Source organism: Arvicola amphibius, chromosome 5 (genome assembly GCF_903992535.2).
Source record: "Arvicola amphibius chromosome 5, mArvAmp1.2, whole genome shotgun sequence".
Classification (NCBI taxonomy): Eukaryota; Metazoa; Chordata; class Mammalia; order Rodentia; family Cricetidae; genus Arvicola; species Arvicola amphibius.
This window is the reverse complement of record NC_052051.1, coordinates 57,044,039-57,115,503: the sequence shown is the minus strand read 5'-3', so window position 1 is coordinate 57,115,503 and position 71,465 is coordinate 57,044,039. Positions and strand designations below refer to the sequence as shown.

Genomic DNA, 71,465 nt, shown 5'->3' with positions numbered 1-71,465 from the left:
GGAGCCTATCCTGGAACTTGCTCTGTAGACCAGGCTGGCCTCGAACTCACAGAGATCCGCCTGCCTCTGCCTCCCAAATGCTGGGATTAAAGGCGTGCGCCACCACCGCCCAGCAGCTTTGGTTTTTTATTACAATTATTTATTCATTCAGTGTGTGTGCGCGTGCATGTGTGCACATGTGCCACAAGTACATGTGGCATCAAGAGGACAACTCGCGGGTATCAACGAGTCAGTTCTCTCCTCCCACCATGTCTGGCTTGGACTGAATTTAGGTCAGTATTTCAGGCTTGGTAGCAAATGCCTTTACCCTCTGAGTCATCTTGTTGGCTCTTTAAAAATATCTGGCTTTTGATGCGTGACATTGCATCATTTAGGGATTGTGCCAGCAAAAAAAAAAAAAAAAAAAAAAAAAAAAAAAAAAAAAAAAAAAAAAAATCAATTCCAGATAAGACTCTTCAACCTTGGACCACCAGAACCACAGCCAAAATAAACCCGCATTACCTAAATTGATCGCATGGGCTCAAATGATCCTCCAACCTGTCTCCTAAGTAACTGGTGCAGCAAGCACACAGACCTAGTTCATACATCTTTTCTTTTCTTCCTTCCTCTCCCTATTTCTCCCCTTCTTTTTCCTCTCTCACTGTCCCCCTCCTCCTTTCTTGAGTCAGTTTCATGTAACCCTTGCTGGCCTCTAACTCTGCCTGGCCAAGGTTGACCTTGAATTTGTAATCCTCCTCCCTCCAATGTCCTAAATGCTGGAATTATAGGCAAGTGTCACCACGCCTGCTTTATGAGGTGTTGCAGATCAAACCCAGGGCTTTGTGCATTGCTAGTCCAGCCTTTTACAAACCTAGCTCTACCCCGAGCCCCAAACTTGTTTCTTTATCATTTGATCAGTTTGTAGTATGTTATTGGTGACAGTAATGAAGTAATACAGACCCCACCTGGGTTTTTGCTTCTAAAAGAGACCTTTTCTTTCCTTGAAGTCCGGGTGGTGCCACGTCTCCCCACCACCCCATATGATCCTCAGGCTGGGGTGTGGGGGGCAGACTTCATCCCAAGCCTGAGACATTCGTTGAGTTCAAGCATGCAGACAGCACCAGGCCTCTGCAGTGTTCATATAGTAGCACGCTTGGTGACACTGGAGTCAATGTCGTGGGTGAGACTCCAGCTGGTGCTCTGCTTAGCCAAAGATCTCTTGGTGAGAGTCTCAGCGGGAAATCCATAAAAGGATCAAAGCGCAGCCGCTCCCCAAACCCTGCAAGGCCCATGTTTCCAGTGAATCTGTAGAACAAATCTGCCATCCCTGGCAGGACTGCCTACCATAGACATTGACTAACTGAGAAGCAGCCATCTTACTGAAGCCAGGGCTACGTGGTATATCTATTACCCAGAGCCAAGGTAAGGCTTATTGACAGTTGTGGTGACATACACCTGTAATACCAACACTGAGAAGCAGGAGAATCAGGGATTCGTGGCCATTCAAGGCTACGTTGTTTGAGCCCAGGTTGGACCTGTTGTTGTTGTTGTTGTTGTTGAGACAGGGTTTCTCTATGTAGCTTTGGAGCCTGTCCTGGAACTTGCTCTGTAGACCAGGCTGGCCTCGAACCCACAGAGATCTGCCTGCCTCTGTCCTGAGTGCTGGAATTAAATGTGTGCACTGCTACCACCTGGCCAGTCTGGACTTTGCTCACACTCCATTTAGTCCCAAGTATAATTTAAAACAATTAATAGGCCCGACGGTGGTGGCGCACGCCTTTAATCCCAGCACTCGGGAGGCAGAGGCAGGCGGATCTCTGTGAGTTCGAGACCAGCCTTGGTCTACAAGAGCTACCTCCAGGACAGGCTCTAAAGCGGCAGAGAAACCCTGTCTCAAAAAAACCAAAAATTAAAAATATTAAAAAAAAACAATTAATAGTAAACACAAAAGAATCATTAAAACAAGGATAAACAAGTAAGAAGCATGGAATAAACATGGGGTAGCCATTATTCCAGAAAATGTGAGTTGGTGGTAGTTACTGTGACTGCATGCACTATCTCATATCTAACTTCCCCACAAACAAATCAGTCAGGGGACACCTGGTGACTCACAGATCCCTCACTGTCAGTGAGGGTAGTCGAGAAACAGGCTCCCAGCCCTGGGACTACCAGGCCTGGCAGAAAGCAAATTTGTTGTCAGTAGGCAATTCCATTGTAGGGGAAGTAGCAGGAGAACCCTTCACTGGATTAGATTATGAGGTCCCCTCTTCCCAGGAACACCCACCCCTCCCCTTGTTTGCCCTCCCTGCTTCTTCCTCCACTCTTTCCCAACAGCCTCTCCCTGAAAGGCCTATGTCAGCTAGTTTTTTTGCCCAACTTCTAGTTTATTTGACCAACAGGAAGCCTTTGATGGCAACTAGAAAGTTGGAGGAGGCATCCTCTGAGGTGCCATGATTGTTGGAGGCTCATCGTGAGCTGCCCTGACAGGCCCTGCCTTTGCTGTTCCTCGGCGAGCTAGCTCCTGGGTGACTGTCTTATCTTGTACCATCAGAACTAGGGGCAACCGTTCCCTTCTCACTCCGCTCTGACCACTGTGAACCATCTTGACTCATGCCACTAGTAGCATGTCATTGGTTTCCTGCTAGGTCTTTGACAGGGCTTCTATAGATGTTCCCGTTAGAAACGCGACCTGGGAGATGGCTCAGCTACTTGTGTACATACGAGAAGCCAAGTTTGAATATCCAGAAGTCCTATAAAGCTGGGCACGGTAGCATGTGTCTGTAATCCCAACACTGCTAAAAAGGGGCAAGAGGTGGAGTCAGAAACCCTGTTTCAAATAAGGGGAAGGCAAGACCAACAGCAGAGGGTGTCCTCTGACTGCCACACACACACAGTGGCAGACCAACACACACACACAAACACACATACACACACACACACACACACGTACACACACTGGGGGTGGGGGATGGATGGAAGGAGGGAGAGAGGAAGGAGAAGTGGTTCCCATAACAGAGAGCCAGCAAACGTGGGTTAAGTAAGGAATATTCTTTCCTGACGTATTGAGAAGCCCGGAGCAGCCTTTGCAGGAAGCTCTGCTTTTGTTGTCTGCTTCTCTTTAGCATACTAGCTCGTGCCTTCCTGTTTTTATCCCATGGTGACATGATACAGGCCAGCTCCCGACGTCACCACTGTCTCCAAGACAGGCAGAAGGGTAGGAGGATCAGTCAGCTGTGTCTCCTCTCCCTCCTCCATCTTCAGACTTCTGTTTGGGTTGAGCACAGGGACGAGAGAGACTAAGACACTGGGCAAACAATGATCGTCCTGATGAAGGCACATTGACACCCGGGCATGCTTGGTCCTTGGGCATGTCTGTGGAACATTTCCTTTCTCTTTCCTTCTTCTTCTTTCTTTCTTTCCTTTTGTTCTTTCTTTCTTTCTTTCTTTCTTTCTTTTCTTTCTTTCTTTTTTTTATTTTTTTGAGACAGGGTCTTTCTATGTAGCTATGGCTACCCTGGACCTTGCTGTGTATATCAGGCTGGCCTCGAACTCCTCTGCCTCCTGAGTGCTGGGATTAAAGGCATGCACCACCACTGCCTAGCTAGCTTTTTTCTTCCTTCCTTTCTTCCTTCCTTCCTTCCTTTCTTCCTTCCTTTCTTTATTCCTTCCTTTCTTTCTTCTTTCTTTCTTTCTTTCTTTCTTTCTTCCTTTCTTTCTTTCTTTTTTGACCACTTTCTTGAGTGAGGTTTGATATAAGATGACTCACCCATGGTGAGTGGTGTCATCCCTGGGCAGGTGGTCCTGGATTGTATCAAAATGGAAATCAGGAGAGCTAGCCAGTAAGCAGCGTTCCTCTGTGGCTTCTGCCTCAGTTTCTGCCTCCAGGTTCCTGATTGAGTTTCTTCCTCGGGCTTCCCTTACTAATGGTATCATCTGTAAGATGGAAGAACACTCCCCCACAAGTCACTTTTGATCAGTGTCTTATCACAGCAACAGAAAAGCAACTAGGACACGTCCCCAACTGTCATCCTGTCATTTCAGGAGAGGGCAGAGGGTTGATGGTGAAGCCATGCAGACAGTGGCTGGGATGATGTCATTGTCAGGGCTGAGGATGCAACCTGTGCCCAGCATAACAATGAATACGGGAGCGTGTGCTGGTGATAACTGATACGTGGCGATAAAGAAGAATGACTTTAGCAGGGACGAGCTTGAGGACAGACTCTCTGTCTCTAAAGCTTCTTTGTGTCCAGTTCCTCAGCATGCTGAGAAATATCCAGACCACAGATGCAGAGGCAGACTCAAAACACAACCTGAAGCCTCTTCTGTGAAGTCTGCCATAGCAGCAACCCAGGAGTTTCCTCTCCCCCTCCATGTGCCTTCAACACTGTATATTTGGTCTCACTACATTGCAATGGCCTTTTCACAAGATGCTGCCCTTGACAATTAGACTAGGGCCTACTTGGAGATCTTGCTTAGAAAGAAAGAAAGAAAGAAAGAAAGAAAGAAAGAAAGAAAGAAAGAAAGAAAGAAAGAAAGAAGGAAGGAAGGAAGGAAGGAAGGAAGGAAGGAAAGGACATAGACATACATGTAGGCAAAACACCAATGGATATAAAACAAAAAAATTATATAATAAAATAAGAAAAGTGGAGGGTGGTGGTGCACACCTTTAATCCCAGCACTTGGGAGGCAGAGGCAGGTGGATCTCTGTGAGTTTGAGGCCACCCTGGTCTACAAGAGCTAGTTCCAGGACAGGCCCCAAAGCTACACAGAGAAACCCTGTCTAGAAAAAAAATTTTTATTAAGAAAGAAAAAGAAAAGGTGCTAAAGCAAACGTCATCATCAAAAACAGGTATAGTGATATACACCTATAATCAAATAACCATAAAAGAAGAAGAGGAGGAGGAGGATATTTTGTCACCAAAGTAATTGTCCCCCGTCACAACTGATGGTGTATCTACTTCTCTTGTGTGTTTATTAAACCATAATACTATAAGGAACGTTTAGATCGAATCACCTAGTACTAAAGTGTGGTCTCCACCTCCTCTGCTCACACTCCCCTTCACCCTGCTCCCATCTGCTGCTCTACTGATCAAGTTTTCTTTTCCTTTTCCCTCATTTCCCTTCACTTGTTTGTTTGTTTGTTTGTTTGTTTTAAATGGTGGTGTGTGTTTGTTTGTTGAAATAGAATCTCACCCTAATCCGGCTCTCAAATTTACAACCCCCTGCCTCAGACTCCAAGTGCTGAAGTTGCAGGTATGGGCCATGGAGGCTCACACCTGTAATAATGGCACTTAAGAGGTGGGAGTTGAAAGCTGCCTAACAAGTTCGAGACCAGCCTGAGCTATATGAGACCTGCCTCAAAATGGCAACAAATGTTTCTTAAATTGGGCGAGAGGGCAAAAGTAGGTCGATCTCGTCTTACTATAGTTTAAAGGTGAGGTGTCTGGCTGGAGAGACGGCTCAGAGGCTAAGAGCATTTGCTGCTCTTGCTGAGGACCTGAGCTCAGTTTCCAGCACCCATGTCCATTCTCAAAATCAGCTCATCCCACACCCTTGTCTGGACTCTTGGGCACCTATACCCATTCCCTGCCACAAACTAATAAATATTATTAGTTTATTATTAAAAATAGTAAAAATAAATCTTTAAATTTTTTAAAAATGATGTGTGTTCTACAAAACACATGTTGAAGCTTGACTGCCCTTGGGGCAGTCTTGGTAAGTACAGCCTGCAAGTGAAAAACACAGCCCTTGTTGAAAAGGGATTAAGGGGTACTTATTCTGAAGCAATATGAGGAGCCATAGTAGGGAGCCTGGATTCAGGTTACCTTGAATAGCAAGCCTTAGGATGTAAGAGGTTACCCGAACTCTCATTATCATATGAAAACAATGCAGCCATGAATCGATGCATTTAGCAAACACAGAAGGGGCATCGGGTGGTTGGAATAAGAATGCCCTCCCCCCATAGGCTCCTACATGTCAATGCTGAGTCATCAGGGAACAGCACTACTTGAGAAGGTTTAGGAGGTGTGGCCTTGGAGGAAGTGTGTCATTTGGGCCTTAATGTTTCAAAAGCCTAAGGATCCAGATGTAGAACTCTTAGCTACTTCTCCAGCACCACATCTGGCTGCATGCTGCTGCGCTGCCCACCGTGATGATAATGGACTAAACCTCTGAATTGTAAGCAAGCCCAAATTAAATGCTTTCTTCGATGTGCATTTCTTTGAAAGGCATCCACACCACCACCCGGCTATCCAGAGAGTTTCAGCTCACAGATCATTATGAAGTATTTAAGTGATGGAGGACTCTCATTGGTTAATAAAGAAACTGCCTTGGCTTTTTGATAGGGCAGGATTTAGATAGGTGGAGTAGACAGAACAGAATGCTGGGAAGAAGGGAAGTTAGTCGGACAAGATGCCATGCCTCTCCTCTCGGAGACAGTCGCCATGAAGCCAGCCACCAGGTCAGACATGCTGAATCTTTCCCGGTAAGCTACCACCTTGTAGTTCTATACACATTACTAAATATGGGTTAAAGCAAGATATGAGAATTAGCCAATAAGAGGCTTAAACTAATGGGCCAGCCAGTGTTTAAATGAATACAGTTTCCATATAATTATTTCTGGGCATAAGCTAGCCAGGCAGCCGGGATCCGGTTGGCAGGAATGCAGCCCGCCGCTCCGCTGCTCCGCTGCTCCGCTGCTCCCACTACAGTTAAGTCATTAAAGGAATTAATGTTTTGTTTTGCTTTTTCATGCAGGACCAAGTTAATTCTTTTTGCTGTGGTGGTTTTTTATTTTTGTTTTTCATGACAGGGTTTCTCTGTAGCTTTGGAGCCTGTCCTGGAACTAGCGCTTGTAGACCAGGCTGGCCTCGAACTCACAGAGATCAGCCTGCCTCTGCCTCCCAAGTGCTGGGGTTAAAGGCGTGCGCTACCACTGCCAGCCCAAGTTAATTCTTGAGGTAGTGAGTGAGTTCTCATTTTCAGGAGACTAGTTGCTGCAAGCGTGGACTATCAGAAAGTGAGGCTGGCCAATGGGTGGTGGTGCATGCCTCCAACCATTATCACCCGGGACTCTGGCCACAGATGAATTTCAACGGAGGCTGGAGTCTCAGTTGTTTACCCTGAGACAATGCCGGGCTGCAGGAGAAAGCACAAGCTGAGATTGCCCGACCCCCACCCAAGAACAGATCATTCAAAGGAAATGCCTGGTATTCCAAGCACTGTAGATAAAAACACCTGCCAGCGCACAGTCACCAGGAAACCCTAGACAAATGTCAGCCATCAGGGGTCTTAAAACGTCAGAAACCCCTCACCCCCACCTTTACTGCTATAAACCCTTTTCTAATTGAGCTCGGGGCTCTCCAGTTATTCCAATATGTTGGACATGCAGAGAGACCGAGTTTGCAAACTCAATAAATTCTGCAGATAAAATGTCTTCCAGATATAAATGTCCCTGGAAGAAAGTACATGCACATTTGTGCCAAAGAACCTTGCTCAGCAAAGTCTGGTCTGCAGACTTGCAGCCTGTACAATACTGAAAGCTTGTTAGGAATCCTGGATCTCCTGCCACTCCTCAGACCTACAGTGCTAAGATCTGCATGATTCATCTACGCAATAAGGTTAGGGAAGCACAGCTGGAGTGTCATTTTGTTTGTTTTAAAGATTTACTTATTTTATGTATGAGTGCTCTGTTTGCACGTATGCAATGACTTTATGCCAGAAGAGGGCACTGGATTTCGCTATAGATGTTGTAAGCCACCATATGGTTGCTGGGAATTGAACTCAAGACCTCTGGAAGAGCAGCAGGTGCTCTTAAGCACTGAGTTATCTCTCCAGCCACTACAGCTGTAGTGTTTATTCAAATTACCTTTCCTTGAAAAAAATTTTTTAAAAAGTGGGCACACATGTAGTATTTGTTAGTGTGTGAATGTGGCAGAGAGATGCTGACATTTTGGGTGGGACACTCTGGTACTGTATGGAATTATCCCCCACTTTGCAAGACTTCCTCTGAAAGCCCAGCGAGCTTCTTTTGCCTCATAACAAATAGAAACATCCTTGAGCAAATGCCCTCTAACACTCTGAGGGACAAACAGTGAGGTTAGGGTACCTTGGAGCATGATGCTGGAGAGAAGTGTTTTTTGCAACCAGGGGAGTCCTTCCCCTCATAAGACCTTGGGTACATGCAGTTTGCCTGTCTAACAGATGGACCCAGGAAGCCAGGAAGGATGCGGCAGTTAAAACATTGTGGAGCTCTTTATCGCATCCTCTCCCTCCTGGTTGGTAGGGGCAGGAGATATAGCAACACAGCAGGCATGAGTCTGGACTTCCTCAGCCAGTGTCCATGCCGTGGGCAGCAAAGCAGTGGGACAAGAGGAACCCAGGAGCCCTCCAACCAGTTGGACCAGCTGGGCCAGTTCTCCTGGGCCCTGGCACTCTCAGTAAAGCAAACAAATGAGAACAGCTTGGCATAGCGAGTCATGTCTGGGGTGAGGAAGGGAATACATCCGTGTGTGTGTGTGTGTGTGTGTGTGTGTGTGTGTGTGTGTGTGTGTGTGCAGTGCCCATTCTGTGCCCTGCCTGCTTCTGTCCCATGGCAGGACTAGTGGACTATGTGGCTCCAAAGCAGAGCTACCTGGGAGCTCAGAGGAGTACCCGGACTGCAGCTGGACACCCTCTTCCCCAAACCTGAGCAAAAGGGGCTGGGTTTGCTCTTCAGCCTAAAATAGGGTCTAGGCTGGCCAGGCTAGGTTTGGCCTCTGGCCTTGTGCTCACCAGGCTACGGACCAGGGTAGCTCCTGCCAGGGCCTTCCACAGGTGGCCAGTGCACTCTCATTTTCTCTCCTTTATGATCGATCCCCTTTGGTTTGTCAATACCCCTCTTAGCCACTCACACTCTGTGGCCTCTTTCCTAAGGGTTTCCACAAATGGGGGAAGAGCCGCAGCCTCTCCTGTGCCCCTAACGGTAGGCATGTTACAGGTTGTTGTTCCTGCTCACAGGACGTAGGCTTTCTTCATGGTTAGGTCTCCAGTGCCTAGCCTAACAGCTGACAAAAAATATTCAAGGACTGATTGTTGAGTGAACTATATCATTTTTCATGATCTCACAAGGCCACATGCTAACCATTTTCCTGTGTTCATGTTCGTTAGTCAGCTAGCCAGTATTCATTGAGCTCCTGCATCAGGGCAGGTGCTGAGCTTTTGATGAAGAGCAAAAGTTGCCATGTCCTGTTGCATGGCCCATACATTCCAGGGAGGAGGCACCTAACCAAGAGCATCTGATGATAGGAGTCTGCTGGTCCATTCTTCTGTTTATAATTGTGGAGGAAAACTCCAATCATGGGCCTGTCCTTGTAGAGAAGGTTTCCTCACGTTCACCCTCCTGGCAGAAGCCAGCGTATACATTGCACAGTCTCTAGCTGGAAACATGGGCCAGAGTTACCAAACATCCCCACCTCTCTCTCTGAATGCCCACTGTGGGTGGAAAGATGGGTACACAGTACTCCAAGTCAACAAGGAAAATGAGGCCCTTTCCGTTTATTTGTAGTGATTGGGATTGTAGTGGTTTGAAGGAGAATGTCCCCCCATAGGCTCAGGTATTTGAACTCTAGTTCCTAGTTGGTGGTGCTGTTGATGGAGGTTATGGAACCTTTAAGAGGCAGAGTCTTGCTGGAGGAAGTGTGTCACTGGGGGCGGGCTTTAGGAGTCTATAGCCTATTCCACTTCTAGTTTTCTACTTTTCTCCCTTCTCCTATCCCCGTCCTCTGCTTTCTGTGTGTGGATGGAGATGTGATCTCCCAAAGTCCTGCTCTTGCTGACTGCTGCCAAGCCACCCCCACCATTTTGCCACTCCTTCTAGAAACACAGGCCAAAATAAACTCTTCTATAAATTGCCTGCGGCCATCGTGTTTTATCACAGCTGCCGAAAAGTAACTGACACAGAGGTCAAAGCCCAAACCTGGATAGGAAGCCAGAAAGAGACCCAGCTTGGTTCAGGAAGGTCTGTGCTCCTCCCTGTGTCTTGGGCTGTTAGGGGAAGAGTGTTATGCAACGCACCCACCTCTGGATGGTTTTCTCCCTGCCTTGGCTTGGAGACTCTGCTGAAAGGAAGGCGATGAAATGATCCAGAAGCAACATAAACCAAGGGCCCCATGGAGAAGGGAAACAGTGGTGGTTCTGTTGGCTTTGGAGATTAGGTCATCTTCTGTGCAGGATCACAGGCATAGTGGGCCAGGGATCTCCTGAACTGCCCTTCAAGTGCTCTGGATTCAGCGTCTCCAATGGTCCTCAATCTCCCCATGTTATTTCAATAAAAGTTCAATGTTGGACAATTCAATTCCAGCTGGGGCCTACCCTCCAATAGGGGGTGGGCAGGCAGACAGGGTGCCTTTGGGAACCCCGGGTCAAATTAGCTTATCTTCTCAACCCTCTGAATCAGTTTAACCCCTACATTCAGCCTATGTTGTTTGCCATGGTATGGGACCTCTGACCTCTGACCTTTCCCCTAGAAAAGCAATAAGGGGCCCAGATGGCCAGGAATGTGAGAAGCAAGTTTTGTATAGCCTGACTAAGAATCCTGCCTGGCAGAAAAGCAGAGAGAGCTTGGCTAGATCCATTATCCTAGGGACTCCACTGTCCTGTCAGATTGAGCAGTATGGTAGGAGTCCTCGGGTATGGAGCCACAGAAACACCCCGTTGGTTCTTCCATGGCACCTTTGGGTCCAAAGCCAGGTCTGGTACACAGTGCTTCAGGTAAGTTAAGGAAACAAAGCTTCTTTCTGTTGATGGACTTTCGGTGTTAGGGATGGAACCTAGGACCTACATATGCTGGGCAAGCAAGCATTCTACCTTTAAGTTACAACCACAGCCCCTGGTATTTTTGAGACATGTTTTCATTATGTAGCCCAGCTTGGCCTGGAGCTTGCAACTGCATCCCTCTTGCCTTGGTCCTGGAACCCTGACTCGGTGTGTTGAGGGAATGAGGGGAAGAACAGACCCTAGAGAAATGACAGGCGTGTACAGGAGAGCTGGGGTACTGGCGAACTCCTAAGATTCTCCGAGATCTGCAAAGAGCACAGAAGTGGCTGGGCTGATGCGATGGTGCAGCAACCTAAATTTTGTATTTCCTGCTAGTTCCTTATTTAGCCCTGCATCTTGTCTTGTTCCTTTCACCATTGGTGGGGATGGGGGGCTGCTTTGTTTGTTTCATAAAGGGTCATTTGTAGCTCAGGCTAGCCTGGAACTCACTACATATCTGAGGAGGACCTTTGACATCTGGTCCTCTCGCCTGCCCTTCCCTAGTGCGCAAATTAAAGGCAGTTTTGTCTCTTTACAACCCTGCCATCTGACTTGGTATGTTCTCAGCCTGTGATCTGCTCTGACCTTTTGATCCTTTTCTGTCAGATGTCTGAGAGTTGAGAACTGGTACCTCCCTATTCTGCACAGATACGTATTGCATGTATCAGTGGAAATTTGGGGTCAAGCGATTTCCAATGTTTTTGAGACGATCATGAAAGTAGGGTACTTCTGCAGAAAAGCAGAAGTATAGCCCAGAAAGGAGTTTCCACTGAAGAGAAGAAAACCCCAGATTTTTCTGGAGAGTTCCCTAGTACCCGGTCAGCAACAGCTACTTCAGAGGAGTAGCTGGGCAGCAGCGAGCAGCCTCAGTCAGGGGCCTATGGGTCTTTTCACCCTCTATTCCCTTCGTCTTGGCAACACGTTGGTTGGCTCATTATACCTCTGTCTTATTGGTTCTCCCACTTCAAGACACCTAAATCCAAGAAGTTCCTGCGATCTGACTGGCTGATCTGTTGACAGAGTAGAGGCCCCAGGGTGATACTGCTTTCCCAGATGTAGCATTCTCTGATCTTGAACATTTTCTCTCCACCCCTGAATCTGTTCCTCTTGACCTTACTCCTATCCCACAGAGAGAGATTCTCCTCGTGCGATTGCACAATAAAAAGTTAATCCGTGGGTGTCCTGGGACCCCAAGGTTCCCATTTTTTTACTCTTTTTCTGGGCCTGCTACCCAGCTCCCAGATAAATCACACATGGACGCTTAATATTACTTATGAATGCCCAGCCTTAGCTTGGCTTGTTTCTAGCCAGCTTTTCTTAACTTAAATAATTCTGCCTATCTTTTGCCTCTGGGATTTCACCTGTCTCTATTTCTGTATACCTTTTCTTCTCATTCCTTCTTTCCATGTCTGGATGGGTGGTGGTGCCCTAGCATCCTCCTCCCCTCCTTTTCTAGCTCCTTCTTCCTTTATCCTTTTTCTCCTTTTATTTATTCTCTCTGCCTACGAGCCCCGCCTCTCCTTTCTCTGCCTAGCTATCAGTCTTTCAGCTCTTTATTAGACCAATCAGGTGTTTCAGACAGACAAAGTAACACAGCTTCACAGAGTTAAACAAATGCAACATAAAAGAATACAACGCATCTTTGCATCATTAAACAAATGTTCCACCGTATAAACAAATGCAACATATCTTATAATACTCCACAACACTCATTTTTGGACTATTTGCCATGCACAAAGCTGGATTTTTGTACAACCCAGGAAGACAAGGCAAAACTGGGGCAATCTGACATTGTGTAGTTAAGAACACACACACACACACACACACACACACTCTCACCACACTGCACAGGAGACCAGATATAACCACTAAGTCCATCGAAGACTCACTCATGCGGGAAGATATGACTTTGATGAGAGTAAATGCAAGAAATGGAGAAGCTTGCTAGAACAATCCCAGACTTCTAAAAGTTGCCAGTCTGTCTGAAGTCCACCAGTTAAATTTTATTTATTTATTATTTACTTATTTATTCATTCATTCATTCACTCATTTAGAGATGGAGTTTCACCATGAAGGCTGGAAGTCTCTGTATACACCAGGCTGGTCTCGAACTCACAAAACTCTACCTGCCTCTGCTCTCCAGATACTAAGACTAACGGTGAACACCATAATGCCTGGTCCCATCAGTAAAATGTATTCCTTTATAAATTTTCTTCTCAAAACTCTGTTAGTTAGTGGGGCAGTGGTGGCGCATGCTTTTAATCACATCACTCAGGAGGCAGAGACAGGCAGATCTTTGTGAAATAGATGCCAGCCTGGTCCACAGAACTAGTTCTAGGACAGCCAAGGGTACACAGAGAAACCCTGTCTCGATAAAACAACAACAAAAACGAATAACAAAATCTCCCTGCTTAAATATAAAAAGCCTTAGAGAGGGCAATATATTAAGTAACATATCCCCCAAATCTGTCTGGAAAGAAGAGCATAGAAAAGTTTCTTTATGAATAAATGATTTTAGAGATGCCAATGTATTTTTTCATGGTAGGTAGGAGAATGGCCCTCCAAATCGTTGCTGTTACCATGTCACTTTCTATTGCCAAAGGAACCTGGCAAATGTGACTAGGGCCCAGGATTGGGTTATGCTGAACTGTCTAGATGAGCCCTGTCTAGCCATGAGCTTTTAAAACCAGAAAGAATTCCTTGACTATGATCAGAAAGGCATGTAATGATGAAGCCTAGCCAGGGAGATGCTAGATCCCTGGCTATGAGGATGAAAAAAGGGAAACATGAACCAGGGGAATGCCAGTGAAGCTTCTAGAAAACTGGCAAAAAAAAAAAAAAAAGCCAGTAACTTGCTTTGTAGATCAAACTGGCCTCGAACTCACTGAGATCCTCCTGCCTCTGCCTCCCAAGTGCTAGAGTTAAAGGCATACTTCACAATGGCCCAGCTTCTTACTTTCTTCCCTTTTTCTTCTTGTGTGTGTTGTCCTGGGGATTAGACTCAGGGCCTTGATACATGCTTGGCAAGTGCTCTCTGCTGAGCCAAAGTCCCGCTCTTAGCTCACCACCCTTAAAAACAAAACCAACAAATGAAAACCCCCAACTTTTTATTTTTGAAGTAAGGCCTTCCTTGAATGGTCTTGAATGCCTGATCCTTGTTATCTCAGTCACCTGAGAAGCTGAGATATAGGCTTGTACCACCAAGTACAACCTTTAGCCCCAGGGAAGCAAGCAAGGGCTTAGCCTTGTTGTATTCTGTGTTATATTATAGTTTACAGGACACATGGCTACCCTGAATGAAAGAATGAATGGGATACTGCCAAGATACTTTAAAAGAAGCTGGTCAAAGTTAAGAAGTTGTAGAGATGAAAGGTCTTGCTGGGGAAGAGGGGAGCAGTACTAAACCAGTACAGGTGTAAGAGATAAAATGAGAACTAGGATCTAACTTTTTAAAATTCAGGGGTTCGATGGGAAACAGTTGGGTGAGAGTGGCCTGAAGATCCCTGGACAGGTGTGAGACCTAGGGCAGACAGCAAGACCTGGCAACCCAAGAACTGGGTCAGACACGTGCTCAAAGACATAACACTCAAAACATCAAAGAAACCCTTGTTCTTAAGGTGTTCCTCGCTGGATTCGAATACTGGTCTTAGAGAGGAAACTCAGAGCGAATCCGAAGAGAATGCTTAGCGTCCAAGCCTGCTGCAGCGCCTGAAAAGCCATTGAGACTAGCGCCTCAACCCAGGAACTACAACTCCCATTATGCACAGCGCAGCGCGAGTTTAGACCCGGAATAAACTACAATCCCCAGAATGCTTTGGAAGGGGGAGCGCGGAGCGTGGCTACGTCTACAGTGAGGGACCGTTAAATTTGAAACTTGGCGGCTTAGGCTTGATGGGGCGTGTGGTGGAGGCTTTGGGAAAGAGTTGGGCGCGTGTTTCATTCAGTCTAGGAGCACGGGGAGACGGTCACCGCAACTTCAGGGCTAGCTGAAGGTTGAGGAAGAATCGTCGGACTGTCGGCACCCGGGGGGAAAAGGTCTGGGGACTGGTGAGAGCAAGAACCGGGAATGCAGGATGGCGGCGGCAAGAAAGGAAGAGCTTGCTGCAAGGTGAGGCTCGGAGCCAAGCTGCTGCAGCAATGGGTGCTGAATGGGCGAGGGCAGGATCTCAGAGGTCGGGGAAAAGCAGGCGCTCCCGAGACCCCTTCTTGAAGGCGTGGAGCCCTGCTTCCAGCCGCGAGACAACACTTGGAGAGCTTGGAATTTGCCTTGAGATCTGAGTCTGCTACTTGACTTTGAACATGTATTATGGGGGGGGGGGTCTTGAGATACTAATGCAGTTTGCTGGAGTTCTGGTAGAATTCAAATTACTTATAAAGTAACTGCTTTCAACTAATAGGTGTTTCGTTATGCCAGTAGCAAAGAGGTCTAAAAAGCAGAACATTTGCTGTTTTTCCTCATATATAAAATTATAGAACAGTTTTTTCTAGGTTAAAACTTAATATGCATTTTAATTATGGAATTCACAATAGCTGGGTCATTTCCTTGTCATAAGCTGTTATTCATGCAACAGAATTTGTTGATCACCACGTGAACATTGAAGGTGGACAATAAAAGACAAAATTCCAACCCTTGTGAAGCTTAAGTTCTGGGGAAGAATGGGGAAAACAATGACTAAGACAGATTTAAAAGCAGAAAAATCAGATAGCAATCAGTATTAAAAAGTGTAAAGCCAGAGATGGCAGGTAGCATCAGGGGTGGGATTGGTGCTAGTAAAGAAAGGTTTGGATCTTAGGAGGGCACTTGTCCAAGATACACAAAGCCTTGGATTTGTTCCCTAACACTGATAGGGTAAAAAAGATTTGAACAGACTCCTCAGTAAAGAGATGGTATTTGGGCCCAAACTAGAACTAGTCATGGACACGGCTCTGGAGATAGAGGTGATTGCTAGCTACCAAGACTGGGGACCTCAGGCCTCAGTTTGGTCCCCATATGGTGGAAGGAGAGAACCAACTCTGAAAAGTTGTCCTTTGACCTCCACATACTTGCTGTGGTGCGCGCGTCAAGACAGGGTTTCTCTGTGGCTTTGGAGCCTGTCCTGGAACTAGCTCATATAGACCAGGCTGGTCTCGAACTCACAGAGATCCGCCTGCCTCTGCCTCCCCAGTGCTGGGATTAAAGGCGTGCGCCACCACCGCCTGGCGCCATTTTTTTGTTTTTGTTTTTAAAGCTAGTCATGTACATATATTGTAGTAATTTAGGAAGGGAAGCAGTTGCTGGCATGGTCATTGTCCCTGGAACACTGTCCCCAGCGAGTATGGGGTGATGTCAAGGTGAATATGACAACATAGTAATGGCTGGGCTTTCCATTTTGATTGTAATGGAAAAATCACAAGGAGAGTTTTTAGCAAAACAATGATATGACGTCCACTTAAGTGGAATTTATTTATTGGTTTGCCTGTTGATAGCTGAAACGGGAAAAGCAGAAAAAGGTGGAGACCCACAAACCTGTGAAAACCTAGAGAAAGGGGTTGCTGAACAAGATTGAAAACAGTGGATATCTTGAGAAGTGGTAGATTTCTGGATTTTTTTTCTTTTTTCTTTCTTTCTTTTTTTTTTTTTTTTTTTTTTTTTAAAGACAGGGTTTCACTACACACTCCGCAGCCCTAGCTGGCCTCCTAAGTGCTGTAACTAAAGGCTTGGGCCACCATGCCTGGCGTCTATTTCTATTTTGTTTGTTTACTGATTTTTGTTTTTTTTGAAACAGGGTTTCTTTGTATAATCCTGGTTTCCCTGGAACTCTGTAGACCAGGCTGGCCTCAAACTCACAGAGATCCACCTGCCTCTGCCTCCCGAGTGCTGGGATTAAAGGCGTGTGCCACCACTGCCCGACTTATTTCTGTTTTATTTATTTATTTGTTTGTTTTTCAAGACAGGGTTTCTCTGCAGCTTTCGAACTAGCTCTAGTAGACCAGGCTGGTCTTGAACTCACAGAGATCCTCCTGCCGCTGCCTCCCGAGTGCTGGGATTAAAGGTGTGCGCCACCACCGCCCAGTTTATTTCTATTTTAAATTGAAAGTTAAAACATGACATATTAGTTTGACAAACACTAATTTTGAATAAAACTAGATTGTTCCCTGTTAGACATGAAACTTCTAGCTTAAAAAATAGTCCACTTTGCTAAATTCATGATGATTTTACAAATTATTTTTTTGGCTTTAACTTTATTCATATAATATTATCAACAGCACCTTCGCCAAGTTTTCGCTTCCATTAGGTATAAACTTGGAAACCAGGTAGTAGGCTCAGAAGCCGAAGAGCGTGATAATGCTACCAGGGTTCCAGCTCCCTGTGTCCAACTGAAGGTCACAAAAACTCACCTGTCCAAAGATGGTGACAGTCTAGTACTGCAACAGTGTTGGACTCAGGTCTGCTTCTGTTCCTTGTTCACAGTGAAGCCATGTGCCTGGAGGGAGATGAGTGGGAGCTGAGTAAAGAAAACGTACAGCCCTTGCGGCATGGCCGGATCATGTCCACACTTCAGGGGGCTCTGGCACACCAGGAGTCGGCCTGCAACAGGACTCTTCAGCAGCAGAAGCGGTATGGAGTAGCGTAGCACGTAGTGAGCGGTTTAGGTCCAACTACAGGGTCTCTTTGTAGCACTGGCTGTCCTGGAACCTACTCTGTAGACCAGGCTAGCTTGAACTCACAGAGATTCCTGCCTCTGCCTCTCAAGTGCCGGGATTAAAGGCATGCGCCACCACCGCCCGGCGATTGCAAGCTTTTTAATTGCACGAGATGGTGTTTATTGCAGGTTAAAATGTAGTGTATAACCATACTCATTGCTTTAGGTCTTTGAAAACAGTGTTGTTATGATTAAGCTCTAGAGACACAGTATTCTGTTCTTGTTTTGGTTTGGTTTTTTTTGAGACAGGGTTACTCTGTATGTAGTACAGAGTAACTCACTATGTAGTTCCAGGCTGGCTTTGAACTCAGAGAGATCTGTCTGCCTCTGACTAACATGTGCTAGGATTACAGTATTTTATTCTTAATGCTTGTTTCTGGTGCTTGCAATTTGATCTTGTCCTTACTTCTCTACTGTCTGACTGGTGCTGACTCCCTGATGTGTTTCGTCCCCATCTCTGCCCTCCGTTGTGTTTCCCAGCTACCGTTGACAGCTCTTGCCTTCTCAATGTCTGTTCCCTGCATCATGTGTAGATAGTCCCAAGCTTGAGAAGATTCAGCTTATGGTTTTATGTGGCTGTGGGAATGATACTCATTTGGTAGAAAGCATACTTTGAATTTTGATCTTTTCAAAGAGGAGGGATACACAATTGGATTGCTCTGAAATGCTGGGCGGTCACAGAGAGGGGTGGTACTCTGCATCTCTGAGAGACTGAGCTGTGTTGCTAACTTGTGGTGTCTGGCAGGATAAATGTATTTAATGCACTTTTACCAAGGGTATTTTTTTCTTTTCCTATGGGTTTTATTTATTTATTGTTTGTTTTTGGTCAGGCCTTTTCATCGGGACCACCAGTTCCTTAGTAATGACACAGAGACTTATTAATTGTAAAAGCTCGGCCATAGCTTAGGCTTGTTACTAACGAGCTCATACAAACATTTCTCTTAGTCTGCATGACTTGTGGCTTTACCTCTTGTCTTGTCTTGCTTCCTTTGCATCTATCTTTTTCCTAGGGTCCTATGTCTGGCTGTCCCGCCTGTACCTCCTGCTGTTTAGCTTTTTATTAAACCATTAAGAAGGCACCTTGGCAAAGACACAGTGTACAAAAAGATTATCACATAATGATTGGTTGATTGATTGAGACAGGATTTTTCTGTGAAACCTTGGCTGTCCTGGGAACTCACTCTGTAGACCAGGCTGGTCTCAGCTTTACAGAGATTCTCCTAAGTGCTGGTATTAAAGGTGCACACCACAACTCCCAGGCTACTTAGGCTATTTTCAACTGTGACAGGTTTATCTGGATGTAATTCTGTTGTCAGATAACAAATGTCTTCACTCCCAAATGACCCTCCTTTTTCTACTTCCCCATTTTGGTTAATGCTACAAAACTCTTCTGAAGGACTTATTCATGATTCCCTTTTTGTTAAAAAAAAATATTTGTTTTCAATTATTTTTTTCTTTTGTTTTCAATTATGTGTATATGTGTAAGAGTGTGTGTGTGTGTGTGTGTGTGTATACAAGTTCCCAAGGAGGTCAGAAAGGGCTTTGATCATCCCTGTGAGCTAGAGCTGTAGGCTGCTGTGAGCTGCCTAGCATGGGCACACTGCTCTGCAAGAACAGCCAGCATGCTTTCTTAACCCCTGAACTCCCTGAGCCAGCTCTTCAGCCTTCTCTCTCTCTCTGGGATGGCTCCAGGGCCTCCTGAGTACGGAGCCCACATTTTACCATTGAGCTACCTGCAGCACTGACATCCCCGCAGAGCAGAGGATAATGTAGTTGGAAGGATGGCTCGGGTTTTTAAGTGTGCTAGTAAAGCGGTGCATTCGTCCTAGAGCCTGGCTTAGGGGTCTCCTCTCTCTTCCCTTCCTTAGGGGTCTCTCCTCTCTCACTCTCCCCTCCGGGAAGCACCTGCTGATATGTCTGTCAAAGCCACTTTGCCTGCTCTGGAGTTTTGTTGTTTGTTTGGGGTGGTGCCTTGCTTTGTAGCCTAGGCTTGCTTTAACTTGTGGTCACCTCCTGCAGTCTCCTAGGTGATGTCAACATGCCCAGCTTATTGTAGAATTTTTTTTATAAATAGGATGGTAGTTGGTTTTTTGTTTTGTTTTGTTTTTGTGTTTGTTTTACTCTTTTGGCTCTTTACTCTTTGGGGGCCTGCCCCTCAGCTCCTCAATAATCACACATGGAGATTTATTCTTTCTTATAAATGCCCGGCCTTAGCTTGGCTTGTTTCTAGCCAGCTTTTCTTTTCCTTTTCTTTTGTCTTTCTTGGGTTTCTCTGTAGCTTTAGAGCCTGTCCTGGGACTAGCTCTTGTAGATCAGGCTGGCCTCGAACTCACAGAGATCCGCCTGTCTCTGCCTCCCGAGTGCTGGGATTGAAGGTGTGCGCCACCACAGCTCGATTTAGCCAGCTTTTCTTAAATTATCCCAACTACCTTTTGCCTCGGGGCTTTTATCTTTCTCTATTTCTGTATACCTTTCTTTACTTCTTACTCCGTGGGTGTAGCTGGCCCCTGATGTCCTGTTCTCCTTGTTCGCCCCTCCTTTCTCCTTTTCTCCTCTCTGCTTGCTAGCCTCGCCTATCCTTCCTTCTATCACACTACTGACCGTTGTTCACTTTATTGGGACCAACCATCAGCAAAGAATCCCAGCTTCCCAGTTAATCAAATGCAGCATAAACAAAAGTAACACACCTGAAAACAATATTCCCCAGCACCTTTCTTCTTACTCTGTGGTTTGCTGTGTAGCTAGGTGGCTGACCCCCATGTCCTCCTCTCCTCTTCTCTGCTCCTTGACCTTTTCTTCTAGATTTCTCGTCCTATTTATTCTCTCTGCCTGCCAGCCCTATACTTCTCTCTTGCCTTGCTGTTGGTCGTTCAGCTTTTTATTAGACCAATCAGGTGTTTTAGGCAAAGTAACACCACTTCACAGAGTTACACAAATGCAACCTAAAAGAACGTAACACATCTTCGCATCATTAAACAAATATTCCATAGTATAAACAAATGTAACACAGCAAGTAATATTCTACAACATAGACTCATGGATCTTTCATTTAGTGTAATTTTAAGTACTTTTCATGTCACATATATCAGTAGTCTCCCTTTTTATAGCTGAGTAAGTATTCTAATATTCACCAGTTGTTGGACGTTTTGGTTTGTTCTTTTGCACTTTGTAAATGAGCCCACTGTGGATTTTTGACAAGGCTTTTTGTGAACATCATCCTCACCCCACCCCCTTGGAATGGAATTGTTAGATCACAGAGTGTCTTAAACCTAGGACCATAAAGGCCGGTGATCTACTGGAAAAATTCCTCTTTTCTTTGATATATTATAGTTGCTTCCTAGTTCCTACCCCTATTTTTACTTCTTAAAACCTTTACTGGAGCCCAGCCTGGTCATCTTGATAAACAACAAAATGTAATGATTATCCAAATTATTCTATTATTAATAAAAACTTGGGAGACAGATAGTAGGGTATGAACCTGGTAGATTCAAAAAGCCACAGAGAAAAGCAAGCTGACCCTCCTCTCTGCTTTTCCAAGATCCAAAAAGGCCCAAAAAACTCTGGTTCATTCTGGTCAGCTTAGCCTGAACTCCGTCCTCTGGGTCAAGGTTGAGTTTATTAGCAGTTTTGGAGGACAGCCTACAAATCCTCAACAACAAAACACCTTTACTATCTGTTCTTGGCAAGTACCATGCCTGTTTTGTATTGTTGACTGTTTTTTCACTTTTATACTTTGGTTTTTTTTTTTTTTGTTTTTTTTTTTTATTAGGGGTATATTATTTTGTGTCAAACTGTTTTGTTTGTTTATCTATTGATTTGAGGCAAGACTTCACCAAATATCTTAGGCTATTTTTGAGCTTACTGTGGTAGCCCAGACTGGCCCTGAATTTACAGGATTTTGGTCTCAGTGTCTATTGTGCTACAATTACAGACATATACCATTTGGCTATTTTATTATTAGTATTGTTTGTTTTTCAAGATGACTTCTCTGTGTAGTCCTGACTGTCATGGAACTCGCTCTGTAGACCATGCTGGCCTCAAACTCAGGTATCTGCCTGCCTCTGCCTCCCAATGCTGGGATTAAAGGCACGTACCACTGTACTCAGTTTAGCATTTTATTTATAATAATTATTGTGTATATTTTTAGTACTTGATGTTTTAATACGTGTCTAAATTTTAGTCATTTTTCACACTCCCCCTTTGCGTTCTCTTATCCCCTCTAACTTTTGCTGAACTTCCTTTTCTTCCCAATAAGATCATTCTTGTTTTCATGTTTCTGCTTTGTTTTGTTGTGTTGTGGCGTGTGTGGGTGGGTGGGGGGGAGGAGAGAGAGAGAGAGAGAGAAAGAGAGAGAGAGAGAGAGAAAGCGAGAAAGCAAGCGCTCCATTGAGTTCAATTAGGGTTGGTTGATTACATGAATTGTGGGGTACTGGATCATGGGTAACCTAGTGACTCTAGCCCTAAAAACCATGATTTGACCCTCCAGCAACCATTAGCTAGCTGCCTGTGGGGACTCATGAGCCCTTCCTCACCCAGGGTTGAATGTCACTGGGCCTCATCATGGTTTTACTTTGTTTTGTTTTTTAGGATTATTTATGTGTGGAGGTCAGAAGACAACTTGCAGGAATCTGTTCTCTTCTCAGGAGTTCTAGGGACCCAACTCCTGTCCTCAGGGTTGGCAGTGAGTGCGTTTACAAACCATTGATCATCTCACTGGCCAGTGGGTGTGTTCTTGTCTTGTGCACGCACAACACTGCTGTGTGTTGGTGGTTGCGATAGTCGTGTCATGGCCAGGAAACATTTTATGATGCTTTTCTTCATTCTCCATCCCTTAGGATCTTCCCACCCTCTCTTCTGTGTTGTCCCTGAGCCTGGGAGGGGGTGATGCAGATGCGGTTGAGGCTGAGCAGCTGCAGTCCTTGGTTCTCAGCTCTTTTCCTGGCTAGGAGTCTGCCTTTACTGTCCCCGCCACAACAGGCTTCGCTAACCAAGGCTGATGCATATTCCCTCTTGGGCTCCTATCCTTACATGCATGTTCCCACACAGACAGAAACACTATTAAAAATAAATCTTTATTTAAATTGATTTTATTGAGCTCTTACATTTTTCTCTGTTCCCCTCTCTTCCTCCCCCTCCCCTTCAATCCTCTCCCATGGTTCCCATGCTTCCAATTTACTCAGGAGATCTTGTCTTCTACTTCCCATGTAGATTAGATCCATGTGTGTCTCTCTTAGGGTCCTCATTGTTGTCTAGGTTCTCTGGGATTGTGATTTGTGGGCTGGTTTTCTTTGCTTTATGTTTAAAAATCACTTATGAGTGAGTACATATCATAATTTTCTGAGTCTGAGTCACCTCACTCAATATGGTGTTTTCTAGATCCATCCATTTGCCTGCAAATGTCAAGCTGTCATTACTTTTTTCTGCTGTGTAGTACTCCATTGTATAAATGTACCACATTTTTCTAAAAATAAATCTTTAAAAATATAAACAAACCTAATAGGTATTATTATGATCCCGTTTTATAGGTGAAGAAATTAAAAACAGCAAAGTAACTATCATTGTTTAAATTAATGAATGCTGGGATTAGTGGAGGCCTGTAACACCACACCTGGTTTAGAATATTAATTTTTTTGTTGTTTGTTTGTTTTGGTTTTTTTGAGACAGGGTTTCTCTGTGTAGCCTTGCTGTCCTGGAACTAGCTCTTGTAGACTAGGTTGGCCTCGAACTCACAGAGATCTGCCTGCCTCTGCCTCCCAAGTGCTGGGATTAAAGACGTGTGCCACCATCGCCTGGCAATTATTTCTATTTTTATGTGTTTAAGATTTTTTATTAGTTTTTATTGAGGTATATGTATATGTGGCTGTGTACATATGGGCACAGGTGCCTGCTAAGGCCAGAGGCTTCAGATCCCTATAACCTGGAGTTCAAGGTGATTGTGATACACCCTTTTTGGGTGCTCTGTAAGAGCCCTGTTTTTTTGAAAGATTCTATTTTTGGAAGGATACTGGAGAGATGACTCAGTGATTCAAAGCACTGTTCTTGTAGAGGATTCAGATTTGGTTCCCAGCCCTCTTGGTGGCTCACAGCCAGCTGTACTTCTTTCACATTCTCTTCTAGCCTCCTTGGGCCCTGCACACATGTAGCACACATATATACCTAGGCAAACACTCGAATACATAAAATAAAGCTGCAGATAGTTGAGAGACTCCTTATGCAGGTGCTCGGAAACTCGGGTAGTCTGCAAGAGCAAGCAGCACACACTTAGCCTCCAATTAGTAAAGCTATGTGGGAAAGATTAGAAGGTGTGTCCTTGTTGGGGGAACAGCATCACTGGGGGTGGGCTTTGAGGTTTTAAAAGTGCACACCAGGTCCAGTTAGCTTGTGGGTCAACATCAAAAGCCCTCGGTGATGCTCTGTGTTAAGCTCTAGGCTATGCCGGCCTGCTGCCATTCTTCCTGCCACAATGGCCGTGGACTCTAAATCATCTGACACTGTAGGCCACACCCCCAATAAACTCTTCCTTCTCTTGGTCACTGTGTTTCACCACAGCAGCAGAAAGTGACTGAGACAGCACTCTTACCTGCTGAGCCCTCTCTCCAGCCCAAACAGCATTCCATAATTAATTTGGTGTGATTCTGTTTTGTTTTGCTTTTTGTTTTATTGCACTGGCAACTGAGTCACTGTACCACTGAGCTAAACCCCCAATCTAACCTTAGGATAGTTGTTTAGATCAATTTGAAGCACTTGAGGGGTGACTAGAAATGAGCCCTGTCAGCTGTGTGTGCTAACACGGTCTGTTTCAATTCCAGGGTGTTTGAATCCGAAATCCGCTTTTACTCTGGAAGTGACCCTCTGTGTGTGTGGGACCGGTGAGTATTGTAAGTGGAAGGAGCAACAGAGGCATCCACAGGTGAATCTTTTGGGCCTTGTTTCTGAAACTGAGAGCTATGGAGTGAAGTGGTGAACAGAGCAGAAAGTGTTGTCTTGGCGAGGCCGACTTCTGGAACAGCCACAGTGGTTTTCTGAGGCTGTGCGTAGAGCCCAGGACTTTACACATGCCAAGGAAGAAGGGCTGTAGTGCTGAGTTAAGCTCAGTTTCCCTGGGGGCTTTAAGACTGGAGTATGACACAACTTTGAGGTGCGTTTGTCCATCATTTTCCACAGCATTTGTTGCAGGTACTTCAAGAGAGTTTGAGAGATAGAGGCTTAGGATTTGTCATTAAGGACTGCTAAAGATATATACATTGAATACATTAAATAGTTTTTGCTGAAAATTTGAGAATAGAGGGCTAGAACAATGGCTCGTCTGTTAAGAGCACCGCTGCACTTGCAGAGAGGCTTGGGTTGGCTTCCCAGCTCTCATGTGGCAGCTTGCAACCTATGGAAGTCCAGTCCCAAGGGATCTGATGCCCTCTTCTGGCCTCTGCTTGCCCTACACACATGTGGTACACAGGCACATGCAGACAAAACCCATACACACAAATAATAAAATAAGCAAATCCAGAATGGGTTAGGTGTGGTGGCACATGCCTTTAATCCCAGGATTCAGGAGGCAGAGGCAAGCATGTCTCTTTGAGTTGAGCGCAGCCTGGTCATTGTTGAGTACAGGCCAGCCAGGGCTAAATAAGTCTCTGTCTCAACACAAGCAAAATACCCATTCAGAATGAGGCTTAGAACTAGAGCAAAAAGTATGCATCAATTCAAAATCTTTCTTTCGCTTCCCATCCAGGTATATTAGCTGGACAGAGCAGAACTATCCTCAAGGGGGAAAGGAGAGTAACATGTCAACGTTACTAGAGCGAGCTATAGAAGCTCTACATGGAGAGAAGCGTTACTATAGTGACCCCCGCTTTCTCAACCTCTGGCTCAAATTGGTAAGTGTCATCTGAATTAAAAATATTAAATGAGGTTTTTCCTTTAGAGGTCTTAGGAGTAAACAATTGGAACCGCCAGTAACCATTCGAGCTAGGCATGGTGATCCATAAACTCTGCTTGGGAGTCTGAGCCTGGAGGATCACAAGCTGATGCTATTCCGGTCTACATTGTTAGATCCTGTTTTATAAAACTAGCCAAACGCCTTGAAAAAACAAAACAGATGTTAACATTGATAGAACATCTAAATGCACCATCATTTTTTTTAGTAACTTCTATGTTTATTGTTTAAAAGATTTTATTCATTTTTATTCTATGTGTATGAGTGTTTTCCTGCTGTTTGTAAGTGTGTTCTTGGAGGGTATTGGATCCCCTGGGTGGCAGGGAAACAAAGGGGTAGCTTCGTTTTTCTGGCACCCGGACCTAAATAATCACACAGAAACTATATTAATTACAACACTGCTTGGCCAACAACTTAGATGTATTCCTACCTAGCTCTTATATCTTAAAATAACCCATTTCTATTTATCTGTGTATTGTCATGAGGCAGTGCCGTCTTTCTCCTTCGGCATCTCTCTGACTCCACCTACTCTTTCTATAGCTGTTCAGCTTTCCCGCCTGACTTTACTCTGCTAAGCCATTGGCTAAAACAGCCTTATTCATCAACCAATAAAAGCAACATATATACAGAAGGACATCTCATAACATTTGTGAGCCTCCCTGTTGGTACTGGGAACTGAACCTGGGTCCTCTGAAGAGCAAATCCTCTTAACTGTTGAGCCTGCTCTCTCCAGTTCCAGTTCTGTGTTCAGCGAATACCCTAAGCCCAGACCTATTAGTATAAGCCTATGATCCAACTACTTGGGAGGCTCAGACAGGAGGATCACAGAGCAAAGCTCTGCCTGGGCAATATAATATACTCAAGGCCAGCCCAGGGAAGTTAGTAAGATTCTTTCTCAAAATACAGTAAGAGATGAATGGGAGTCCCTTATCGGTGGACTGCTTTTCTAATGCTGCATAGTGGCAGGTTCAAATCCCAGTAGCAGTGAAAAAAATATCAGTTCACAGTAAAGTAGAAATCTTCAAATATGTATGCACACACGTGTACACATACGTGCACACAGGCTCCTTCCTCACAGATAATCTGAAGCCCTGGTCAAGACAACCATTACATTGAAATGTTCAGCTGTAAAATTACCAGCAGGAACTAAATTTTGTATATGGAGCAACAAAGCACATAATAAACTACTTTGCTTGAAAAAGTTTCTTTGTGAGGGTGTTCAAAGGTGTAACTGCTGAATTCCTCACAGCATACCTTTCTTTCGCTTTATGAAAAGATTTTTCTAGTCAGTTGTTTTATAAATGATTCCTGTAATTTAGCTAAAAAAAATGTTACTAGAAAATCAGTATTTTTAGGTGAAGAGGTAAAATTAGTTTGAATGTTTAGAAGTTGCCAAGAAATATTTCACTTTTGAGTCTGTTCATCTAGCCATATTGTCTTTTTGTTTGTTTGTTTGTTTTTCGAGACAGCTCTGGCTGGCCTGGAACTCATTCTGTAGACCAGGCTGGCCTGGAACTCAGAGATCCGCCTGCTTCTTCCTCTCGAGTGCTGGGGTTAAAGGTGTGTGCTACTGTCACTCAGCTGCCATATTGTCTTTTTATTTATGTTGTGTCTTAAATGTTCTTATTCAACACTCTGAGTAATTTGACCTTTATTGGTTATGGTGTATGTAAGAGCAAAGGTCACTCAGAAAGCTGCATGTATTAAATTGTTGTGAAGCTTTATTTGTGCAATGACAGAACCCTAAAGTGAGTTTTCCTAAAGCACCACGAGAAAACATTACTAATGTAAAGAAAACATTATTTACTGAAATCAATTATGCAAACTTAAACTATGAAACAATTGTTTTTGTTAGAAATGTAAATGGACGCTGGACAGAACAGTGCAAGACTGTAATTACTCAAAAGTTTGAGGCTAACCTTCGCTATTAGGGAGTTCCAAGCCAGGGATACATGGCACAACCCTATCTCCAAAATCCAAAATAAAATAAGGTTAAAAATTTTTTAGGCCGGGCGGTGGTGGCGCACGCCTTTAATCCCAGCACTCGGGAGGCAGAGGCAGGCGGATCTCTTGAGTTCGAGGCCAGCCTGGTCTACAAGAGCTAGTTCCAGGACAGGCTCTAGAAACTACAGGGAAACCCTGTCTCGAAAAAAAAAATTTTTTTTAGATGGGATGTTTGATTTAGTTCACATTTGTCAAATAAAAAAAAATTTAAATGGAGTATTTCATTGTAGTGATGAGCTGCGGGCAGGCCTGCTTTTCGTCCCACATGGTTAGCTTTACACCCGAAATAACAACACACAAACTGTATTCATTTAAACACTGCCTGGCCATTAGCTCTAGCCTCTTACTAAGTCTTACATTTTGCTTTAACTCATATTTAGTAATCTGTGTAGCACCACAAGGGGTGGCTTACCAGGAGAGATCTTAACCTGCCTCGCGGAGAGGAGAGGCATGGCGATTGTCCCAGAGAAGAGAGGCATGGCGATTGCCCGAGGCATCTGCCTTACTCCCAGCATCCTGTTCTGTCTACTCCACCCACCTATGTTCTAACCTATCAGGCCAAGCAGTTTCTTTATTAATTAGCCAATGAAACAGCAGATAGATAGAAACACTCCTACATCATTCATTATTCCAGACTAGTCCCATAAAACTCTGGCAAGAAACAAGGATATTTGTAGGCAGCAGTGCTTTCTACCTTTGTGGGGCCTATTTTATTAGAGAAGCTAAGTTCGAAACATTGAGTGTAAGTGTAGCAGCAACATTCCAAAAGGCTGCATATGTTAAATTGTTACAGGGAAGGTACAGGAAGACAGAAGCACCTGGTCTAGTATTTTAGGTTAGGAACAGATGATAGACTCTTGTACAAAGTGTGATGTACTAAATTTTAGCATTTTTAATTTGTATATTCCTCTTAGAAAGCAACTGATTACTTTTAGCATAATTTGACTTCTAGGGGTTTGTTTCCTTTGTGTGTTACAGTGTATTTTACAAGTGAGCCATCTCCTCAGACTGCTTCAGTTATTTTTAAATGGATGCATAGTGTTACATTAATTAACATTCTCTAGTTTGTTAACCAATTTTCCTGTATTTAAACAACTTCTAATTTTGCTCAATAAATAAAAATTTTTAAAAGAATCTCTTCATGCATTTTACATTTGTCCCTTAACCTCCTAGAGGGACTAGAAAGGTGGCTTGGTTGTTGAAGGGCTTGCTGTACAAGCAGAAGGCCCTGAGTCCTGATCCCAGCGCTCATGCAAAGCATCTGCAGTCCTGGTGTGGGGGAGTTCCCCCGAGCTCAATGGTCAGCCAGGCTTGCAGAACCAGTGAGCTCCAGGTTGAGTGAAAGCCCTTGTTTCAAAAGATACAGTCATTATGGAGGAAGACGCCTGTCTCTACCCCCATGTGCGCCTATCCACACTGGTACACCAGCACACAGACAGAAGGAGGAGGCATGGCCTCACTCATGTCTAGGCTGGCCTGTTGCTTCTCCCTCTCGAGCGCTGGCATTGACTGAGCAGTCACAGAAGCATGGCCAGTGATTCTTGTAATTGCTGTGGCTACTGGGGCCGCCAGGCTGTGTAGTGCTTGGATCCATTTCTCTACTCATTCTTTTAACTGTGATAATACTGTGTGCTGGGCCCAGCTGCTCTCCTTAACCTTTCAGCAGAAGAACGTGGTCTCCAACCACTCTGAAGTGCTGCTGCCTAATTCCCAGCTGTCAGTGCTCAGTGCTCTTTGGGTATTTCCACATGGAAAGGGCCTAAGGCCAGGCCTTCCTATCTTTACTGCCAAAACCCCATTAGGTCATCCTAGCCTATGAACTCTCCCCATGTGGCCCTGGAGTCTGCTTTAAAGCCTCTACTTCCTCTCCTCCTGTCCTCTCCCTAGGTGTTGATCCCCCCAACACTCCTCCTTATCTTCCTGCAGTGTGTGCTTTCAGCAAGAGCAGGCTCACAGCAGTGTGCTGTAATGCTCCGATAGAGCAAGCTTAAACTCTGATTCGAGTTCTTTTCTAGTAGTTTAGTGGCGTAACTAATTGCACTGTGATGTCAGTCTAATAATACAAACAATGGAGGCTTGCTATTTATTCTGAGTGTGAATTAACTACTTATTCTAACTATTGTTTTTATGTGTTAAATGACATTGAAGTATTGCTCAATAAAAATTTGAGGCCAGCTGTGGTGGATCTGTCTGTAATGCCAGCACTTGAGAGGCAGAAGCAAGAGAATTACTGTAGGTTCAAGGATATCCTGATCTAAATACTGAGTTCCAGGCTAGCCTGGGCTATGAGCGAGACTGTCCCCAATAAATAAACAAACAAACAAATAAATAGTTTATATGTATATATAAAGAATACAGTAAAATAAAGTTTTCTTATGGCTAGGAGATGTAGAAATGTGTCAAAACCTAGTATGAAATTTTAATGTTTCCTCTTTTGCAGTTAAAATTTTATCTACTATACCTAATTACATAGTTCCTTAAATATAGACTTGACCAAATCTTGCCTTTGCTTTTAAATCTCTCAGCACAGAATATATTTATCATCAGATAGAAGCAGAATCAATTGGACTGACATTTAAGACCTGTCCCAGCCTTTACTCCAGACTCCCCGTCTTGCCCTGCCCTGGTAGAGTTTCTCCTGTCTTCACTCACCTTAGATGTGAAGGGAACACCCTACTCTTCCCTGCTGTCTGCGGAACCACCAGTTCCCCTCCAGTCAGCTAAAGGTCACCTGTTTGAAGCCTTTCAGTCTCTTCCTTTTTTTCTTGCAAGTCAATCTCTTACTCTTGTCCCTTTCTTGGGTCCTTATTCCAGTATATTTTAATACTGGGTTAATTATAATATAATTATAAGATAGATACATATTCCCAGTGCAGGAATTGCAGATAGTTTCCCTAGTGTGTGTTTGGCACACACGGGTGTTGACAAGTGGAAGGAGGCTTGACTGACTGTTACCACTTTTGCTGTTCCAGGGCCATCTGTGCAATGAGCCCTTGGATTTGTACAGCTACTTACACAGCCAGGGGATTGGTGTCTCCCTTGCCCAGTTCTACATTTCATGGGCTGAAGAATACGAAGCTAGAGAAAACTTCAAGAGAGCAGACGCAGTGTTCCAGGAAGGGATTGAACGCAAGGCCGAGCCCCTGGAAAGACTGCAGTCCCAGCACAGGTAGCTGGTTTCTCTGAAGCTCGCCTTAACCCTTGATTAGATATCCAAAGAATGCTCTGTTGAGTTACATTTACTTCGTTACCATTTGGCTTTTAAAGATTTCTTTTTGTTTTATGGTAAATCCATTTGGGTGTGGTTACATGTTTTACCATTCTCAAGTGTGGACTGATTCTGGACCCTGTAGAGAATGAGCTCGTGCTGTTCTTCCCTAACCCTCACAAACACTGTAGTTGTATTGTTCCAAGGATGTCATAGAACAGCCACAGTATGTTTGCTTCAAGATAGGGTTCCTCTGTGTAGCTCTGACTGTCCTGGCCTCAAACTCACTGAGATCTGCCTGCTTCAGCCTCTGATTGCTGGGGTTAGAGGCTTAAAATGGCCTTTATTCCAGCATTTTAAAAAATGGTTTATTTTTATAACCTTTTGAGTTTAGTTCCTTTAATTGTGCTTTTAAGAATTCCTTACAAGGCTTTTGTAATATATAGGATTTGCAAGTGTTTTTTTCCTCGATTAAGTAGTTTTTATTTTTTTTATTTAAATTTATGGTGTTGGGAGATGGAACCCAAGCCCTCATTAATTATTATTTTAACTATCAAATAGAATAAAAAATTTCAATTTTGAAAAACTCCATTGTATGAATTAAGCTTTTTGTGTTGTATCTGTCTATTCTGGTTCCTGGCAGCAATGGTGACTTATATTCTAGGACCTGACACCATCTTCTGGCCTCCACTGGTACCAGACACATGGAGTACACAGGCGTATATCAGACAAAACACTCATATGTATAAAATAAAATTAGATTTAAAAATTAGATGCTTTTACTTTTATCTCATGGGTCATAGTTATAATAACTATTTTAAAATCTGAAAAGAATACAGTTTTTAGAAATGAAAAGCTCTGAAAGCATCAGCATGTGGGCAGTCTTGAAGTCAGCGTTTGTCATTATTTTCCCTTGAGAATTAGCCACATTTTCCTGTTAATTTATGTGTGAAGGAATGTGTTGCAGGCAGGGCATTTATTCTGATAGTGTGCTGGATCCTGTTTAGTGGCAGTCTCTGGAGAGTGAGCGGTGATGCCCATTGTCCTAGACAACTGAATTCCAACTGTCACACAACCTATGGCAGTGGTTGTTGTATATGGTCAGTTCAGCCTTTGTCCTTTGAGGTGCTGTTGGGTCTGTCTCCTACATGTGCTGCTGGGCTAGTGTGAGACTTGGGTAGTGGATCACGTCAGAGTTCAGTTCTCCAGGCCTTTTCTTTGTGCTTAGCTCGGGAGTGAGCATGGGGGAGTTAGGAGTTCCCGATCTCCAGCGTATTCCTCTCCGCTATTCTTCTAGTAGTTTCTGGCCCTCAGAATCCCCCGCTTCCGTTCCTTTGGTCAGAAAGAATTTCTCAAGGAGTTGTAGGGTTTCCCAAATCACCATCACAGTAGATAAGCACAAGAGAAAACAAGCACAGGGTGTCTAAGCGCCACACCACCGCAGTTCTCCTGCTTTGTTGACCCTCCAGAGTCATGGGTTCTCTTTATGTGTTTAGAGTTTCAGGTCGAGGCTGCAGGCTTGTACTGTGTCCTAGTGAGCACCACAATCTATTTACTTCTTTCTTTTCCAATATATTATAAAATTATAGCAGCAACAGCAGAGAAGTTTTGTTTTCAAATTTCTGCCAACTGTGCTAAAGTAAGATGTGTTGTATGTTTTTCATATGGTTTGTAAGAAAAGCTGTATGTGGTGAGGGGCGGATGTGGCAGGACACTAGCTAGCCATTGGTGGGTCCAGGCGAAGGGCGTTTGGATATATTCATTCACTCTTTCCACAGTTCTGCCATTCTTATTTTTAATTTGAAACTGAATTTCATCAATTTTCTAGTCTTAGCTGATCCTCTGATCAATCTGATGATAACTTTTAGAGTATTTTCAATGGGTCAAACGAATGTTTTAATGGACCCTGAGTCGTCCAGCTATGACGTCCTTACGTCTTGAGCTTGCTCTCCTTGTTCATAGAGAACAAGTCTCCTGGGTCAGTTATATGCAGTTTTCTCTAGTCTGCTTTTGTTGTGTGAGAACTGGTCATTTCAATTAAAAGCCGATCGTCCTTTGTCATACCTTAGACAGTTCCAGGCCCGAGTGTCCCGACAAGCTCTCTCGGCACTTGAGAACGAAGAGGAGGAGGAGGAGGCCTTGGGGTCCTCTGTGCCACAGAGAAGCACACTAGCTGAGCTGAAAAGCAGAGGGAAGAAGATGGCGAAGGCGCCCATCAGCCGAGTCGGAGGTGCTCTGAAGGGTGAGCTTGCTCAGTGTTGTTTTGGAGCCCGTAGTCTCTTGCGGTGGGCAGATTATGTAAGAAGGCAACACATAAATATACATGTGGACACTGCCCTAGTTTTCTGAATACTAGGTAGCAAGAAGAAAAGCCAAAAGAAAGCTAATATCATAGGGTGCAGGAAAGCCAAAGGTGGCGGTTTTGTCTGGTGGCTGTGAGTAAACCTGATATTTGAGATGTGTCATTTTCTTTTCTTTTCTTTTTTTTTTTAAATATGGAACGCTTCATGGATTTACCTGTCATCCTTGTGCAGGCGCCATGCTAATCTTCTCTGTATCGTTCCAATTTTAGTGTATGTGCTGCTGAAGCGAGCACAGAGATGTCATTTTCTGAGCGTTGCGGTTGGAAGAAGATGAGTGGTAGTATAGTAGGTGTTATTGAAATCGTGCTTAAATGCATTGACGCCTTAGACAATACTCTCAGTTAAGAATATCATTCTTTGCTGGGTGGTGATGGGGTACACCTTCAATCCTAGCACTTGGGAGGCAGAAGCAGGTGGATCTCTGAGTTCAAGGCCAGTCTGGTCTACAGATGGGGTTTCAGAATAGCCAGTTACACAGAAAAGCCCTATATAAATAAAATAAAAACTAACCAACTAAACAAATATTAGGCAATGTTACAATGCTGACTGAAAGAATAACAGACTGTATGTGGGGTCGTGTGCAGTGGTGGGCTCCTTTAGCACGGGGCTAGGAGCAGAGGCAAGCAGATCTGAGTTGGAGACCAGCTTAGTCTACATAGTGAGTTCCAAGCGAGCCAGAGCTATGTAGTAAGACCCTGTCTTGAAAATAAAGACAAAAACCCTGAAGAGGGGATGGGAGAAAAGGCTCAGGGGTTAAATATACTTGCTGTTCTTCCAGAGGACCTGAGTTCTGATCCCAGCGCTCACACCAGGCAGCTCACAGCCGTGCGTAAGTCTAGCTGCAGGCAACCCAGTACTTCTGGCCTCTGTAAGCAGCTGCACATGCACGTGTGTACCGCATGCAGACCCACACTCTACACATGATTAAAAATAATAGTAAAGATAAATCTTAAAGAAAACTGGAAGTGTTAGGACAAGGGGGAAAGGAAAGAAAATAAGATAAAATGTATAAAAATGTTAGTAGTTGGATCATTGAGAATTTATTACTATCTTTTATTAAGATTTATTTATTTATTTATTTTTTACTGAGAAAGATCAAAACTTTACTAATGCATATTCCCTATCGAACACATTTATCAGAGTTACACAGATAGGCCACGTTTTCTCTTTTACTATTTACACAAGCTGCTTGAAATGCTTGACTCAGAAACATTTCCATTGCTTCCTTTCTGGTTTTCAACCCAACAGTGAACCAGATCTTAAATTTAATGACTAGACCCCTCTCTGGATCTGAATTTCTTTTTTTTTTTAAATTTATTTATTAAAAATTTCCACCTCCTCCCATTTCTTCCCCCTCCCCCTCACTCTCCAGTCCAAAGAGCAGTCAGGGTGTCCTGCCCTGTGGGAAGTCCAAGGCCCTCCCTCCTCCATCCAGGTCTAGGATGGTGTGCATCCAAACAGACTAGGCTCCCACAAAGCCAGTACATGCAGTAGAATCAAAACCCAGTGCCATTATCATTGGCTTCTCAGTCAGCCCTCATTGTCAGCCACATTCAGAGAGTCCGGTATGATCACATGCTCGTTCAGTCCCAGTCCAGCTGGCCTTGGTGAGCTCGCATTAGATCAGTCTCACTGTCTCAATGGGTGGATACACCCCTCAAGCAAATGGCCAAAAGACACTTACGGTCATGTTCAACCTCCTTAGTGATCAGGGAAATGCAAATCAAAACAACTTTGAGATACCATCTTACACCTGTCAGAATGGCTAAAATCAAAAACCACCAATGATAGCCTATGCTGGAGAGGATGTGGAGTAAGGGGAACACTCATCCATTGTTGGGAATGCAAACTTGTGCAACCACTTTGGAAATCAGTGTGGCGGTTTCTCAGGAAACTGGGAGTCAACCTACCTTAGGATCCAGCAATTCCTCTCATGGGAATATACCCAAGAGATGCTCAATCATAATACAAAAGCATTTGTTCAACTATGTTCATAACAGCACTATTTGTAATAGCCAGAACCTGGAAACAACCTAGGTGCCCCTCAATAGAAGAATGGATAAAAAAGGTGTGGCACATATACACATTAGAATTCTATTCAGTGGTAAAAAACAATGACATCTTGAATTTTGCATGCAAATGGATGGAAATAGAAAACACTTTACTGAGTAAGATAACCCAGACCCAAAAAGATGAATATGGTATGTACTCACTCATAAGTGGATTCTAGCCGTAAACAAAGGACACTGAGCCTATAATTCGGGATCCTAGAGAAGCTAAATAAGAAGGTGAACCCAAAGAAAACTTATATATTTATTCTCCTGGATATTGGAAGTAGACAAGATCGCCGGACAAAAGTGGGGAGCGTGGGAGTGGGTTGGGGGGAAGGAGAGAGGGGGAGAGAGAAGGGAGAAGGGGAAGATTGGGGAGAGCTTGGGAGAATGGGATGGTTGAGATGGAGATAGACTGGATATGGGAGCAGGGAAGAAGATATCTTAACTAAGGGAGCCATTTTAGGGTTGACAAGAGACTTGGCTCTAAGAGGTTCCCAGGTGTCCAAGAATTATGTCCCCAGCTAGGGCCTTGGGAAGCAGAGGAGAGGGAGCCTGAATTGGCCTTATCCCATAGCCACACTGATGAATATCTTGCATATCACCATAGAACCTTCATCCGGAGATGGATAGAGATAGAGACAGAGAACCACATTGGAGCACTGGACTGAGCTCCCAAGGTCCAGATGAAGAGCAGAAGGAGGGAGGACATGAGAAAGGAAATTAAGATTTATTTTTAAGTATTAGTATGTTTGTGGATCTGTATTTAGATTACGTGCATGTTGAGTGCAGGTACCCATGGAGGCCGGAGGAGGGTTCCTAGAATTACAGTGATTATGAGCCACCCCATGTGGGCGCTAGGAACTCAGCTCAGGTCTCTCTGCAAGAGCAGTATGTCCTCTTAACTGCCGAGCCATCTCCTCACCCCAATTTAAGGTTTTTCAAGAAAAAAAAATAAACTTTTCAATCTCATTTTGACTCTGTGGTAGAAGCATCCCCCTTAATTGGAGCAGACTGTGTATATCTTATATCCATCTAAGTTGATAATCAAAGCTCTTACATGATGTGTTCCTAATGTTTCTCCCAGCTCCAGGTCAGAGCAGAGGGTTCCAGACTGCAGTTCCTCAGCAGCTGCACAGTAACTGCAGGATCACTGTTTTTGATGAAAATGCTGACAGCACTTCTAGGGCAGAGTTACCTAAACCTGTAGTCGAGCCGTGGAAGGCACCCCCCGTCCCAAGGGACAAAGAGAATGAGCTACAGCCAGGCCCGTGGAACACAGACCGACCCTTGGAATACAGGGTAAGGACTCAGACTATTTGTCAGTCTAGTGAAGATGTCAGATTCATCTGTCTTGGTTTGTTGTTGTTTGCTTTGTTTGTTTATTTGTTTGAGTTGGCCTTTATTTAGCTTAGCCTAACCTTGAACTTCTGTAGCCCAGACTGGCCTTCAGCTTTCCGCGCTCCTGCCTCAGCTTTCTATGCCTTAGCATATAGTCATACACCATCCTCCCTGACTATTTTAATATCACTTAACTTCTTTACTATTTAGAGATTATCTGCATAAATTGTGATAGTATATAGAATAATCATTTTAATTCTTTCTTCATTTTTAGCCTCATGGCAATTCAGCCTCTGCAGCAGCCGTGTTCCCTTCGCTTCCCAGCTTTACTCCCTATGTGGAAGAGAGCGCTCAACAGACGGTCATGTGAGTGCCTTCAGATCGTTTGCCATGGGAATTACTAAGGCTGGCAGAGGTGTTGTGTGATATTTTTGCTCTTTTTTCTCTTTGTGGGAGGTCCACCACCCAGCTCCCAAATAAATCACGCACAGAGGCTTATTCTTAGTTAGGAGTGCCCAGCCTTAGTTTGGCTTGTTTCTTGCCAACCTTTATCTTAAATTATTCCAACTACCTGTTGCCTCCAGGCTTTTTCCTTATCTTACTTTTCTTCTTCTCTGTGGCTGGCTGGGTGACTGGCCCCCAGTGCCCTTCTTTTCCTCCTTTCTCTTTCTGTTTATCCTTTCTGCTGCCAGCCATGCCTATCCTTGCTCCTGCCTCGCTATTGGCCATTCAGCTCTTTATTAGATCATCAAGTGTTTTAGACAGGTGCAGAATCACAGCTTCACAGAGAAACAAATGCCGCATAAACGAAAGTCACACACCTTAAAATAATAGGTGCCTCTTAGATGGTTCCAATGGCATCTGTGGTGTCCTCTGTGTTCACTGTGTGTGCACGCTAGAGCTGAACAACGGCCATGAACTTAATTAGGTTTATGGTTATTGCTGTGACAGACACAGCCCCTGCGGTTAAGTGAAGCATGCTGCTTCATTGCTGACAATAATTGGAAGGGGTCTCTTTTCTCCTTCCTGATCCTTAATACTTTGAAAAATATTTTTTGTTTTTTAGATTTAATTTTTTTTTTTAGTGTGTTTGTGTGTTTTGCCTGGATGTATGTGTGTCCCACATGCATGCCCGGTGTTCATAGAGGCCAGAAGAGGGCTGGATTTGCTGGTACTGCAGCTACAGGCAGTGTGAGCTACCATGTGGGTGCTGGGATTTCAAGCCTAGGTCCTCTGCAAGAAGAAGTGCTCTTAATTGCTGAACCAACTCCAGCCCCCTAATATTTTTGTTATAAGAAAAATCAGGGCAAATGACAGATAATCAGCTCAAGCTTTCGTCTGATCTTTAGGTTGTGAGTTCTAGTACTAGGTTCAAGTCTGTTTCAGTGTAAGAGTTTCCTCGCAGCTCAGATGTGAGACGGTCTCTGTGTAGACCATGCTAACCGTGAATTCATGGAGATCCACCTGTTTACCTTCTGAGTGCTGAGATTAAAGACCCGCAATACCACGCCAGACTCTGCTGGCTAATTTATCCCTCACACTGTGTGATAGGTACCATAGAATTACAAAGCCAATGTAGTTCTGAGCAAAAATTCTCCCTGAACCAAACATAAAACAAAGGAAGCCATTGGAACCTTTATAGAATTGATATTTAGCTTTATGCCATTCTATTTTTTAAATTTGATTTTTTTTTTTTTTTTTAAAAGACAGGTCTTACTATGTACCATGGGTGTCCTGAAACTTACTATGTAGGCCAGGCTGGCCTTGAACTCACAGAGATCTTGCGGTTGCCTCCCTGATGCTAGAATGCTAGGCATGTGGCTTCTGGGGTGGGGGGGAGCATGCTGTTGCACACATGTGAAGGTCAGAGGACAGCTCAAATGCTAGGATTATACTCAAGCACCCTCATGCCCAGTCAAGTGGTTTTTCTTTATGATTTGTGGTTGTTCTTCATAAGTTAAGAAATTTCTCAAACCTACCTGTGTTAACTTTCTGTCCTTGTCAAAAACACCTGAGCCAACTAGCTTATAAAACAAAAGGCTTTTTTTTTTTTTTTTTTTTTTTTTGGTGTGTGTGTGTTTTTTTGTTTAAAAAGTTTCGGTGTATGGTCTTTTGAACTTGATGGCCCTAAGTCACTACTAATTTTCTTAAAGGCATAGGTGGTCCTCAGGACTCATACCTCTCCACCCTAGTGTTGGGGCCAGACTCTGTCTTGATCAGTGTAAGCACATGCTCTGCCACTGAGCTCTAGAACGTAATTACTGGCGATTTTTGTGGGTTATTTTTAGTCCCGTTTTAAAATCTTACTTCCTTTGTTTTTGTTTCAGAAAAGAATCACATATAGTCTCAAGGCTGTCATTGTCCATCTGTTTGGGCAAAATACATAAGACATAACTCATTTGAGCCGGGCGGTGGTGGCGCACGCCTTTAATCCCTGCACTGGGGAGGAAGAGGCAGGTGGATCTCTGTGAGTTCGAGGCCAGCCTGGTTTATAAGAGGTAGTTCCAGAACAGGCTCCAAAGCTACAGAAAAAAAAAAAAAAAACTCATTTGACTTTGGGGTGAATGATAATTGTTTCGCTTCCTTAGGACACCGTGTAAAATTGAACCTAGTATCAACCATGTCCTCAGCACCAGAAAGCCCAGGAAGGAGGACGGAGACCCCCTGCAGAGGGTTCAGAGTCACCATCAAGGGCCTGAGGAGAGGAAGGAGAAGGTGATGTACTGTAAGGAAAAGGTTTATGCTGGAGTCGGCGAGTTCTCCTTCGAGGAGATCCGAGCTGAAGTGTTCCGGAAGAAACTGAAAGAGCAAAGGGAAGGTGTGTGTGTTGTTCAAGTCTAAGAGAGATGGCCTCCATTACTTGTACCTTTGTGTGATGTATACTGTACACATGCTGAGCTCCCATTGCTGCCTCCGAGAAAACAGAGTCTGTGCCCAAGAGTAGAAGAAGAAAAGGTGGTCAGACTGCAGGGGCACCCCATTTCACCACAGAAGCAGGCAGCCATGACCCGGTGTGCATGTAGGTGCACTCCTCCTTAAGTACCTAACCTTAGTGTTGTCTGAAATGCTCAGCCTCAATTTCTCTGGCAGTTTATTTATATTAACATATTCAGGCATCGCTCAGTCACTTTTTTTTTTTTTTTTTTTTTTTTTGGTTTTTCGAGACAGGGATTCTCTGTAGTTTCTAGAGCCTGTCCTGGAACTAGCTCTTGTAGACCAGGCTGGCCTCAAACTCAGAGATCCGCCTGCCTCTGCCTCCCGAGTGCTAGGATTAAAGGCGTGCGCCACCACCGCCCGGCTCTCAGTCACTTATTGACTTATATTATTTCTTCAAATAATCTCATTCTGAAATTAATGGAAGATTTGGAAATTGAGGGGAACAGAAAACAGTTCCTGCTCTGGAGCTATCTCTTCAGTGTAGGTGGGGCTTTCCTGTCCAGCAGCCACTCTGAAACTCTTAGAGGCTTAATATTAATTACAAATGTTTGGCCAATGCTCAGGCTTGTTGCTAACTCTTACATTTAAATTAACCCATATTTCTTATCCATGTTTTACCATGTAGCTCATGCCTTGTTACCTCATTTTCTTTTTCTTTTTTTCTTTTTTAAAATTTATTTATTTATTATGTATATAATGTTCTGTCTGTGTGTAAACCTGCGAGCCAGAAGAGGACACCAGACTTTATTACAGATGGTTGTGAGCCCACCATGTGGTTGCTGGGAATTGAACTGAAGACCTTTGGAAGAACAGGCAATGCTCTTAACTGCTGAGCCATCTCTCCAGCTTTGTTACCTCATTTTCTATACGTTCTGCCTCCTCAGAGGTTTGCTGGCGACTTCTCACACTCCACCCTTCCTCATCCCGTCACTCTCAGTTTGGCTTTCCCACCTAATTTCATCCTGCTCAGCTATTGGCCAGTCAGCTTGTTTATTAAAGCAATCATAGAGGTATATATCTACACAGTATACATAAGGGTTGGTAATTCCACAATAGTTCAGGTGTTAGGAGGGACAGAATTAACTGACGAATAGGAAAGTGGATATTGAAGACCTTAGGGCACTAGCACAAGAGGATAAAATAAATCTCAAATGATATATTGAAGAGTGGGCCCTATGTGCCAATGTGGGAAGGAGACATGGTTGCAAAGCAAGGGGCCAGCTGCGTGAGGCCTTTTTGTTTTTGTGGCAAGGTCTCATCTCACTGTGTAGACCAGGCTGGCCTCAGCCTCTCGGGTGCTGAGATTAAAAGTGTGTCGTACTACACTAGACTGAGTGTCGCCTTTTTAAAATCAGTAACTGAAGGCCTGGAGAAATGGTTCAGAAGTCCAGGGCATTAGCTGCTCTTAAGCAGACCCGGGCTCTCTACCTAGCACACACATCAGAACACAGTTACCTTAACTCTGGTGCCTGGGGATCTGACACCCTCTCTGGCCTCTGGCACCAGGTACACAAGTAGTACACAGGTATATGCAGGGAAAACATCCTTACACATAAGTGTTAAAGAGATAAAATAAAAACAGGAACTGGGGCTTTGTACGATGGTTACTGAGTAAAGGAACTTGCACAAGCCTGGTGACCTGAGTTTGACCCCAGGACCTCATAAAGGTGGAAAGAGGGAACCGACGCCATAGAGTCGTCTCCTGTGCAGGCACATCACACACACAATAATAATACAAAGTTTTTAAAATAGGCTCTGAGCTGGAAGGCGAAGCTTGGTACTAAGGTGCTTGTCTGGCATGTGTCAAGACCTGGGGTCAGTCAGTCTGTGGCACAGAAAACACTGCCAAAACCCCTAAAGAGCCTGTCAACAAGGACTAAATAAGGAGGAGGTACCTAGATAAAATTGTTTTTCTAAGGAAAACTTCTAGTTCATACCTCTATATCAATATGTGATGGGATGCATTTTATTCTCAGCTGAATAAACCCCCAAGCTGAGCGTTAGTGCGGAGTGTGGATAAATTTAGTCTGCTCTCACATTGTCAAGTCTTACATCTGCAGCTCTGATTTTCTCCCTTAGTTCATTGAAAGAACTGAAGCATCTCTCTGTCAGGTCTGCTGTCTTACTTGCCATCTCTGTCCATTCACCGTCCCTGGCATTCTTTCTGGAAATACTATGTGCATTTCTCAAGTGTTTGCCTGGACAGGTTTTCTTCCCTCCAGCATTTTTCTGTTTCTCCTGTTATCATTAGGCACATGGATTCCCATGGTTTTTTTAAGTTCTTTTTTCCCCATGTTCTTTTTATTCCCATGGTTTTTTAAGCTCCTTTTTATCCCCATGAGCCATTAGCTCATCTTCCTACTTCACCAAAGAGCAAACTTATTTTTCTTAAAAAAAAAAAAAAACAAAAACAACAAAAACAAAAACTTACTCATTGTTCAGGGGAGGGGAGCACATACAAGCACTCGGGATACAGAGGATGACGACATTTAATTGTTTCTCTACCTTTAGGTGGGCTCTGGAGAGTGAACTCAGGTTGTCAGAATTATTATCTTGGGGTGGCAAAGACTTAGCCACTGAGTCATCTTCCAGCCCTCTTTAATTTTTCTCCTGTGTGCGTGTGTGTGGGGAGAGTACGGGTTTGCATTCTGACTTAGTCACTGTTCTGTTGCTGTGAAGAGACACCATGACCAAGGCAGCTCTAAAAAAGAAAACATTAATTTGTGCTGGTTTACGGTTTCAGAGGGTTAGTCCATGACCATTGTGGCGGAAGCATGCAGGCAGACGTGGTGCTGGAGCAGGAGCTGAGAGTTGTACATCCTGACTCTCAGGCAGCAGGACATGACACAATGGGCCTGGCTTAGGCTTTTGAAATGCCACAGCCTACCCCATTGACACACTTCCTCCAGCAAGGCCACATTTCCTAATCCTTCTTAATTAGTGCCACTGCCAGCACACATGAATACTTGTGTATGTCTCACATGTTTGCGCTGTTGTGTGGGAGACCTGAGGTTGACATGGTTGGCACTGGGTGTTTCCACCATCACTTTCTGCCTCTTCATTGAGGTAGTGTGTTGATAAGCCAGAGCTCACGTAGACACTGCTCTGGCCAGCCAGTTCGCTCTGGGGACACTCCTCTCCCCACCTTCCAAGCACTGGGGTTACAAGTGGGCCAGCATTTACTTGGGTGTTAGGAATCTAAACTCCAGTCCTTGTGCTTGCATGGCACGCTCTCTACCACTGATCCGTCCTCCCATCCCTAGACTGCCTTGAAAGGAGAGCCAGTCTTTGTTGCCCAGTGTTCTCTGAGACATTCCTGGTTTTCTTGTCGAACAACTCTGGTCCTGGTCTTCAGAAGCCCGTGTGCCAAACCCAGTGCCATTTGTTCTCCAGCCCCACCTTTTACTGCCTTCCCTCTTCCTGTGCTCCAAGCAAGCTGGCTGTCCTCTGAGTCTTCCTGTGTGGACAAGCTTTGCCCAGGTCTTGTGTGACTGATCTTCCATCATTCAGGTTTTAGCTTTATCATGGCACTTTATCAAAATGATTCCTGGTCACTGGTCTTTAATAGCCATGACCTTCATACCTTCATCCACTGTAAACAGTTTTACACCACCCCATGTTTGGTGCTGTACTGAGTACTGAGCCTCAGTCCTGTGTGTTGCCCCCTTGCACCATCCCCCCACTTTATTTTGGTGGTTTCTTGTTTTTGCTTGCTAATTTGAGAAATAGTCTCGTGTAACTTTGACTGGCCTTGAGCTTACTGTGTATTTGATGATTTTTGATTTTGGAGCATTCTGCCTCTACCTCCTAAGTACTGCCGTTCCAGGGTTGTGATATGCAAGCACTCTGTCCATTAAGCTATATTCCCTGCCCTCTTTTACGTATAAATACCTTTAGTGCTTTTGAGAAACTTTAGCTTTGTAGTCCAAGCTAGCTTAGAATGCTAAATGACTTTCTTATTTCTTTGTGTGTTTCTGCCATATCTGGGTGTTAGCATCATATGGCCAAGGACTTGGTATCATTGGAACCTATTTTTCGTTGTACTTGTGCATGATAGGTGTTGCTTTTTATCCTGATTACATATATCAAAGAATGGATACCCCACCTCAAATTGAGGACTCGCTTCCCCTTTTCCATTTTCATCAGTGTTAATGAGGCTGTGAGCTGGAGGCAGTCTTTCTAGGAGGGATTGTTGTGAGGGGGGAATGTCTGAGCTAACTTCACTGTTTGCAGCCGAACTGCTGACCAGTGCAAAGAAGAGGGAAGAAATGCAGAAACAGATTGAGGAGATGGAGAGAAAGCTAAAGGAAATCCAGACTATTCAGCAGGGAAGAGCTGGGGACCAGGTAAAAAATTTTGCTATTTTTTTTAATACAGAAAACTCAGGCATACCTGGCCAGAATTCTGTCTTTGATCTACATGCCCAACCTAAAAAATACTTTCTTTTTTGTTAGTTTTCTAGTTACTACTAGCCGGAAAGTAGTTTAACAAGTGGTTTCAAATGGGATTTATGACATGTAAAATAAGTGATGTAATTCACTGACTTCTTGATTATATTCTTATTAATTCTGATATTAACTTTATATTTTAGTCATGGTCTGTTAAAATGGGGTTAGTTTTTAAAATTCAATATATACTTGCCACTGCCCAGTTGAATATAAAGTACCAGTTTGACCAGGACCCTAGATTATTGGAGTGCTTTTGTGGTACTGGCATCTGATGTGGCTGGCAGATGTCTAGAAGAAGGTGATAAAGCAAATGTTAGCACTGGAGTGTAGAAATAGCATTTTCTGTATGAGAGGGACATTGGCTTTATTTATGTTAATGTAAGCAGCAAGAAGAGAAGGTGCCTACAGAGGAGGCAGCCAGACTGCAGATTGCTTCACAGCCTCAGGAAATGCTGGGAGTGTCTCTGTCCCGCTCTGTCTGCCCACCAAGCTCTCAATCCAGGTAAGACCACTCTCGTGGAAGGCATGGTGCTCACAAACCGTAGGATACACTGTGGGCTCTGGTGACTTGAAGGCTCCTTCATTTCTTGACAGTACTGAGACATGAGTTTTACAAATTTTAACATAAGGTTTTGTGCTAATGAAAGGATATATGGTACTGTCTGTTCCTTGGTGAAAATAAAAACCAGTGTTTCTAGAGCCTGTACATGCACAGTGGTACATCCTGTAACCCTACGTAGATGAAGGCAATGGGTCAGGAATTCAAGGCTAGTAGCCTTTGAGATTGGCCTGGGATACATAAGGCCCTGTCCCCCCACAAAGAATAAAAATGCAAGCGGCTAAGGCAGAGTGACTCGATCGTCAAAGCCAGTCTAGCCTACATAGTAAGACCTTATCTCAGGAAAACAAAGGTGGAGTGGAGAACTATACTTTACATACTTAAAGTACATTACATACGTGTGTGAAATGTCCGTATGAACCCGGTGCTATGTACATTGAATTTATACAGTCAAATCAACACTCAAAAACTTGACACACACGATAACTGCTGTTCACACTCGTGTGTCTTCTTTGTGTCACGACCATCCATCCCCACTGTAGTTAGTTAAGGCTGCCTTGGACAGGGTGGGATCTGTCTCTAAACAGAAGGCTCTTCCTGTGGGTAGTAAGCACATTTCTTTATTTAAAAAAAAAAAAAAAAAAAAAAAATTTCTTCACAGGGAAACCTCACCAGCTAAAAGCATTTTGCAAGAACAGCCTGACTCTAAAGGTAAGCTGTATTTGACACATTGCGAGGGACACTGGCAATAAATGTACTATGTAACAGTAAATGCTTTTCTTTTTTGTTTTTTGTTTTTTTGTTTTTATTTTTTCGGGACAGAGTTTCTCTGTAGCTTTGGAGCCTGTGCTGGAACTAGCTCTTATAGACCAGGCTGGCCTCGGACTCACGAAAATCTGCCTGCCTCTGCCTCCCAAGTACTGGGATTAAAGGTGTGCGCTACCACCTTAATTATAGTAAAAGAGGGCAGAGTGTGCATAGAGTCTTGTTTGGTCTTTAAATAATGGAACTCATTATAAGCACATATAATTCATTATATATGATTTGAGAGAATATTTTCATAAGATTTCTCACTACTTTGAGCTGCCCAGCAACCTGTTTGTTTCCCAGAACCCACTGACCCTCATGTAGCAGGTCTTTTAGTGTCGCTCCCGAGTAATGACAGACTTCTTATCAATTTTGAAAGCTTGGTCCTAACTTAGGCTTTTCCCCAACTAGCTCTTAAAACTTAAATATCCTGTTTATATTAATCTGTGTTCTTGCACGTGGCTCGTTACTTCTGATACCATATGTCTGACTTCATCTTGCATCTGAATGGCAAACTTCCTGCCTCAGATTCTTTTCCAGAGTTCTGTCTCTTGTCTGGAAGTCCTGCCTAGCTATCGACTGTTAAACTCTATTAAACCAATCAGAAGGTGCCTTAGGCAGGTGAGGTGAAACACATGTCTTCACAGTGTAGAAGGTTATCCCAACCCCTTCACACGGTCATGAAGACACACACGTGACTACGCAGAGATTGATGCACATGCAAAATAATTATTTTTCAAATCTCCACTTTTATACTATGCACTTAGGCAAATGTTAGCAGGACCAGCAACCAGCCCTGTGGGGGAAGGAGCTCCTGAAGAGGGCTAGGTCCTGAACATTCAGATTGGCTCTTTGACTGACTGACTTTCTTTCTTTCTTTCTTTCTTTCTTTCTTTCTTTCTTTCTTTCTTTCTTTCTTTCTTTCTTTCTTTCCTTCTTTCCTTCTTTCCTTCCTTCTTTCTTTCTTTCTTTCTTTCTTTCTTTCTTTCTTTCTTTCTTTCTTTCTTTCTTTCTTTCTTTCTTTCTTTCTTTATTGTGGATGCTGTGTTCTGCTTGCATGTATGACTGTGGGCCAGAAGATGGTACCAGATATCATTATAGATGCTTGTAAGCCACCATGTGGTTGCCGGGAATTGAGCTCAGGACCTTTGGAAGGTCAAGTAGTGCTCTTAACCTCTGAGCCATCTCTCCAGCCCCAGACTGGTGGTTTGTTTGTTTTTTGTTGTTGTTGTTGTTTTTCTTTTTTTTGATACAGGGCTTCTCTGTAGAATTTGCCCTGTAGATCATGCTAGTCTCAAACTCACAGAGATCCACCTGCCACTGCCTCCAGGTGCTGAGATTAAGGGTGTGTGCCACCACCAACTAGCTCTTGTTTTTTAAAATTCACTTTATTAATTTTTTAAAATGTGCATTCGTTATTTTGCATGCATGTATGAGAATGTCTGAACTGGAGTTACAGAGAGTTGTGAGTTACCATGTGGGTGCTAGGAATTGAATCTGGCTCAACTGGGCTCCTTTGGAAGAACAGCCAGTGCTCTTAACCACTGAGCCTTCTCTCCAGCTACAGATTGGTTTCTTTTCTCCTTAAAATATGTTAAAAATATTAGGCTTCCCATCTGTTAAGCTGCGTCAAAAAAGATTATACATTTTCCCTCTCAGTTTCTTTTCACATGATTGTTATATAAAAGCTATCCAAAAAAAATGTAATCTATAAAAAATATAAGTAACAAATGACGTCAGAACCAGTAAAGGCCCTTGCCACCGAGTACAGTGACTTGAGACCACGTGGTAGAAGGAGAGAACCGACGTCCACGAGTTTTTCTCTGACCACCACATGCTTGCTCACACATATGTAAATATTAAACACAAGACTTCAGAACATACTAAAATGTTTTAAGTAGTAAAAACGTGAATATCGCCAGGCGGTGGTGGGCACGCCTTTAATCCCAGCACTAGGGAGGCAGAGGCAGGCGGATCTCTGTGAGTTTGAGGCCAGCCTGGTCTACAAGAGCTAGCTCCAGGACAGGCACCAAAAACTACAGAGAAACCCTTGTCTCAAAATCAAAAAAGAAAGAAAGAAAGAAAGAAAGAAAGAAAGAAAGAAAGAAAGAAGGAAGGAAGGAAGTGAATAAATAAGATTTAAGGTGTTTTTTTCCCCATATTTATCTATTTGTATATGTGTGTGCATGCATGTCCTTGCACATATGCAGAGGTCAGGACAGCTTTCAGGAGTCGATTCCTCTGTCAGGTCAGTTCCAGGGATCGAACTCCGGTTGTCAGCTGTGCTGGCAAGATCCTCTCATCTGAGCATATCACCAGGTCCAGAGGGAAAGCTTTAGAGACTTTGGATTATTGACAACATACAGATCTCATTATGTATTTCCAATTCAAACACATTTAAAAAACATTGTAAACAATTACTAAAATATAGAACTGACTGTTCAGAAATTATTAGTTATGTAGATATTATTTCTTAGTTAATAAAAAGAACCTTTTAAAAGGCTTACAAAGACATTGAAATATTACAGATGAAATGAAGTGTTCTGGATCTTTAGGGCCACGTTTGGGAAGTAGTAGCATTGCTGGGAACATAGATGAAGTACAGTCATGCATGTCTAGGTGATTATTATGAAATGGTATCTATTTTTATATGTCTTAACTTTTTCATTATAAAAACAAACCAGAGGCTAGGAAGATGCCTTAGTGGTTAGGAGTGCGTGCTGCTTGCAGAGGACCCAGGTTGGGTTCCAGCACAGGCTATGCAGCTCCAGGCTGGAATGTTCCTTTCTGTCCTCTTCATACGTGTGTACTCACTGATGTGCGTGAACTTAACCACACACAAGACACGCGCATACATACAGAATTACTGTGTTTTTCAATAGTGCTTTTTCTTTCGAACAACACAACATTAATTTATTTCTATAGTTTTCTTGAAGAATCAAACACTCCCAAAACCCATTTCTCTTTCTATAGGTCCCAGCATGCCTTTCTCCATTTTTGATGAGTTTCTTTCAGACGGAAAGGACAAAAGGTTTGATTTTGTTGTTTATTTTGGGGGAGGGAGCTAGGAATAGATCTTCCTGTATAAGTACGTTTTTCAATTAAAATTTTAGATTTTTGAAAGTTTAAATAAAGATATTTTTATTTGGGTGTTTTGCCTGCATGTGTCTCTACACAAGCCCACGATATCCAGTAAAGGGTATCAGAACGGTACTAACAAGCGAGCCCAGGCCCTCTGCAAGAGCATCAGTTCTCTTAACCGCTGAGTCATTTCTCTGGATCTTTATCTTAAATTCTTTTTTTTTTCTTAAGACAGGGTTTCTTTGTAGAACTTCATGGAACTCATTCTGTAGACCAGGCTGGCCTCAAACTCACAGAGATCCACCTGTCTCCAAAGTACTAGGATTAAAGGCATGTGCTGCCACCACCAGATCTTATTTTAAATTCTTTGAAAAATTTTGTAATTTTTTTTTTTTATATGAAAACTTTAAATTGAGTATGTTTTTCTACCATTGGTTCTCTGGGATGGAGCTCAAGTTAGCAGGCGTGCACCACAAAAGCATGGTCACCCATTCGGCCATGTTTTCCCAGTATTTTAGTCTGGGAGTGAGAGTAGCCAGACACTGGTATACACAGGGACTGGGAAGAATGAGCTGAGATAGGCATGAATTCAAGACCAAAGTGGACTACGTTATACAACCTTATCTCAACAAATAACCAAAAAGGCTTGAATCAGGGTTGCTATTATTTTGCATACAGATACAGAGAGTGCTAACTGAAATGTATCTTCTCCCAGTCCTGCTACAGATTTTCCACAGGCTCTCAAAGCCCAGCGAAGACCCCTTGCAGTTCTCAAGACTACAGAAATCATTGCCTCAAATGAGGATGTATCTGCTGGTGTTTGTGTAAGTTCCCATCAGTGGACTTAGTGAATTATTTCACTCAGATCTCTAAGTTTAGCATTTGGCTGGTTAGATGGCTCAGCAGGTAAAGGCACTTCCTGCCGAGCCTGACAACCTGATTCTGACTCCTGGGCCTCAGGTGGTAAAAGGAGAACATTGACTTCCACAGGTTGTCCCTCTGATCCCCACTTTCCCCTACCCCTAATACAATTTAGGTATTTAAGTTTAAAAGAAAAGTTTTAGGATTAAGTGCTGAACAAGCTTTAATCTCAGTGGGCTATGGAAGTAGAGGAGAATCTAGTTCAAAGTCAACCTAGGCTATGTTGTGAGTTTGAGTCTAGCTTGAGTGCATATCTAGATGTTCAAAAAGTTTAGGGTTAAAATTAAAATCTCTTTTGAACTAAGCACATGGAAAGATTTTCAGAATGTTGTCACCAGGAAAATAGTGGAACCACAGTGAGGTACTACACTGTACCCACTGGAGTTTCTATAATCAAGGGGTTAATAATGAGTGTTGGAGGGCAAGGATGTAGAAATATTAGAACCTTCATACATTGCTGGAAGAATTGTTGGTCATTCCTTAAAATGTTAAACCTAGGGGCAGTTAAGACCACATGCTCTTGTAGAGGTCTTGGGTTTGACTCCCAGCACCCACCTGGCAGGTCACAAATGACTATAACGCCAGTGATCAACGCCCATTTGTGGCTCCCATGGGTACCACACATACACGGTGTGCTAACACACAAACAGGCAAAACACTCATGTGCATAAAATAAAAACTTTTTAAAAAGTAGTTACTAACCAGGCGGTGGTGACACATGCCAGATCTCCATGAGTTTGAGGCCAGCCTAGTCTACAAAGTGAGTTCCAGGACAGCCATGGTTACACAGAGAAACCCTTTCCTGAAAAACCAAAAATAAAAAAGTAAATAAAAAATAGATGTAAATAAAGGAACTTTCTGTTAAATATTTTCTATTTGCATGAAGTGTCCAGGATAAAGCAGAGTGGATGGGATAAATGGAGAGGGTAATGGGAAGGGGCTGCTGGTACTGCGGTTTCTTCCTGAGGGATGAAGTGTTCATAAAATAATGTGCTGGTGTGAACACAGCAGAACACTGAGACACACACAGGAGTGATGGATTAGATCCCAGAGTTCACCAGAACACTGAGATGCACACTGTGAAGTGATGGATTAGATCCCAGAGTTGTAAAAGGTCAGGTGGGTCACTAATTTGACAGCCTTCTCACACTTCCAAGTAAAATGCCTTTTGTGGCAATGGAAACATTATGTAGACCAACAATTTTTCCTTCCTGTTCCAGTTTTCTTTACATTTAGTTGTTTTGTGTTTATGTGTGAGTGCTTGCATGTGTGTGTAGAGGTCTGGTTATCTCTTTACTCCATGTAACTCCATGTAAATGTCATCAGGCCTGGCTGTAGGTGCCTTTACTCACTCTCGCACGGCCCCCTTGCTATTCTGTTACCTACTATCGCATAGTGATAACACCAGGGGTAAGAATGGACCGTATAGACGTTCAAGTCAAACTGAAACAAAAACAAGCATGGGCCTTGGCATTGACATTTTGTTGAAACTTTAGGGAAGGAAAAAAGATGCTTCTCAGCAGACTAGCACCCAGGCACTTGAGGAGGGCTGGTGTGTTTAATTTGAGGATTGTTCTGGGGACACGATGGGTGGCTTCGGTGATGGTACTTCCTCCACATCCAAGGAAATGTGCAAAGTCACATTTTTAAAATAAACTTTCCTTTTTATTTACTTTCTTGTTATATTTTATGTCTAGTAAAGTGCACAGGATTGTATGGCTAGGTAGATTTTCACATATGAATATTTTATATCCAAAATACAAAAATTTCCAATGACTCAGAAGTGCCATGGGAGACTTTGATGACTGAAGGAGGATGCTCAGGTCCCGTTCCAGTTTTATGCGATTTAAATTTCTGGAGAAGGAATCTAAGCATTATTTTTCCCTTTGTTTTAAATCATTTGGGAAAGTCCTCTGTGATTCTGATGTCGTTAGTCCCTGGCTGCTGTGAAGGCACAGTGACTGAAAACAGTAGGATCCCCTTGTTCTGAGGAGCTCCCGGGTGGGGGTTAGGCCTGTAGGTTCAGCTACTCTGATAGCTGGATATTAAAGATTCTCTCTCTCTCTCTCTCTCTTTCTCTCTTCCTTTTCCTCCTTTCTCTTTGCAGTCTCTTCCTTGGATTTTGTTAAGAAGTATCTACCTGAATTTTTCAGCTCCCCCTCCAGTCATATTTAAAATGTCTAAACTAATAGATAGATGCATAATAGTAATTTATTTTACTTTAAATTTTGTTTTGTTGTGTTTTTGTTTTTCTAGACAGGGTTTCTCCGTGTAACTCTGGCTGTCCTGGTACTTGTTCTGTAGACCAGGCTGGCTGCCCACTTTAAATGTTTTATTATAAATTTCCTTTGCTTTTTGAGGCAGGCCTGGAGCTCTCTGTGTGGACTAGGCTATTGTAAATCTCTGCACTGTCTCTCTGAGTTATATCTCTACTTCTGCTTCCTTAATTTTGAGTCAAAATGTGTCAGATATGTCAAATTGTAGGTAATCTAGAAAATTAATATCTAGTATCTATGAGGGTTGACTGAAGTGGGCATTTCCTATATTGCAGGTAAATATATAAAGTGGTTTAATCTTTCAGGGCAACTAAGCAATACATGTTAAAAAAAAATAAAAGCCTTAGTGTTTTTAGCCTTTCATCTAGCTAATTATTTTAGGAATATTTATCCTAGGAACATTTAGATGTTCATAAAAATTTGTGTATATTTTAAAATAGTTTTGAGTAATGAAAAATAGGGAGTAATCTGTAAGACCTGACTAAACTGTCTTATATTTTCCTCCTAGTCCTCAAATTTCGGGCCCCATGAATATTTTTTGACTGTCACTGAGTTATAACCCTGGCCCCTCAACTAATTTCTAATAAATAGATATTTTGGGGCCAACAAGATGGCTTGGTGACCTTTGCTGCCAATCTGAAACCTGGGTTCCATATGGTGGAAGGAAAAAATGGCTTATACAAATTATCCTCTGATCTCCACATGCATGCCATGGCTCACATGCATGTACACATGTGCAGATTAGTTAATTAAAATTGCAACCCGTATTGTGACCATCCTGGTTTTTAAAGAATTGATTTTTTTTTTTTTTTTAATTTGGTTTTTCAAAGCAGGATCTCACTATGTAGCTCTAGCCATCTGGAAGTCACTATGTAGAGTAGCCTGGCCTTGAACTCAGAGATCTGCTTGCTTCTGCCTCCTGAGTGATGAGATTAAAGGTGTGCACCACCACATCTGGCATTTAAAGAAATTTTTAAAAAGAGTATTTTTAACTGTGTATCTGTGTGTGGTTCTGTAAATGCATGCCATGTGTATGTAGTGGGCACCTGTGGAGGAGCCCTTGCAGCTCAGCTGCCCACCCAGGTGGTAGCAACTGAACCTGGATCCTCTGGAAAGACAGCAGGTATTCTCTGAGCCGTCTCGCTAAGCCCACAGAATACTTTTTTAAGTGAGAAAAAAGTGATATCAGTGCTTCAGCTTTGAGGTAGAATTGTTTGGGAGAGGACATGAAGCAATCTTTCCGTGTGTGGAGAGCCCTCACAGTATATTTTCTGATGAAGTACAAAATCACTTTCCTCAGTGTTGTACTATGCTTTTTAAATTGTCTTCAGCTAGACAACTTGCTATGTTTATTTCTAAATCTCATGTCAGTGATCTGATGTCTCTCTCTGTGTGTGTGTGTGTGTGTGTGTGTGTGTGTGCATGCCATTCACATGTTTATTGAACTAGCTCAGCTAAGCTGTGTTTGTTCCGTTTTTACTTTAGGATGAACTTACAGGAATTGAACCTCTGACTGAAGATGCCTCCATCACCAGTTTCAGGAACGTGACCATGTGTCCCATCCCCGAGGACACCTGTTACTTTGCTAGAGCGCCTCGTTTTGCGTCTACTCCTTTCCATGAGATGCCGTCCTTGAAGGGCATCCCTTCCGACCCTGAGAGACTGTCACAGGAGGAGGATCTGGATGGGAAGACCGCTGACGTCCATCACACTGCAATGGCCACTATTTATAGCCAGACCCTCAGCGTCAAGAAGCTGAGGTGACTGGAGTGTTTGCTCTCTTGGTCCGTGAGCTTATCAGTTATCATGAGCAGGCGTCAGGCTCTTACTGTCTGCCAGATGCTGAAAAAGACAGTCTGTCTCTCTCTGTAATGTCAGTGTAATGACATTGGATTTGAGGATTAGAAGAAGTACATTTTGACGGTAATGAGACTCAGAGATACAGAAGGAGAGTTGGTTCTTGTAGTGGACCCGGGTTTGATTCCCAACACACACGTGGTAACTCACAACTGTCATAACTCCAGTTCTGCGGTATTCATTGTCTTCTTACCTCTACAGGTACCAGGCATACACATTATGTACAAACTGTGAGGGGAACACTCATGTACATAGAGTAAATAAATAAAATTTTTTTCATCCATTTCTGATTTGGGAAAATGATGTGCTTTAAAAGTGAGACTAATAAAAATTATAGCAACTATAAATTATTTTAAAATAAATTTTATTACAAAATGAATTCAATGTAAAATTTATAAATTAAAGATATATAAAGCTGTTCTTGCAGAGGTCCCAGGTTCAGTTCCCAGCACTCAGAGCTCACAACCCTCTCTAACTCCAATCCTAGGGGATCTGACATCCTCTCCTGCAGGCTCGGCTCTCACACTGGCGCACTGCAGACATGCAGGCAAAACACTCAGAAAAGTAAATGAATATTAAGAAAAGTTAGAAAGTTCTAACATAAGTTGGTGTATACTATGCCTGAGGACAGCTCCACTTTTGTTTCTTGCAGCCCAATTATTGAAGACAGCGGTGAAGCCACACACTCATCTGCCTTCTCTGGATCCTCTGCTTCCGTGTCGAGTACCTCCTCCATCAAAGGCCTTCAGCTCCCCGAGAAGCTGGAGCTAACTACTGACGCTGCAGGTAGATCCGTCCAGCCTGTGGGCAGGCTCCTTACGCTGCCTGGGGAATGTTCAGATAAACTAGCAGTAACTCAGCGTAATTCATAAGTACGTAAGGCAAATGAGTGTTGGCAGATTGGCAGTGCTGATTTTGCAATCTTGTTGGAGTCTTTTCCCTCTAGTCTCTTGTTTGTTTTTCTGAGACATGGGTTTTCTGTGTAGCCCTGGAACTCACTCTGAAGACCAATCTGGCCTCAAACTCAGAGACCCACCGGCCTCTGCCATTTGAATGCTGGGATTAAAGGCCTGCTCCACCACTGCCTAGGTGGGCATTGAGACAGGGTTTCTCTGTGTAGCCTTGGGTGTCCTGGAATGCCCTCTGTAGACAAAGTTGGCCTCAAATTCATAGAGATCTGTCTACTTCTGCCTCTGAGTGCTGGAATTAAAGGCATGTGCCACCACTACCCAGGTTTGGGTTTTCTTTTGTCTGTTTGTTTGGGGGGTGGGAGTTGGAGCAGGGTTTCTCTGTGTGACCCTGGCTGTGCTGGAATTTGCTCTATGTTCCCATGGCTCTTAACATTCCTAATGCTTTAGGAAGACCCTTTAATACAGTTCCTCATGTTGTAGTGACCCCCCCCAACCCATAAATTTATTATTTACTTTGTAACTACAATTTTGCTACTATTATGAATCATAATGTACATATCTGATGTGAGTCCCCTGCAGGTTGAGAACTGCTGTAGACCAGGCTGGCCTTGAACTCACAGAGATCCACCTGCCTACTGCTCCCAAGTGCTGGGATTAAAGGCGTGTGCCACCACCCATCCGGCCCTAAACATTAGTTTATATATATGATGCTTATTTTCTCTACAGAAAATGCTGTTCAGTCACCCTGGTGTTCACAATACCGACTCCAACTACTAAAATCCCTACCAGAGTCAAGTGCTTTTGCAGAGTTTTCTGTGGAAGACAGACCAATGCCTACCCTGGAAGTAGGGAAGGAAATTGAGTTAGGTAAGTACTGTTGAATACCTGTCCTTTTGCTTATGACAGCATACAAATAAGTGATTTGAACACTCTGAGCTCATGAACACTGTGAACGTGTCTAGACTGTAAAAAATCACATTATAGAGGTTAACACATTGGTAATTTCATGCCATAGCAACAATGGCACTTTTATTTGCCTCCTTTTATTTAATACTTTTTGAGATTTGTTTATTGATTTTATGAGTGTTTTGCCTGCATGTTTGTGATGCCTGTCGGATCCCCTAGAACTGGGGTTCTCCATATGATTGTGAGCTGCCGTGTGGGTGCTGGGCATCAAACCCAGGTCCTCTGTAGGAACTAGTGCTCTTAGCTGAGCCACCCATCTGTCCAGCCCTCCTTTTGATTTTAAACAAATAATTTTGAAAAGTATTCCAGAAGCTACTTCCTGGCAAAGACACTAGTACCTCTCCCGCTTCGCTGGGAGATAGTGTTAGGACCTTCATATGCTCACGGTGATGTCACATGGAATCAAACCCTCTCCACAGGCAGTGAAGACTACTGCATTATACAGGAGCACCTGATATGTGACGACTACAAGTTACTCTGGGTGGCACCAAGAGACTCGGCCGAGTTAACCATGATAAAGGTGAGACTGACTCTAATTGTATTACCTGGTAAGTACAAAAGAAGACAATTGTGTCCCCATGGTACTGTCACACCTGTCTACGCTTTCTTTACTGGGATATCGGTGAGCCATCAAAAAAATCAGTCACCATTCTATGTCATGATCAGAGATGAGAAATGAGGGACTATTGTGTAAAGATTGTCCTGTACCCAAGCCTTCTGAGTATTCTGTCCACTTTGTCTTTCTGGAGAGATATCAGACACCCAGATACCTATTTCTCTCCATTTCTTTTTTCCTTTGGTTTTTTTTTTGTTTGTTTGTTTTGTTTTTTTGTTTGTTTTGGCTTTTTGTTTTTGTTTTTCGAGACAGGGTTTCTCTTTAGCTTTGGAGTCTGTCCTGGAACTAGCTCTGTAGACCAGGCTGGCTTCGAACTCACAGAGATCTGCCTGCCTCTGCCTCCCGAGTACTGGGATTAAAGATGTGCGCCTCCAACCACCCGGCTTCTCCCATTTCTTTTTTAGCTTAATTCCTCTCATTTTGGATGAGTACTTAGTAGCTTTCTGAGGAAAAGGAGGCAATATAAAGTTTTTTAAATCCTCTGGGTCAGAAAATTCCTTATTCTGCATCTTTTCTTGATTGGTAGTTTGACTGGATATAGAACTCTTTGTTAAATTTTTTCCCTTAGAATTTTAAAACCTTCTTCTCTAAACGTACTTGGTTTTGTTTGTTTTCTGCTGTTGTTTGATTGATTTTTGTTTTTGTTTTTTTTCTGCAGTTTTAGAAACTGAATATAGGCATTATAGAAGCAAACACCACACCACTGGGCCACATCCTTGGGCCTTACTTTTGGAGTCTTTTGCCATTCTAATCTTTTTCATTTTTTTAAAGCTTAGGAAAGTAATTGTATTTGCATAAAGGGTGTGCTAGAACCCAAACCAAGCACACCTGGGCATGGGCATTCACTTGATTTTATTCTAACGCATGTGGTAACATTGTGTTTTCGCTATTGGCTGGGGTCCAACCTCACAGTCTTTAGCTTTTGGCTGGTTTTAAAAGAATCAGCACAAAGGGAAAAGGCAGGGGTCGCCTCTCCAGCCTTCAAGGTCCAGAAGTGCAGTGGAGCTTTTGTATGAAGTGGGGTTGTCTTGGGGTTTGAGATAGGGTCTTGCTATGTAGCCCTCAAACTAACAATCCTCCTGTCTCTGCTGCCTCCTGGATGCTTTGATTGCAGGGATGCTCCGCCATGCCCAGTTGAGCTGTCTTTTTTTTTTCTTCTTGTTTTAAAACTTTTTATTGATTCTTTGGATTTCACATCATGCATCCCGATCACTTCATCCCCACATCCCTTCATAGCCACCCTTTGCTCTTGCAACTTCCCCTCCCCAAAATAAAATAAAATTTAAAAGAAAAACAAAAGCAAACGAAGCCTTGGCATTGAAGCTGTAGTGTGACACAGTGAGTCAGTGTTCTCTTTAGTCTATACATCTTCATGTGTAAATGTTCATTGCAATGAGTCATTGGTCTGGTCCAAGGCTGCTGGCTTCTGCTACACTCCTGATACTGGGCCCTCTATGGGACTTCTTGGCTATACTTTTGTTGCCTTGTGTTATGGAGATCTTGTAGCTTTGGATCTGCAGGTCTGACCAGCTGTCTTATTAATTCCAGTAACTTTGTGTGAAATCTCCCATCTCTAGATCCTGTAGTCTTATTTGTTGCCAACACATAATGGTTACACACTTACTGCCTGTGTGCTGGGCAGATAGAAAATGTCAGTGGACATTTATTCTTTCAGTCTTGACACTTTCTTTGAAAAAAATATTTCAATTTTCTGCTTTCTCAATTTGTGATTTCTCATATTAGGTTGTAGGTTTTTCCTGGACAATCATTTATTTGTTTAGCATTTATTTGTGTGTGTGTGTGTGTGTAGGTGTGTGTAGGTGTGTAGGTATAGATGTGTAGGTGTAGATCCAAGGACAAGTTTTAGGCCTGTGTTCTCTCCTATCATATTGTTCTGGACTTGATGAAAAGAAAAAAACCAAAACACCTTTACTCACTGAGCCATGTCACCAACCCTTATTTCTTCTCTGTTCTTTCTCCCCCCCCCCCTCCTCCATTTATGGGACTGGAGAGATGGTTCAGAGCACTTACTGCTGTTAGAGAGGACCCGAGTTTGATTCCCAGCACCCACACTGGACAGCTCACAACCACCTGGGACTCCAGCTCTTCTGAGGGTGTGCACCACACACAGGCAGATAGAATTAAAGCGAAATGTTTTTATCCCTCTAGCATCTCCTTTGTCCTGCTTTCTGTAGTGCAATCGTCTCAGTTGTAGCACAAATAATAAAAACTCAGAGACAAATATTGGGGTTTAGTCTAAAAATTAGAAAAGCAAAGCAGCCAGTCACTAGAAAAGTCTTACCTCTACCATGGCTGGGTGACCTCAGACTAAGCAGCAGGAGCCTCTCTCTCCTCCCTCTGGTGTTGGGTTAAAGGTGTGAGGCACCACATCTGCATTTGTTACTGCACTGATCTTGTGTAGCTCAGAGTGGCCTTGAACTCTGTCTGCCTCTGTCTCTCAAATCCTGGTATTAAAGGTGTGTGATACTACTGCCTGGCCTCTAGTGGCTTAGCTTTGCCCTTCTGATATTATTCACGCTTTATTTATGAACACATAAATAAACTATACTCGGTAGCTGCGGAGGATTGATTCTAAGACACCTCCCTCCCATTTGAGATACCCAAACCTGAGGATATTCAAGTCCTTTCTATAGACTGACATAGTATTTGCGAATAACCTACACATACACTACAATATGCTTTAAGTCATCACTGGGCCACTTTCAGTGCTAACATAATTAATGTCCACATTTATTGTGTGTTGCTCCCCCACCCCTCAAGTCGTATCCATCCATGGTTGGTTGAATCCTGCAGTGTGCAGTCTATAGATTCAGAAGATGATTTTATCAACTGTAATTTCAGTCTCTTTATAGGTTTTTCATTTCTTTCAAAGGGGCTTTTTATTTATTTTTTTATTTTTTTGTTGTTGCTGTTGTTTGTTCTCCAGGCAGGGTTTCCTCTGTGTCCGGCTGTTCTAGAACTCACTCTGTAGAACATCCACTAGCTTCTGCCTCCAAAATGCTGGGATTAAAGGCATGAGTCACTACCGCCCAGCTAATTTTTTTTCTTTTTTCTTTCTTTCTTTTTTTGTTTTGTTTTGTTTTTGGAGATAGGTTTCTCCATGTAACACTGACCAGGAGAGGCCAGTTCCTAGGTTCTGCTCCAGGGTAATAAAAAGAAGAACCTCAGAGTAGCGGGACTAGGAAAAATTTTTATCTGAGGGTATCTAGACCTTTTCTATCTGAGGGTTAAATAGACCTTCTCTTTACTTCAACTTAAATAGTGTCTTTATCTTGACAATCTGTCTTACATACATCTCTCTCCTGCTCAGTTACATATTTCAGTTACATCTTCTCATGTGACTACATGTCTTTCTTTTACATGCATTTTTCTCCCCATCTTTCTTCTGTCCAGCCTCATTGTCCTTGCCTCCCCAGTTACATCTCATTTACATGTCCCCTCAGCACATAGCACGTCAGACAGCTGCAAGGGCAGCCCTCTCTGCAGCAGCAGGTCCCACACACGCACTCTTCCACAGCAGTCCCTCACCACTCTCCCGCTCTCATGCTGCGGCTCCGTCTCTCCCACTCCTCTCCCGCAGCAGCCTTCTCTCACCTCCACTCTGTCTCCACTTGCTGCTCTCTGCTCTCCCCACACAGACTCTGGACAAGTTACATTTTTAGGGCCCGACCCTTTCTCAAAACCCAAGATAAGCCACACAGTGTCTTTCAGTCTAGGAATGTCACAGTGACCGGCCAGTGAGCAACCATGCTCTTGCACGTAGCTCCTGGTGAGGGTTCCCAGACGGTAAACAATTGGCTGGACCTTGAGGTCACGGAGTACACACAGACTAAAGTTCCTTCAAACTCTGACCTTGAGTTAGTAAAACAACAACACCTGGGAAAAAATGACCTCATGTATTTGTCTCTAGGAGCAACCAGCCTGTTGTGAATCTGCTCTGAAGTCTAAAGCAGCTGTCTGTGTAAGAGGCTATTTTTGTGACTGAGAATCCTGTGTCTGAGTAATGTAAGATATCCTAGTATTTCTATTCATCAGGATTCTACAGAGAGCAGGAATCATCCTCTGACCATCCACAGCTATCTGTGTGCCCAGTAGATGGAACATTTTCACAAGATAAACACACAGCAGTTGGAATACACTGAAAGCTATTCTTAAGAAAAAAATGAAGTTTTTAGGGAAGAAACGAAGTGACTCATGAGCGAAATTACAAACAGGAGCAACTGGTTTCCACAGCCAGTGACCCACGGCCTTTCCAGGTGGGCTCCCCACCAGGGAGCCGTGTGTCTGATGGGTCGTCCACCTGCTGTATACACCACGGCAACTCTCAACATCTGTGTAATAGTAGTTGTGGCTGTCCTGGAGCTCATTCTGTAGACCAGGCTGGCCCCAGCAAGATGGCCAGTGGATAAGGGTGCTTGCCACCAAGGCTGACAACCTGAAATTCAATCCCTGCAGCTGACATGGAAGAACACTGCCAACTCCCACAATTGTCTGTCACTTTCTCACCCATGCAATGACACACACACATGCACACACACCAACACATTAACACACACAAAATGAAGTGCTATTTATTTATTTATTTATTTATTTTTTTTGGTTTTTCGAGACAGGGTTTCTCTGTAGCTTTTGGAGCCTGTCCTGGAACTAGCTCTTGTAGACCAGGCTGGTCTCGAACTCACAGAGATCCACCTGCCTCTGCCTCCCGAGTGCTGGGATTAAAGGCGTGCGCCACCACCACCCGGCTGAAGTGCTTTTTTAAAGGAGGGAGGAAAAAACAATTTTCCCTCTCCCCCCACCTGTTTTCTTTTCATCAATTTAAAATTGTCTTCATAATAGCAACGTGAAGTGTTTTGCTCTCGCTGGAGTTAGGTGTGTAACACTGAAGTCTAGTTGGAAGCTGTGTGTATGTAGAGAGACCCCGACAGTGTAGACGTCACTCTAGATGGTGTAGTTTTGGCAGTTTAGTGGAAACCCACCAACTGCTACATCTTGAACTGGTTGGCTTTCTGAAAGAAGGCTTCCCATTTCCTGCCCAGATACTAAGAGCTGGTCGCCCGAGGGAGAAAGTAGTGGAGAAGTGGCGTGGTCTGTGCGACCTAGTTCCCACCCTACCCTCACGGGCTTGGGCTTCTAGTTCATTCCTCTTGCCTTGTACACCTGGAAATGATCTTATGTAGAGGAGGAAGTGGCTGTCGAGCTGGACTACAGGACTGGCCCGTGCTGCAGGATTGTTCAGTAGGGTCTGTGTGCCAAGGCTGCTCTGCCGTGTCCTCCAAGTGGATCCGTTCTGTTCTCTCCAGCTCCCAGGACTGTACCGCTCCTCTGTTCTTGTGTATAGGCTGTGCTTTGGTTTTTGTTGGTTTGTTTTTGGTGTTTTTGACCAGGTCTTACTATGTAGCACTGGCTGGTATAAAGTCTGGGTTATAGGCTGCACCACTGTGCCTGGCCAGATCATGCTTTTTATTTTATGGGCATGAATACTCTTAACTGCATGTACGCCTTTATGTCAAGAGGCATCACATCCCCATAGATCGTTGTGAGCCACCATGTGGAGGCTGGGAATTGAACTCAGGACCTGGAATAGCAACCAGTGCTCTTAACCACTGAGCCATCTCTCCAGTTTATATTTGCTTGAATATTAGAAGGTCTGTGTAGTGATTTAAATAAGGATAGCCCCATAAGTTTATATATTTAAATACTTAGTCACCAGAGAATGTAACTCTTTGATAGGATTAGAAGGATTGGTAGATATAGCCTTGTTAGAAGGAGTACGTCACTGGGGGTGGGTGTCTAGCTTGCAAAACCCATGCCAGCCCAGAGTGAGTCTCCTCTCTCGTCCGCCGCCCCTCCTCCCCCCTCTGTCTAAGCATCAGGTTGTGGAACTCTGGTCCTTCTCTGGCACATCTGCCATACTCCCCACCATGACGATAATGGACTAACATCTGAAACTAAGCCCCCAATTAAATGCTTTCATTTATTTATTTATTTATTTATTTATTTATTTATTTATTTATTTATTTATTTTTGAAAGTACCAGCAGGGCATTCCAGTAAATACTGAAATCCCCTCCATTTATTTTTCCATAGCTTTTATACCCAATGTAAATGGGGGAAGAATGTAACAAAAGACTTTATTAACATGATACAAAGGACAACTCAATCAGTCAATTCCTTTAACACTCTGCAATAGCAAGTCATTAGCATTTAATTGTTCAGGCAGAATAGCTGCTCTGAAATGCTTTCCTTTATAAGTGTTGCCTTGGCCATGGTGTCTCTTCACAGCAACAGGACAGGGATTAAGGATGGAATTTTGTGGAGAATTTATTGCCTTTGTTTGTTTTAGACAGGGTCTCATTCTGAAGCCCTGGCTGGTCTGGAATTCAGTATGTAGACCAGGCTAGCCTAAATTTGTGTTAGTTCTCCTGCCTCTGCCTCCTAAATTCTATAGTTTTTGTTATTGTGTTTTGGGTTGGTTGACTGGTTTTAGGTAGCAAACAAAGTAATGGGTTCTTTATACGTAGATGTGTATGTGTGTAAATAATTGTGCTTTACTCACACTTCTCCCCTTTGTCACATTCATAATCCCCTCCTGCTTTCATGCGTGCATAGTTAAATAGAAAACACGGGCTTTCTGTGTTTGGCTTCTCTACTTAGCATAATCTTCATTTCTGTCTACTTTCTTACAAATAGTATGATTTTGTTCTTTATGACTAAGACATGTATCTTCCAGCCGGGTATGGTAGTAGACACTTTTTATCTTAGGAGGCAGAGGCAGGTGGATCTCCATGAGTTCAAGGCTAACCTGGTCTATATGAGAGTTCTAGGCCAGGCAGGGCTATGCAGTGAGACCATGTCTTCAATTGTGTTTCCAGTCTCTCGGCCATCACCACACATTCTAATTGCCTTTACTTGTGAAATATCATATCTTACAGGCATCTTTTCAACCTGTCCCATGGGATTTCTATATCAACCTCAAGTTAAGGGAGCGTCTAAATGAGGACTGTGACCCGCTCTGCAGCTGTTGCCAGTACCAAGATGGCCATATCGTTTGGTACCAATATATAAATTGTTCTACCCTTCAGGTTGGTGATAATGCTCAGAGCATACAACTTAGAATGAAAAGAAGAAATTTATACTACATCTGCGAAAGATGTTTAATGCAGGGCTGGTGAGGTGGCTCAGCAGGGGGCACTTGGTGCCAGGTCTGATGACCCGAGTTTGATTCCCCCGGGCCCGAATTGTAACGAGAGAGAATTGAATCCTGTACATTGACTCCGGTTTCCACTCTCACATGGCATGTGCACATACACATGATTGTAATTAAAAGTTTAAGATGTTTAATACAAAATTCCTTTCAATCATCTAGAAATAGGCCAGTTTTTAATTTTTATTTATTTAACATTTATTATATGTGTGTGCACGCCAATGGTATACATGTGGAGGTTTGAGGATAATTCTCCATAGGTTCCAGGGATCAGACTTAAGTGTATAGATCTGGCTGGCCTCGAACTCAGGAGTCTGCCTCAGGCTTCCAGATGCACCAAAACACATTCAATTAAAACTGAGAAGTTTTAGTGACTCCTTCTTTTCTCAGGTGATTCTTCGTTGGCTGGTTGGGGTTCTTTTGGTTTGTTTTTTGGTTTTTCAAGACAGGGTTTCTCTGTGTAACAGCCTTGTCTGTCCTAGCACTTACTTTGTAGACCAGGCTGGTCTCAGAGATCCAGCTGCCTCTCGCTCCCAAGTGCTGGGATTAAAGGTGTACACCACCATGCTTGGCTTTTTTTTTTTTTTAAAGGCAGAGGGGTTCTGGTTGGTGTTAGTACTGGGGATTGACCAGACCGTACATCTAGGTAATCACTTTGCCAGTGAGCTACCTTCCTGGCCTTCTTCTCCAGTGGTTTTGATCAAGTACCTATTTGGTATTTTTAACATTTTATTCTGAGATGTGAAGGGAATGAATGAGTCACCTAATTAGAATAATTATCAGCTCATTTAAAGCAAAATAAAATTTTTGTCTTGACTATTCTGTCTTCCCTGCATCCTTTTTAAAATACAGATACAGTATATCATTTTATTCTTTGCTGTGTTCTTCAGATTTTGCTACCAAAATATAAAAAAAATTAATGTTTTACTTTATATGTGTGTGTGTTCACATGTAGGTGAGCGTGCACATGCATGTGGCACTCAGGGAACAGCTTGCAGAAGTAGGTTCTTTTGTCCACTCTGTAGATTCCAGGGACCACAAAGGTCTTTTGGCTTGGCAGCAATTGCACCCTTCCTTTTTCTTCATGCTTTTGCCCACTGTCTCATTAAACCTTCCAGTACTCAGGAGACCTCATCTTAGAGCCGTGGGGACCAGAAGGAAGTGCATAAGCAGCGGTCGTCAGGAGATGGCGCTGCACGTACACCAGGGAGAAACAGTTTTCTGTCTTTCTGTTGCCAGGATCTTCTTCAACACAGTGAACTTGTGACTCAGGAAATAGTAGTCTTGATTATTTATAACCTCTTGACAATAGTGGAGAAGCTTCACCGAGCTGAGATAGTCCATGGAGACCTGAGCCCACAGAGTCTGATCCTCAGAAACAGGTGGGGCCTTTTTATATTCCTACATTGGCCACTTTTTTTGAAAACATGGATAATTGTCATATTTATGCCTTAAAGAAATGTGTGTAAGTGTTTTTCGTGCTTGTTTGTCTGTGCACCTCTTGCATGCCTGGTGCCCACTGAGGCTGGACTTACAGATGTTTGTATGCTGCCATGTGGGCACTGAGAATGGATCTGTGGCTGTGAACATGTTGGTGGTAGAGTGCTTGCCTTGTGAGCTTAAGCCTGGACTTCAACTTAACACCAGGATAAGAAACAAAAGGACTTTATCTTTTTATTTAACAAATTTGACAGGAAATATTTTATAGTCATAAGATAGTAAAGCAAGAAAGCCTTTTTATTGTTATTTTTATTATGTATATGTACATATTTATATGTTTTGTTTTGTTTTTTGAGACGGGTTTTTCTGTGTAGTCCTGACTGGCCTGGCACTCATTCTGTAGACCAGGCTGTCCTTGAACTCACAGAGATCCACCTGCCTCGCCTACCAAGTGCTGGGATTAAAGTCCTGTGTCACCAGCTCCACTATATATTTTATTTTATTTCTTTATATGTGAGTGTTTGTCTGCATGTGTGGCTGTGCACCACATGTATGCTCGATGCCAGGTGGCGGTCAGGAGAGGGCATAGGATCCCCTGGAACTAAAGCTGTAGATGGTTGTATACCACCATGTAGAGTCTAGAAATTGAGCCCTGGTTTTCTGCAGGAGCAATGAGTGCACTTAACTAAGACATCTTTAGCCCCCAAGAAAAAGACTTTTGAAGTCACTGAGTTCATTGTTCACATAATTTGTGAGGAAGACAAAATTGAGGGGTGAGAATATTGCTTGGTGGTAATGATTGGTAACCTGGGCTTGATCTCCAGGAAGTGGGGAGGAAAAGAGGTTTTGCCCTTGGCAATGTGCTAAGGAGACAGTGTGTGTGTGTGTGTGTGTGTGTGTGTGTGTGTGTGTGTGTGTGTGTGTGTGAGGGGATAGGGGGGGATGTTCTTCATTAATCCAGAAACACTCCCTCAAGCTTAGAAAAAACGTTTTAGTTTTTTTGTTGTTGTTGTTTTGTTTGATTTGGTTTTTCTTGGGTTGTTTGTTTGTTTTGAGACAGTTTCTCTGTGTATCTTTGGCTGTTCTGGAACTCACTCTGTAGACCAGGCTGGCCTCAAACTGACAGAGATCCAACTGCCTCCCGAGTGCTGGGATTAAAGGTGTGCACTACCACCACCAGGTTAAAAAATGTTTTAAGTGATCATAGTTTTAGAAAACAAAATTAAGTTGGATCTCTGCCAAGGAACAATTGGAGCTGCCGTAAACTCTAAAGTCCTGCTGCAGAGGTATGTGCTCCACAGGTAGAGCCTGGATGGAAGACCTGCATTTGTCCCAGAGATGAGCTTGAGGACTAATAGAGAAAGGAAGCAACATAAACGTCCAAAAAGAGTTGTTTTTTTTTCTCTCAGTCAAATTGTTTCTGGATATTCATAACAAAAATCTATTATATGAAATATGCTTACTTGATAGTAAGTTTGTGTTTTGAAGGGCTTTTTTTTAGGAAGTAAGAGATGGGATTACCAAAAAACATGCTGTTGGGGTAATTGAAACAGGAAACTTTACAACAAAGATAGCAGCTCACTAAAAAATAACCTTATAAATTGCTTTTCTTTTTTTTATTGATTTTTTTTTATTGAGCTCTACATTTTTCTTTGCTCCCCTCCCTGCTTTTCCCCTCCCCTTCAAACCTCTCCCATGGTTTCCATGCTCTCGATTTGCTCAGGAGATCTTGTATTTTTCCCATAAATTGCTTTTCATTAACCTTTAGAGGAGGAACCTTTGCTCTTGGAAAGCCCACCTATTACAGTAACAAGAAGGGCATGGCACCTGCATGGGACAGAACCTGCTTCTCCTTCCAGTACTTATTGTGTAGTCTAAAAACCGGAGAATGTCCTGTGGGGCCACGCACCGTGCCCTACGTTAGGTACATTCTTTGTGGCCAGATCAGTCTTAACCCTTGAACTGGCCTTGTCATTACTACTACTGTGTGTGCATTTTCCTGACTAGCCACTGGGGGGCACTGTTGGCAAGGCTAAGACACACCTGCAGTCCTTAAAGAAAAAAACAAACTTGCTTTCACAGCCTGTTTCTATTTTTCTCCTCTTGACTCTGAATCAGAATCCACGATCCCTATGACTGCAATAAGAACGATCACGCTGTGAAGATCGTGAACTTTTTCTCCAGCGTCGACCTGAGGGTACAGCTAGACGCTTTCTCCTTCAGTGGCTTCCGGACTGTACAGACCCTGGAAGGACAAAAGATCCTGGAGAACTGTTCTTCTCCTTACCAGGTCAGTAGAAGACAAGCCTGAGCAAATACGGAGAGCATTTCTTAGGTTCCTCCTTACCTCAATGCGCTGTGAAAGCTAGTATTTGCTGCCACTGACTTGCCTAGAAAAGATGACCACATTTCCAAATATTGTATCACCATGCGACTTAGACGTAGCCGTCTTTCTGTTAGCACCGAAGGGTTGCAAGTACATAACTGAGTAACTTAAGTGCTCCGGCCGTTTCTGTTCCTCACCGTCTGTGTCATCTCTTATGAATTATTCTCTTTGCTTTTCACCCTGCAGTAAAGATAGCATTCTCTGCCCTTTATACATCAGACTTGTGAGCACTAAATGCAGTGATGTATATGAAAAGAGCACTAGGGCAAATGTGAAGTGTCTTAATATGATTGTTCTATATGCAGACATCTTCTGATTTAGCTCTAGTCATAAGTTATTTACTGACTGAACAGGTAGCATGGACCTGAAGCTGGAATCTTGTGCTGATGTGATTTGGCAGGTCATCTGTTGTCTTTGGCTGTTAAAAATAATCCCTTAGCCAGGTGGTCATGACACACACCTTTAATCCCAGCACTTGCCAAGCAAAGGCAGGAGGATCTCTGTGAATTTGAGGTCAGCCTGGTCTGCAGAGTAAGTTTCAGGACAGGTAAGGCTACACAGAGAAACCCTGCCTTGCAAAAACAGTAATGATGATGATGATGATGATGATCCTTTAGGTTATCTCTGGCCATTTTTTTGAGGGGCGTCCCTCATCCTGTAAAGATAAGAACATCTACTAAAATATGTCATAAAATACAGTTAAGCTCTGTCGTGCTTTTCAACTCTATAAGTTCATAATAGAAACAGGCGACTTTAGCCCATGGTACGTTTTGTGATTTCAGGTGGATCTGTTGGGAATAGCAGACCTAGCACACTTACTGTTGTTCAGGAGACACCTGCAGGTCTTCCAGGATGGACTCCTCTGGAAACTCAGCCAAAACACTTCTGAGTAAGTACTGTGCCGTGCAGGGTTCCACCCGTCCCAGCAGTCCCCCCTTGGTGGTCTCTGCTGTGGAGGTGACCTTAGTTTCCTAAGCCAAGTGCTGTAGTTCCAGTGATCTCCACGCTTGCTAGAGGATCTGCTGAGCACCTAATACGGGGGAAGAATTGCCGACTGAAACTAAGGCATAGACTCTCCTGACTTTTGGGCATGCTGAACCTTGGTATAACATATAGAAGTTTAGACATTTCTTGGTTTAGAACTGTTAGAAACATTTTAGAGAAATAATTTTCTAACCAATTGGTGTTAGTCTTTTTAACAGCTGTGTTTATCAAAAGTTAATTGTTTTAAGAAGAGAGTTAAGTTTCCAAATTACATACTAACTTTAGACTATATTTATTTAAGGAGTAGATAGAACGAAACCATAGAGCAGCATCCTCTGGTGCACCCCGGACTCCTTGGGCCTGTTGTAAATCTGGGAGATAGCATGCCCACCAGAGGCTTCCCCACAGAAGCTCACCAAGTAATGACTTACTGCCTGCTCTTAAGTTTGTCTTCACTTTAAATCAGTGTTGAAGATTTAATGCCCCTTCCCCCCTTCCTCTCCAAAACATTAAGTTGTATTTTCTTCTTCGTTTGGCTTAGAACTTGGCCAATCACATTTGTCTCTTGTATGTATTTTTAAAGTAGGTTTGAGCCTGAGATGGTAGCTCGTACCTTTAATCTCAGCACTTGGGAGGAAGAGGTTCAAAACCAACCAGGGCTAGACAGTGAGACCTTGTCTCAGACAACAGCAATAATAAATAAGTTAACAAAATAGCTTGAAGCCTACTTTAAGATGTGTGGATCAATAGGCATCTCCAGTTAGCTGTGGAGTAGCGAGGTGTAGCTAACACAGGCAGATCAGATGGGGTGAGCTGGCCTCTCCTAGCATCCCTGCCCTCTGTAGCAGCGGATGTTTTCCAGGAACAGACAACAAGAATAAGTAAGCAAGGTACTTTAATCAAGTTGAGCATTCAGAGAACTGTGGTGACACAGAACCTGAGGGTGACAGACCCTGAGGTTAGAGGGGAGCAATTTCTTTGTTCATAGAGGAGAGCGGCCAGGAGATGTTACTGCATCTTAGTGTGCAGAAGAGATCTGCAGGCTTGGGTGAGAGAATGAGTGGCTTTCCCTCTGTGCATTGCATACCACCATGGCAGACTTATTTTTGTAGTTCTTCCCTAAACTTCCCAAAGCTCTCCAGCCTTAGATTGCTGGGTATTACCCTGCATCACTTTGGCACATTGATGGACTGCTGGGTTAAACCGAAAGAATTCTAATCTTCATATACCTGATCTTGATAGAAATGATTTTTATATTTTCTTAGGCTAAAGGACGGTGAATTATGGAATAAATTCTTTGTGCGGATTCTGAATGCCAATAATGAGTCCACAGTGTCTGTCCTGAGGGAGCTTGCAGCAGAAATGAATGGACTTTTTGACACCACATTCCACAGTCACCTGGACAAAGCCTTGTGGAAGGTGGGGAAGGTAATTAGTCCTGGAGGTTTGCTCCTCCAGCAGGACAGACAGACAAGCCCCTCACAGGTCCTTGCCTCCTAAGCTGTGCTGTGTTGTGGGAAGCAGCCTGCAGATGCTGTCATTTAATTGGGCACACTTGGACACACTACCAGTTCTTTTCTCCAGTTTACTCTGAGTGGCATGGTTTTAACAGAACACAGCCTCACCTATTTTATCCAAAATGGATTCTGTACACATGGGTACTTTTTAGCCTTTTTGTTTCTACTTTCCCCTCTGCTTTTCTCTTTTGTAATTTTACAACATGTGCTCTTGCACTCACCATGTGTTATAATAAAAAAGTTTTTGTTAAATTTATACTTCTGGTATTTTATCTACATTTGTAAACTAAGGTGATAAATAGTTTAATTTTGGAAAGGGATTATTTTACCATGGAAACTTATGTGTCCTGGATTTAGAACAGCTGCCATCGGGCTATCACGGCCCTTGTTTAGGTGTCTCTGGCCTTCGAGCAGATGCCCAGATGGAAACAGGTCAGACGATGTGCCCAAGACCAACTTTCCTGAGGTTTCAAAGTTGTGTTTTGCACATGGCTCACATCTGAGTGTTTGCAGTTTTATTTTGTGGTTGCCAAAAGCACCTACCGATCTTTTGAAATGGAATACTCACCTTCTGTCGTTTGGTGCAGAGGGAAGCAAGGATTGCTGAGGGGATAGAAGATGGCTTTCCTTGACTTGAGGAAGCAGGAGTCAGAACCTAAAGAGGACTTGGAAATGTGGACAGATTTGGAAGAGAGTAAGTCTATGAGACACTGGACAGCAGAGAAGAGCACCTGCTGCTCTTGGCCTTGAGGGGTTTGTTTTTTTCAATAAGGGTAATGAAAATCATCTAATTGTTTATTTCATATTAAAGCAGTCGATGTTATTTGATGTTCCTCCACTTAGACCTGACTTTCCCCGTAGCTGTCACTACTGCTGCTCTATGAACGCTAGGAAGCAGAAGCTCCTAAGTAAATATCTCAGTTTAAAATATTAAGCAAGCCTTGTGGTGGTGGCGCACACCTTTACTTCCAGCCTTTGGAAGGCAGAGAGAGATGGATCTCTGTGAGTTCGAGACTAGCTTGGTCTACAGAGCTAGTTCCAGGACAGCTAGGGCTGTTACACAGAGAAACCCTGTCTCGAAAAACAAAACAACAAAAAAAAACTTAAGCAAACTGTACAGTTAAAGCCATAAAACATGATTTGGTTCCAAATAATAACTAAAATTTTTCTCTCAACCAAAATATAACTCTTCAAACATCTTTAATTTGCTTCTTATACTGAAAATAATCAAGCCCCTCTCCTCTGCTCTCCTTAGTTCCCAGTTTCCTACATTGACCCAGGAAATTTAGAGCCTTTAACATAAGCTTCCATCTAGCGAATTCTTCAGCAGGCCAAGTTGCTGTACGGACAGACGTTTGTTTCTAAAAGGACAAGTGGTTGTTCTCCAGTTCTGTGGGTGCCTTCCTTCCTTCAGTCAGATCTCTTCTGAACTAGACCTTCTTATGCATCCTACGGGTTCACTGTTACTTCCTGCCCTTTTCACCTCTGTGTTTTCCATAGTGCCTTTCACCATCTTGTGCCCAAGGAAGTATTCCTCATGTGAGCTTGTGTATACAAATCCCTTTTTCCATATTCCCTACTACAATTTAAACTCTTTAAGGAATTTACGTTAGTTCTTAACTTTAATACCTAGAGCAGCACCTAAATAAATAAAACCTTTACCAAGTGTGAAAAACAGAACAAAATCAGGAAATGAACAACTTATTAAGACATTTCAGTGAGAATTTCAACGTCCACTAATGAAAGACATTGAAACTCTATCATCATTTACAAGAATTAAAATTGTGTTCTTGAGGGGCTGGAGAAATGACTCAGGTTAAGAGCACTTGTTGCTCTCCAGAGGACCTTGGTTTTAGTCCCAGGACCCACATGGTTAGTGGCTCACAACCATCTGTTACTCCAGTTCCAGGGGATCCAGCACGCTCTTCTGACCTCTGAGGGCACCAGGCACATGTGTGCATACATACATGCAGGCAAAATACTCAAAGTCTAATATATATTTTAAATACGTAAATTATATTAAAGAAAAAATACACTAGTGAGATTAATAAAGCAATCACTCATTAGCAGGTTCATTCTTAGAAGCCAACTTAGCAATCTTTTCTAAATTTAAATATTTTCTGAGAAATTTTCCTTAAGAACTTACGTTACCCGAACATCACTATGGTGTGCTAAC

General features: G+C 43.3%; 1 protein-coding gene and 1 non-coding gene across 2 annotated transcripts; one reads left to right on the top strand and one right to left on the bottom strand.

Moving 5' to 3' along the window:
• Positions 1 to 14,699: 14,699 nt before the first annotated feature.
• Bub1b (BUB1 mitotic checkpoint serine/threonine kinase B) lies at positions 14,700 to 69,459 on the top strand. The gene is made up of 23 exons (XM_038330824.1): positions 14,700 to 14,881; positions 17,225 to 17,371; positions 24,266 to 24,325; positions 25,186 to 25,330; positions 30,366 to 30,562; positions 32,671 to 32,843; positions 36,103 to 36,317; positions 36,631 to 36,722; positions 38,945 to 39,174; positions 43,527 to 43,639; positions 44,128 to 44,243; positions 44,962 to 45,011; positions 48,081 to 48,138; positions 48,904 to 49,012; positions 52,871 to 53,145; positions 53,895 to 54,028; positions 54,880 to 55,020; positions 55,539 to 55,639; positions 62,691 to 62,840; positions 64,202 to 64,344; positions 66,521 to 66,692; positions 67,571 to 67,677; positions 69,038 to 69,459. The coding sequence occupies exons 1-23, from the start codon at positions 14,847 to 14,849 to the stop codon at positions 69,270 to 69,272; spliced, it is 3,198 nt and encodes a 1,065-aa protein (XP_038186752.1). The 5' UTR covers positions 14,700 to 14,846; the 3' UTR covers positions 69,273 to 69,459.
• LOC119816004 lies at positions 33,091 to 33,197 on the bottom strand. The gene has a single exon (XR_005285663.1). It is a non-coding gene; the product is annotated as a U6 spliceosomal RNA (small nuclear RNA).
• Positions 69,460 to 71,465: the final 2,006 nt, after the last annotated feature.

Coding starts and splice junctions, on each gene's coding strand:
- Bub1b (XM_038330824.1), top strand. CDS start 14,847: ATGGCGGCGGCAAGAAAGGAAGAGCTTGCTGCAAG. Junction 24,326..25,185: donor CCTCTGTGTGTGTGGGACCG/GTGAGTATTGTA, acceptor CTTCCCATCCAG/GTATATTAGCTGGACAGAGC. Junction 49,013..52,870: donor ATGTATCTGCTGGTGTTTGT/GTAAGTTCCCAT, acceptor TTTTTACTTTAG/GATGAACTTACAGGAATTGA.